Source organism: Gossypium hirsutum, chromosome A03 (genome assembly GCF_007990345.1).
Source record: "Gossypium hirsutum isolate 1008001.06 chromosome A03, Gossypium_hirsutum_v2.1, whole genome shotgun sequence".
NCBI lineage: Eukaryota > Viridiplantae > Streptophyta > Magnoliopsida > Malvales > Malvaceae > Gossypium > Gossypium hirsutum.
Genome location: NC_053426.1, coordinates 105,764,000 through 105,836,088, shown reverse-complemented (window position 1 = coordinate 105,836,088; position 72,089 = coordinate 105,764,000). Strand labels below are relative to the sequence as shown.

Below are 72,089 nucleotides of genomic sequence, written 5' to 3'. Positions count from 1 at the left end.
AATTAAATATATTATTATTATTATTATTATTCTTTCTGTTATCTTTATTACTATTTCCATTATTTTTATTTCTAACTATTATTTTTATGTATATATTATTATTTATATTATCGTTATTATTACTATTATTAAATATCTTTATTATTACTATTATTTTTGTTCCTTTTATTATTGTTTATCATCATTATATTATTATTACTCCTATTATTATTATCATTATTTCTTTTTTTGTACTACCATTATTGTTCACACATATACGTTATTGTTTATTATTATTACTATATTTTTGTATTCTTTCTATTATGTATTACCCATATATTATAACTACTATTGTCATTATTTTACAATTGTATTTTAATGTACTATTAATATTACTCTTATTTTCATTATTATTATTACAACCATTATTCTTTATTGCCATGGTTCTTATTTTTATTTTTATATCTATTATCTTTTTTTTCATTTTTTATTAACTGATATCATTATTGTTACATTTAGTATTATTCTTACTTTTATTATGACTACTACTATTATTATTATGGTTTCTCTTTTATACACTTACGTTTTTTTTTATATAATACTTTGATTTTATGTATTCGTTTATACTTTCATGTAATTTCGAACTTTGAAAATTTTTTTATTTTGTATCATTATTTTGTTTTACATAATACTTATTTATATTTATACCACTATTATTATTTTATCATTTTCTAAGTTTGTTTATTTTCTCATATGTTTATTTACTTATCTTCAATTTAAAATCAAATTTACACTACAATTTATTTTTTTATTTCATTTATCATCATATTTATTTCATTTTATTTCGTTCTGTTCTCATTATCATTATTTCATTATATTTATTCGTTTATTCATACATGTATCTATATATCTGCAAGTTTATGTTACTCGTCATTATTATTGTGTTTATATCATCACCTTTGTTATTATTATTATGTATGCTGCGATTTGTTTCTCATTTCACCATGTGATTATGATTATGTTGGTCCTTCACTCGACGCATATAATTGTGTTTTCTAAAACAAAACAAGTTTCGTATTTAGACAATTTGAGAAAATTGTGCCCTAACTTACTGGGTTTTGATTTTTTCTCATTTAATTTAAATAACGGAATACTCTTTTAAATCACTATACGAGTTTTTTAAAATAATAATAATAATAATAATTATTTTCGAAAGTACGAGGTGTTGTACCCTAACTTACTGGGTATGACACTTTGTCACCTTGAAGTAAGAATTTGTTTTAAAATAAAGGCAATATTTGGTATTAGGAAATTCGAGAAAACGTGCCCTAACTTACTGGGTTTCGACTTTTCTTGTTTATCCTAAATAACCGAACAACCTTAAAAAAAAATTTAGAATATATGAATTTTAAATAAAGGCAAGCTCATTCTCGAAGTTTGAGATATAGTGTTCTAACTTACTGGGCGTGACATTTTATTACTTCGAGATGAGAAAGTCTTTAACATTTGTTTTAATTTATTTGGTCATTTTCAAATTAGCGTTTTTACGAAGAAGGATCGTATCTTTCAAGCTTTCAATTTTTGACACTAAGACATTAATTAATCAACTAGATACCAATTTTTTGGCGTTACGAGGGTGCTAATCCTTCCTCGTGCGTAATCAACTCCGAACCTATTTTCTTGGTTTACGTGGATCAAAATCGTTGTTTAAATAAATCAAACCATTTATTAAAAACAACCACTTTTACAAGGTGATCCAACCACACCTAAAAAGATTGGTGGCGACTCCTCTATTCGTTTTTCATTTTCAAAAATCTAAGTCAATTTCAGTTTTCTAAAAAAATAGTTATGACAATTAAAATATAAATTTATTAACAGTTGAGTAACTTTGGATGGAATTTATTTAAATGAATAATATTTTAAATTACATGATTTTTTTTTTGGGATACAATAGTTTGGTAGAGATTCTATGAAGGGTTGGTGGCATTATATTTAGGTTGTCAAACGGCCAATGCCCATGATTAGTAAAAGGTGGCGTCATTGAAGTTTCCAACATGAAGGCTTTTGTTTATTTACAAATTAAAGACAAATGTTGCATAGAAAATCCCTTTCTCTTGCTTTTGTTTCCCGCATTTGCCTCAGTTCTCAGGATCTCATTCCCACCTAATGAATATACCAAAAGGGACTCTATATGGTCCACTTCTATTGGATTCACAAAAGTTGTCCAAAATTCTATTATTAAACTAACTATAATAAAATAATCCCAATTTCAGCTGCCTCCCATCTTTCTATTTTTACTTTTTAAAATATATAAAAATATAGAGTAGGACTTGGCTTATAAATTATTTTTTATCATTACAATATTAAATAAAATAAAATAAAATTGTAATAAATGCATTTACTATATTGTTATAAAATGAGACCAGTGAATAAAATCATATACATATAATAAAAATGGAGATTTCCTTTTAAAGCCTTTTTAGCCAAGTCCAGCTGATGAATATAGTATGAGCTGTGCCAGCGGTTTGTTTAATCAATGACTACTACTGCTACTAATCAGCCAACAATCTGAAAGAGTTTAAATTTTAAACCACTTGAGGCGCCTTTAATTACTAAACTAATTGTCTGTCTGTTATGGTGCTGTGCTGAATAAAGGTAAAAGCCAGCTAGCTGCTCCTTCATGTGTTAATGGGATGGGACCCCTTGGTTTATGAAACAAAATATTAAACTTCATTTAATAAATTTCATTTTTTTAGAGTTACTTTTTATATTAAAATTAGTTAATTAATTAAAAAAGTTTATATGATTTGTATCAAATAATTGCTCTTAAATTTTAAAAATTAGACATCATTAACAACCATCTAATAATTTTATTATGAATATTTTGGGCTAAAATTTATAGTCTCTTGAGCCCATAAATGGTTCCATTGTGGGGTCCAAGAATAACTTCCTACACTTCACTGTCATCGACTTTACTTCCAAGTCCAGGAAGAATTTAAAATACTCCTAACCGCTTCTTTTTCCTTTTGGTTAAAATATGTTCTCAGTCCCTATACTTTGACACTATTAGAGATTGAGTTCCTATTTTACTCTTACCTTTTCAATTTAAAAATCTCAATGCAATCATTATTTCCATTGATAGTTTTTGTTAAAATTTTCAATTTAACATGTTTATTTTTTGTCGATCATATGTTGTATCATATGAGGGCAATCAAATCAAAAATCTAAATTGACAAATTTTGACAAAAAAATACTTTAATTTTTGTTATACATCAATAATCACCAACCGAGTCCTAGAAGAGATCCGGGTCTCCCACCTATGACCCGGATAGGTCTCACCTGAAGATAGAGTTTAAGGCGAACCACAAGAGAACAGCAAAGCAAGCTCGTGAACCCAGCTCGCAAGGTAAGGCCGCAAATCCAGCTCGCAAGAACCTAGGTAAGGCATCGGTCTTAACTCACATACACCCAATAAGCTCGTAGAAAGGATCACGTGCTCCATAGGCCATCCAAACACATGTCCAACAAGCACAAAGCCCGTCCAAAATGTCAATCCTAGAAATAGAAAGGACTACGTGCTCCGTGGACACGTACCCAGTAGACTTGGAATTCGCAGAGAATGTCAGTGCTAGAGACAGAGAATGTCGATATTAGAAGCAGCGGAATCAAGACAAAATAGTGGGGCCCAATCAGAGTTGTAATAACATCTGTAGCAACATGTATAAATACTCGAACACTCTTATCAATAACACACGAGAAAAATATTACTCAATAATTTTAATTATTAAACCAATGTTTTCAAATAAAAGAATAATGAGAATTGATTTTATTTTAATTTTTAAAGTATAGAAACTAAACATAAAATTTTATCAAAGTATAAGGAATAAAAATGTCTTTTAACTTTTTCTTTACTTCCAAATATAACTTCAAATTTTAAAAAAGTTGTACAGGAAATGGGACCATCGAAAACGGAAAACAACATCCCACGTATCTCTTGATCTCAAAGCGTAGCCCGCAATCAACGTGTTGATCACCAATGACATTACCCATCAGATTTAGGCCACGTGTCTCATGATGCGTTGGATCCCACGAGGCCTAACCCTTTCTCCCCCTGCTTAAAAGCAGCTCAGAGTTCCCCTTCCACCACTCTCCACCAGCGCAGCAACCAAACTCTGAAATATCCTAACCTTCTTTTTTTACTTTTTGTTCGATTAGTCTTCTATTCGGTATCGCTTTCATGGCTGGGTTCGAGCAGCAAATAAAGGAGAGAGCCAAGGAACTCAAGGTTTTTTTCAAGAAGGGGGTGAAGATCGTGGGAGAATCATGCAAGAAAGGTTGGTACAAAGTCAAGCACATCAGAGGCTGATTCTTTTGCCTTCCATCATCTTGTTTTCATTTCGTTTCCTATGTAGAGATCTTTGTCAGTCATCTTGTTTTGGAGGGTTTTCTTTAATTTTTTGAAGGATTTTTACTGTTTTCTGCTTATTTTTTGTGCCTTTTTTTTAGCATCTTATGAGTTGATTTGATTTTGAGATTATAGTTAACTGTTTCTGTTTGGCTTTTTTTTATTGTTCCAACATCTGTTTTATGAGGATGAACCCTGGAAAAATGTCTATTCTGTGAAGTTATTAATTTTTATTTGAAACAGATTATCGAATAATTACTGTATTTATTACTATTAAAATAGAAAGCAACCATTTCTGGCATGGTCTTGGATCCGATTGGCAAACAACAAGGACCATATGCATGTAATTGACTCCTTTAGCTGGAATTAACCATACAAGACACCTTCGTCAAACTTGGAAATTGTCCAGATTTTATAATTATTGGAAAATATTAGCAATTCTAAATTATAGACGGGAGTCTTTTTTATTTCCAATTACACCGCCATGGATGCATGTACAATGTACTTGTACAAACTTGATCGCCTCTTTAGAAGGCAGTTAAATAAAAGTTAAAATATACTCTATTTTCCATAAATTTAGAATTTAATTCTGTACTTTTATTTATAAAAAATTAGTCATTTTAAAAATTTAAATTCAAAAAGTAGTTATAATTTGAGTGTTAATAAATTCTTAATATAAAATGAGTAACATTAAAAATATTTAAATTTTAACTGATTTATTTAATTTTTTTTTAGAAGTGATATTTTAGATTTGAACCCAAATATGTAAAAGATTTTCGCTGTTCACTTGGCAACTCTTTATTAAATGGAGTGCAGCATTCAGTTTTCCTCCTGGGCCTAAAATGAGGAGGAGGTCTTCCACTTTAATCAGCCATTACTAGTCAGTAGTCACTCACTTCAACAACACCTGGGCGAGGCTTTTCTTGACTCAAACAGAATATTTGTCAACTTAAATCCCTATTGGCATGAGTCCTACTAACGATGGCCACTTCCCATGATACAACTTCTGCCTCTCCTTCGAATTGCATGGAATAAAGTTGATTGGGGAAGTTTGAAATCTCAACATTGTACCAAATACAATGTCATGCCCTCTAACAACACCCTTTTCATCAATATCAAATCTTCTCTACTAGTTGTTTTAGGCAGGGACGAAAGGTGATATCGGTTGAATTTAGTCGGATTTGTTTTTTAATGTTTCAAATCACCATCATAATTTGATTAGATTCAATTTTCGAACCTTTTCATATCAATTTTTAGTTTTAGATTTTTAATTTGGTTTTTATAAAATGAGATTTGTTTTATGATTTTTTAAATATTATTTGATGAAGTATTAATTTTTTTTATATAATTTTATGATATTCTTAATATATATATATTTATATAAAACTTTTAAGTATTTTAACTATTTTTTTATATCATGAAAATCAAAATTAATTATAAATTAAATAAAATTCCATAATCTGCCCAAATAACCTCAATTTGAGTCTCCCTTTTTTTTTTCTTACTCGACCATAGTCGGGATGTGAAACTTTGGAACACATTCTCTTCTTGTCCCTTGGCCCTTCCTACTTGGAGAGCTTTGAACTTCAATGGTATAGCTTTAATGGATCCAACTTCTTGAATCACCCACCGCATCTTAGAGACCTCAAGCTTCGACTCCTTGGTCCCAGAATGCCATCAAGATCAACTGTGATATGGCATTCCAGGTCTCAACCTCCAAAGCATAGCCCTAGCCCGTGACAGTCAAGGAAATCTACTGACTGGAGCCAACGCCCAAATGCACTTATCCTCTGCATTAGCGGTTGCCGCCTTAGGTATCAAGCTTGGCTCCTCCCTTATTTAACTTCGCCATGGCAAGACATCTTTATTGATCGATGCTCTCTCAAGGAAGATTCATATTCCTTAAGACACCTTAGCAATTGTTGACGATAGTCACTCATCTCTTCCTAACAATTTTAATGTGTCCTTTTGCTTTACCCCTCGTGACGAAAACTTATGATTAGATAGCTAGAAAATCTTTGTATGAGGCTTGTCCCCAGGATTGAGTCTTATGTCGACCAATAAGCTCCAACCTCTTCTGTTATCACTCTTTCTTTATAATTAATACTAGTGGAATATTGAAAAACAAAATACCCAACTTCTAGAAATCTGAAGTTTTTAAGCAGGAAAAAAAATATATAACTAATACTGATATAAGGATCTTCCAAACATCTAAAGTCTTATATATATATATAACCAATTCACTAATCTATCAAAAGGTAAATAGACCAGAACGAACAAAGAAAGCGACAATCTAAGCCTAAGTTAATAGAGTTATGTGATACATCCAGTCCTAACCCCTCTACTTCGCTAATAGTACAAGAAGAAGCATCAAAAGATACAACAGATGTAACAAAAGAAGAGGTAACGATGGTTTGCATGTAATAAAGCCACTCTAATCAAATGGCGAGTCACTTTATTGGCATCCCATCTATTTTAGTGAGAGGGTAGATGTTGAAATTGAGATTTTAACATAAGATAATCATGTAAGAGTAACCCATACTCAAATTTAATGGATTTCTTCGAAATTAAAAAATTAATAGCTTCCTAACAATCCGACTCCAGACCCACTTTCTCCATCCTCAAAGCTTTTAGCCATGACAAAAGCCTCCCATAAAGCGATTGCTTCAAACACGTTTCGGTTTTGTTGGCCCGATATTCACTTTGAATAGCCACTTAAAAATAAGCCGGTCTCATTGCGAACTAAAGCAGCAAAGGAAGTTACATCCGCAATGCTATCACTCCGGCATCTACGTTACATTTAACATAACCAGTGGTGAGTGATGACCAATGTATAATAATCGAGAGATGGGAGGAGAGCTATCATTAACTCGGTCCAACAATCTCTTAGCTGCTTTCTAATCATGCAAATATTTACTTGCAAATGCGAGTATAATAAATCAATTATAATTATTTTTAATATTAAATTAAAAATAATGAATGAATGAAATTAGTGAAGTAAATATGAATATAATCGACAGTTATGAACTATAAAGCTTATAGTGATAGTTCAACATTAATATGAAAAATGAAACAAATGCGGACAAAAAAATTCTCGTCCATCTACCAATAAATTATTTTCCTAATAATGTAACCAAGATTAACAATCACACAATTAAACACCATAGGCTTAACGGTCTGAGGCTACAGCCCGCACAGCAGATAGGCTTTACCATCCATTATTTCGGCCTTGAAAACTTCAAGGCCTACGCCCTCCTTCTCCCAAACCCTGTCTCAACTAGATTTGTCCATGAATTGTATCACCTGATTCAACTCAAAAGCATGTCCAAAATATGAGAGGGTTTAAACAAGAATATAAGCTTAAAAAAATAAGATTTGGTTTTTGAAAACGGACTGATCTTGGGTAAGGATTCCCTTTTCCCTTTCCATTCCCTATTTCCCTTTAATCCCTAATCCCTAAATTTTTCCTTGCTTCTTACTTCTTTGCCATTGCCACCATTGCTGCTTCTCTTCATTTTGCTGCTTTTCGTTGATTTTAATTTCTTTATTTTTGCAGAAAATATTGAACGCGAAGATCTTTGTTCTTTCACCCATTGTTCTCTTCAATTTCCTTTTCACAATCCTTCCTTTCCCTTTAAATCTACGTTTCCTTATTTGAACTCAATTTTGTTCTCTTTTTACTACTTTTGAAAGGTTGGGATTTTTTTGTTGCTTTGCTTTTTATTCATTTTGATTCCATTTGGATTCAATTCAGTCAAGGGAAAATTTATTTGGATTCTCTCTTTTGATACTCTAGACTTGTTAATTTTCAAAAAAAAAAAAAAGAAGAAACAAAGGTCAATTAGAGTGGATGATGAAATTAGGGTAAAAAATAAGCTGAGTCAAACCAAGGTTTAGCATATATAATATGGGCTAGGCTTGGATAAAAATATCAACTCATTTTTTAGCCCGGGCTATTGGGCCTAAAATCTTAGTTGGACGCGACTCAGCTCATGGACATCTCCACTCTCAACCCTAATCTATTAAATTAAACCTACTATTTTTGAGTTAATATAATTTGTTTCCCTTCAACTTGAGAATTAAATCTATTTCAATATTTACATTTTTTTTAATTTTGGTATGTAAACGTATTTTGGTCTTTAAATTTGGATTACATTAAAACTTAACGATTTAACATTTTAAGATTATGCCACATAATTAAAATTTTTATATTTTTCAAGTTTATACATTAAAACATCAAAGTGGACAAAAAATATAATATCAAAGTGAACTTATTTATGAAAGTTCAGTGGTCAAAATTACATTACATTAGCTCTTTTTGTTTAACTATTCAAATCAAGACAACTCCATACCTCACCCCTTATGGGTGAAATTAGGAGGGTTGGTAAGGGCCTCTAAATTTTATGAAATTTCAATTCAGTTCTTTTAAATTTTAAAATTTTTATTTTGATATTATAATTAATGTTTAAAAATAGGATAAATTTGTATTTGGTCTTAAAGTTTTCCAAAACTTCTTTTAATTTGATGTCTTTTATAGAATTTATAATTTTTATGACAAATTTAGTAACATTTTTAGTTTAATTTTGTAAACTAATATACAAAATAGTATCTTAAATATTAATTTGGAAAAATAATTAATCTTTAAATAATTACAATATTTAATACAAATTGAGTATTTAACATTTTTTTTAAATGTTAATTTTGATGATCAAACTTATCCTAAATTTAAAAAATACATTATTTAAAGTAGGCTCGGACTGTATAATGTTAAATTTGGTGATCAAGATTATCCTTAATTTAAAAAAATATAAGTTGATCCTACTTTCAACATGTCTATATTATATAAATATCTCCCCTTTATCAAAACTTCTGGCTATGCCCCTACACCCCTTAACTAAAAAAAGTGTACTTCTTTCTCACATCAAAATTTGTTTTTAAATTATATAATATATTATTTTATATTTATATATTATCTATACTATTATCTAAGCCTAGACTGAGTTAGTGTCATTGAGTCAATTGAACACCAACTTAGTTGAAAAATTACTAAATTGTCCTTACATATTTGAAATAAGTTATAACCTTACGAGGGTATTTTTATCTTTTTACATTTTAAATAAAACCAATAAAAAATACAAATTATGATATTTAAACCTATACCATCAACATGCATAAAACCTCAACTTCACCACTACAGTTTCATTTTTATTATTCTATATATTCTAATATTATTACAGAAAAGTTTTCACCCATAGTGTTAGTATATTGATAATATATCATTGATTGAGTTAATATCACAAGTAAACTTAATATTAAATTTTTATAATTATTTTTTATATCGGATTTTCCTTTCGTCAACATGATAACATTTTGACGTGTTATAAAAAAATGAAAATATCATGGTAAACAATTAGAGTGCATTTAATATTCTTAATTTTTTTTTGTATTTACCTATTTAAATTTCTTTTAACACACAATTTAAAGAATTTTTTTACATTTTAATTTCATACGTATTGCGTATGTGTTGTTATATTATTAGTTTTAAATTGTATATTTTATTTATTATATGTTATTTTTAAATATATACATGTGTTCTAAATATGTGATTTTCACATAAAAATTTTAATATAATTTATAATCTAAAACTTAGAAATATGTAAAACTATTTATATCTTAAATGTTAATAAAAAAACTTTTTCAAAAAGAATATTTATTTATTTATTTTACCAACTTTATGTTATTTATTTGTAAGGAATCTAAAATACTTATTCTGAAGAAAATTTAAAATTATATATCGGATCAGAGCAATACAATACGAATATTTAAGTCGATGTCAAATTATTTATAATATGTATTGATATCTGACATATTTTGACATACAATTTTGAGTTTTTCGATATTTTTAAATTTTAGTTTAAAATATTAAAATTTTATATCAGTCAGTAGGGAATCCAGACACTTCGAAACCATTGAAACGGAATTTATCAATTTAAGATAGGAACGTATATAGGTTAAAAAAAAAAAAAGGTTAAATTAAGTTTAAACCTTTTTAAAAATTATAAAATACCGTCATCGTTATACATTACTTTTTTTTTTTTTTGGATAACTTACACGTTGGCTTTCACTTTCGATAGTTAGTGTGATTGATACTTCTAGTTCACGTTTTGTGGTGTTGAAATGTAAATGCAAATCCTTATATTAGTTATTGGTAGAAAATGAAAGGCCGCCAACCCTCTGCACGGAAGATGTCATTCTCATTAATCATGTCACCTCAGCTCCAGGATGATGATGATGACAAATGGGAAAAGAAAAAAAAGTAATGTGTTTCTCTAATATGTATTATTATCATTATGTTATGGGCAGGCAAAGCAAGATGAGCACCTTATTTCATTTTGTTTATTTGAATGTTCACTGCATCCAAGAAGCTAAAACTCAATTAAAAGGAAAGCAATGACGTTGCCTGTGTGAAAGGGTGAAGGAGACTGAACGCAGCAACCCTGTTTTGGCCCCTTCCCTAGTCTTAGCCTCAGGCGTCAAAATTTGACAGCCCCCATAACCCCCTTCTATTCAACTAACTATAATTATATATAGAAGAAACAAAAAAGAAAAAAACCAGCGGATCTCTCTTTCTTGGAAGTTTCTTCTTACTCCACTCATGTTTATCGATGGTCTACAAATGCGAACTATAGGCATTAGTTGCCGCTACCCAATCCTACCCTTAAACTACTGTATATTAGTTAACGTTTAGTAGCATCAATTTAATATTACTTCTCGTAATCATTTTTTTAGATAAAAAAATATTTTAGAAATAAAAATATTATTAAATAATATGTTTCTGAGTTTTTGACTAAAAACATATTTTATCTTGAAATCACTTTTGAAAATTTCAAAAATATTTTTTTCAAAATGCTTATTATAAGTAATACTAAGCTGGAAAATTTTATTTAGGAGAGAATTCATTATCTATATCTAGGAAAAATTAAATAATCAACTTTTGTAAATAGATATTGTAAGCTTGTAATCTTATATTGATATGAATGACACACGCAGTTAAATTTATGCTCTAATTGGTATTTTATATGACATTCTATCTAAAATTTTGTACAAATTGAATCTATTAGTTAAATATAAAAACTTGATGTTATTTAAAATTTTCAATTTAAAGTATTTACCCAATTAATAGTATCATAATCAATCTCATGCTAAAATTGCTCAAAAAGATAAAATAAAGCTATTCATACAATTTGGATTAAAATATTAACCGAAAGGTGCAATTTGATTACAATGATGTAAATAAACAATGAAGTGAAAATGAAGTGACAACTACATCATATAAAGGAGCAATTTAAAACATGAATCCTCTTATTAGGTAAAGCGTCAACAATAATTCTTCAAGGCTACAACTTAAACAAGTTTAAGCTATGAATGAGGTTTGGTTGGGCAAACCGTACAGGATACAATTTTGTACAATATCCCTTCAGTTATCCAATAGCCAAAAACTTTACCATATTATTGATTTTTTTTATATATAATTATTGGTGTTCTTAAACATTTTACAGCCTTGAAAAATAACCCTATAACATACTGACAGGAGATGGCCTCATTTATACGTCCGGCTGAAATTTTGTATATTTTTGGTCTCCTATACAGGTATACTTTGCCAACCAAAGCAGAGTATACAAAATCAGAATAAAAGAAGACAGAAGAAAATGCAGCAGCAGAGGAAAAAACTTATTCTGCTTAGCGACTTATCGGCTTGCATTAATTGCCTTCTGATCCTACGACTAGTAGTCCCCCCGAGATTGTATGAATTCGGATATGTATGTAAATCTGTTATCGAGTTCCCAAATGCCCTTGTGTATACCATCTCACTGAACATTCGGGTCACCGGATCTAGTACATTTATCATCGTGCCACCTGGACTAAGCATCGATGAATCAGGATAACTGCCCTGTTGAGCATAGTAGATTTGTGGTTCATATGAATAACCAAGGTGATGTACCGGCTGCTGAAACCGTAGATTATCAGAACTATTAGGCGACCTTATTGAGCCAACACCGCAAGTAGGAGCAAGAGGTCTCTGTGGTATGACTATACCGAATTCGGGAGTGTTGTCTGTTGATGCCTTAGTTGTTTGGCCCCTGCCATAAAGAGGAATCAGTGTGGTATTTGAAAGTTCAGCTTTGCACACAGGGCATTGCTGCTGTTTCTGGTCTAGGTTATCAGTGGAGATGGTCTGACAATGAAGCCATTTGTAAATGCATGGCCAACAATAGAGGTGACCGCATAGAGTAACCACCGGATCCTGCACCGAGTCTAGGCAGATATTGCAGTCAAAACCAGCAGAGGGATCATCATCGGAACCTGTGAACGGACCTGGTGAATTCTCCCACTTGTCCAAGGATCTTTTCCCTTCTGTACTTGAAGGGTCATAAGCTTCAGTATCTTCAAAGTACTGTTCAATGTCCATCTGCAGTAAATATATATACATATATATATGCAAAAGAAATACCATATTAGAATCATGAAAGTATGATAATTCCAACTACCAAGTTTGATGAACAATTATTACAAGTTCCTTTGTTATTATCACCAAGCAAAACTAGAACATTAGATTATGCAAGACGACATCTTTGCTCTATAATGAGAAATAGGAGCACGGCAGGTGATAGTTGGTAAGAAATGGCTTGTGCATAAATTGCAAAAAACCCATGTCCACAAAATGCTACCATATCTTTATGTGCTCAACAACCCCCTTTAACTACATGAATACTACTCTTCCAATGGTGGGTCACCAAATCTACTCAATTTTTTTCTATATTTGCTGTAAAAGAAATAATAGCACAAAACATTTTTTTTTCAAAAGCATCACAACTAACCATGTCATATCTCAATGCAGAAAGTATGCTAAATTTTATAAAAGATTAATTCTGGTTGTGAAATTTCCTTATTTTGGTGCCTAAAGAATGAATGATCTTGCATGCTGTTTATAACTTTCTTCTCTTCAAAATACTCAAAAAAAATAAAATTTATTCAAACTAATTTCCATCAAACCTTGAGATTCTAAGGACTTCACGTTTTTCCCTAACGATGATTTACCAGAAATTTTAGTAGATTGTTAAAGCATTAAGCTAGATCCATCCTAACTTTGACATTTTAAAATCCGAATACAAAACAATAAGCAAATAGAGATAAGATAAGAAAGTTGAAAAAGATAAAACACCCAATTTCAGCTTTTTTAAGCTACTTTTGTTTTTTGAAGGGGGTGAGGATTTCAAAGAAACTTAAAATTCAGCTTTCAATGGCTCAACCCCAATAATGCAAGTTCAGCCAAAAACCAGAAAAATCTCTCCAAAGTTGAGAAAATATTATCAAAAGGAATTCAACTTGGAAAACCAGAAAAATCTTCCTCAAGCTTAAATATAGAATTAAGCTCTTTTTCAACTCTTGATAATTACAGAAACAAAAAAGAACCCAGAAAATAAAAAAGGAGAAAGAGTGAGGAATTGAAATGGGTTATGGATAAACTTGAAAACAAAATGCTGCACAGAGAATAAAAAAACCATACCAGCTAGTTGACAAGTCTCTTTTACGTGAACTTTGATCAACAGAGAGAACTTTCTTTTCTTTTCTTTTCTTTTTCTGAATGGAGAATCTAGCAAAGCTCTTGTTTGAAAGAAACCCAAAACCACAAGACACAAATATAATCCAAAAAACAAAAGAGATTGAATAGTTGAGTTGAGAAGGAATAAGATTTTTTTAAAGGCTTTTAAACAAATGAAAGCAAGAGAGAACATGAGAGCTTAGAGGAATCGATTCGGCTCTGCTTTATAGATGGAGGCAAATGCATATCATCATAAAATAATGATAATGTTTTTTAAAAAAAAATAATAAGTGGATTAAACATTAGTAAAAAAATTTAAAAATGACTTTGCTATTGTCGCACGGCGAGTTTGATGGCTCATGATTCCCGCTATCTTACGTGGCACTCTTTCTTTATATATTAATATTTTATTTAATATATCTTGTTTTGCATGTGATCAAAGGTTATATATATTATATATGATACGCGTATTTTACTTTTAATATGTAAAATTACATTAATCATCCATGACCCTTATTAATATTTCATTTTGATCCAGTTTTGAAAGTGATAAATCGTGGATCACCAATCACTCTATTTCAGATCCAATCGTAAATATTAAAAACATATGATTTAGGTCCTATTTCAGTTTACTGAATAAGATGGAGGGTCCAATGAATTGTCTATAAAGGGCAACTGATATACTAATTTTACCTTTGACACCCACCTTTCCATTCTCATTTTAAATATATTAAAACAAAATGAAGTACGTGTAAATTAAGGCAACTTCGCTTTGAAAGTCATATTTACTTTTTCAATTTCTTCCTTTCCTACACAAATTATTAATATTAGTAAAAGTAACTGTGGTAAGAATTTTTTACTATGTTTCGGTGAAAGCTAAGAATTTTGCATGCGTTTGATACTTCTTTTAAATGGTCAGTTGAGGTGTGAAATGCTGTGTTAACTTACCTTTTACAATGCTTAATATCCGGTGGAAAAAGCAAAGGACATTGAAATTCTATTTTTCACACCTATTTTAGTGTTTAAATAATAACAATGCATGAGTAAAAGTACAATAAAAAGTTACTATATATTAGATTAAATAATAAACGAGTTTTTTTATTATAAAAAATTCATTCATTTTTATTGTTAAAAACTGACAAAAACCAGTTTTAACAATAGAAATAGATAAAACTTGTAACAGAAGGACTAATTTGCTATTTGATTTAATGTTTAAGGATTAACTTATGAAGGAGGCAAAAGTAAATCCTAACTCTTAAAACAAAACCTTCCTAAACGAATAAAGTATAAATCTTCGCACATACAATATGATTGAGTTTAATCCCACTATCAAAGCAAGAACTGTTGATGGCTTGAAAATTTAGAGATTATTTCTTTAAATCCGAACATTAAACAGATTTAGGTACAATCAGTCTGTTTCGAAAGAGCCCCTCGAACTTATTTATAATTTTCTTTTTCATTATAATTTTATTAGCAGACATAATAAAATACGAAAATGAAGCTAAGTATGTAAGCAATTTTAGGATTAACTCATCAACCTTTTTTTAAATGCACACATCATCATATGAATTAAATATTATTATATTATGTTTAAAATTTTAAAGTATTCAATATATTTAAAAATAATTTTGAAATTATTGTCTGTAGGAAAATTAATAAAAATTTCTTGGTTCTTTTGATACGCTATCATTAATTATAAATATTTTTAATAGGTTTATCCGTGATTAAAAGAAAATATTAAAGACTTTGAATACAATGTATTTAATTTTCCTTTTATCTTATATTATATAATCTCTAATTTCATCACTATCACTAATTTTACGTTAATTGTAAAGAAAAACACACCCAATGTCTCCCTTAATGAGGTAGCCGAACCCTCAAAACTAAAAAAAAAAAAGACAAGAGATAGCCGTAAAGAGCCATCCGTCATTTTTTTGGCTATTCATAATGTTAATTGTTCCTTTTCTCTGATCGGATGGCAAATTAAAAAAAGAAAACTGATCTCATCATTGGCACTTATTTTTTATTTGGACTCTGTATATTAAAAACCTTAGGGTTTGTCTAAATAATTGTATTATACCTGTATCTAATTAATAAATACTTTACCTCATGCATCTCTTGCTATTTTTGCTAGTCTATCTCATACTACAATCCTCTAACAATACTTATAATATCATGATCCCGTAAATTTAAGATTTAATGACCTCAAGACTCATATTTGATATGGATAGAATATTGTCACTTGTACATCTTATATAAGTTGTCCTAGCATGACAAACCATACTTAAAAGGCGATGTCTCGAAAATAACCAAATACACCCCATTTTAAGGCTCACAAACAACAAAATAGATAGACTATCTCTCTTCTTACTCTTGAACCCCAATCTCTTCAAAAAAAAAAACTCATATTCTAACCACCTTCACTTACATATGACTTTCCACACCCACCAAGTGAAAAGTCATAAATTAACCACTATAATTTTAATTATGTATTAACAAATTCAAAATTTTAAAAAATTTATTATCTCAAAAATCAGTGTAAAAAAATTTTAATCTGTTAACTTTAACTCATGAAAATCAAATCATACACAACTCTTAAACCAATTCAGACTTTGAGAATGATTCTTTATTATATAAACCATAACCAAAATCAAAGTTTTGTTTTTCTAGCCAAAACCAAAATAATTCACCATTTTGTACAATAGAAATTTTTTAAGGAATTTATAATTACAAGTAAAGGTATACTAAGGTTCATTTTTAAGGCAAATTAGGGTTAGACCTCTAATATTGAAATGAAAATATGATAAATTTATGGTTTGATCCCTCCAAATTCCAAAATGTTAATATTCGGCTCTCCAAGCCTCACATACTAAATTTGTTAACTCTTTTATTTTTAGTCGCAGTCATTATTACTTACGTTCTTTTTTTTATATCTTCTTTATCAATCAAATAGATACGCTGCACTAATTATTGTCATAATAATTTCCATTTTATTCTCACAATAAATTAAGTAACCCTCAAACTTCTTGAAACCTTATCCTTACTAATGAGCTAATTCAATTTTTTATTTATTCATCGACTAGGTCTAATAATAATTTTATTAATAATCAGATTATATGTTAGATCAAAAAGTAAAATAAATATTTTTACTAAAATTTTCATTTATTTTTATTGTTAAAAATTAGTATGGTTAATGGAATAACTAAACAACATATATAATTGATGTATAGAGACGAACTTATAACAATAAAAATAGATAAAAATTTTGGTTGAAAAATTAATTTATTTTTTAATTTAAATACACAAATTAATTTACTCGTATGTTAAAAAAGATAAAGCTTTTCCGGAGTAAAGCACAGTAATCGATGCAATGGTTGAACCTTTTGCAAAACAATAAACGGAATTCTTTTACTCTCAAGCCAATGATTTCCAACATTCTACATGCGGCACTCAGTAAACTTTTAGGTCTTCCCACATCCATGATCTGATGAAACCGTTTCTCTCTTTTATTTTTATTTTGAACAAAATTACTCTTCCTAACCTATATTTTATTCTTGAACACAAAAGAAACAAATACGAAACCAAAGGAAAATACTCATAAGAAAAGGCCCGACATTGACTTTGAGCAAAGCCAATTGGTTAGAGGTGCCCCATGCTCCTGCTGTTGCCTTTGCATTCACATTTGTCGAATTTTAACTATTGAGTTCGCATCTTGAGGTCGAGAGCCAGATTCTAACAAACCATGGCAAGGGGGCTCCACTACTCTGACTCAATACGAGCTTTTCTACTAAATTAATCCAAAAAATTAAGTATTTATAAAAATGACCCAATTTTAAAATTAATCATAAGGATAACTTAAAATTAGCTGTGGAGGGTGGTGTTAGCACACCATGGCCGATACCCAAGTAAATCATTCCCCCATCATCCCCGTTGATTGTTGAGAGTTTAATTTTTTTTTTGTGCCAATACTATAATGATCGACATCCGAATGAATTTTTTGAAATACCTTCAAAAAATATAAATATTTCATGATTTTAAAAATATATATTATTTTAATAGGTATTGGTGTTGAAGTAGTCTGAATCAGTTCAAAAATTTTAAAAAAAATATATTCATTTTTTTGCCTGAGGAAATTAGGAACCCTGGAACTTTTAAATGTAAGTCCACACATTTGATAACATTGCTCTCCTCTGTTTTTCTATTCTTTCCTTTTGACTTAGGGCGAAAGTTTAGTAAGGAGTAGTGAAGATAGGTTTTTATGGTCTCTATAAAATATATCATATGTTAAAATGATAGGTGACATATCTTTTTTTTTTTTTTTGGTTAAGAATTTAATGCATTTACGTATTATATGAAGCTTTTCTTTTAAGTTTCTGTATCCTACAAAAAATTGTTTTGTTTCCCAGGAAATTTAGTCGAATTATTTGTTTGCAAATGTATTTGTTCTTTTGATGAATAAACCCTGCTGCTATTGTTAAAATTTTGAACTGGTGCTGATCACTTGTACGTCAATACCTATTAAACTAATTTTTTTTAAAATTATAGAATATTCATATTTTTTAAAGGTATTTTTAAAAAAATAAATACTGGCAAAAATAGTTTTTTTTTTTTAAAAATCTCCCAACAATTAGCACTTAATGATAGGGAAACGATTGACTTGGGTGCCGGTACTGCCCTCCACTATTTAATTTCAAGTAAATCTTATTACTGTTTTTAAAGTTAGATCATTCTTATAAATATTTAATTTTTTTAATTAATTTGTTAAAAGAAAGGCCCTCTATAGGCCTCAGCCTCCCGGACAAATGGTTTAAAGAAGGGCTCCACAACTCACATTTTTAAGGTTTGTCACTTCAAGAGAGAGTCACCGTGTCAGAAAGGTGAGTGGCTGGTTGAGGCGGTGACAAGCGCAGCAACACGCTGTACGATGCACCGTTATCTACTACGCGCATCACAATATCTGGAAATTTTCAGCTTTCCCCGTAACTGACCTCCACGTGTCTTGGAACTGTAAAAAGGAGTTGTCAATATGAGTACCGCGTGTTCTATTTTTATTAGCTACTAATGTCAATAATAACGTATGATTGTTCAACTCACATTATTTTAAACATGTTGACTTTTTTTATTCCATGGATCACACTGGTCAAAGTTATTGTTCTTCGTTTAAAATAAGAAAATTTTGGAAAAATGTGTTATCTATTTTACACACCCATACTTGGAATCTGCTTGCGAAAAGGCCACTAAAATACTATATAAAATCAAAAAATATCTAATTCCGTCACTCTTATGAAGACACTTACAATAAATTTTGTATTTAAATCTAAGCAACTACAATTTAAAGAAAAAATTAGGAAAAAGGAACGTAGACTTTTAAGTAGTTTAAAATATGTAGAGCAATAATTGAAAATTTAAAAAATCCCAATTGTTAATGAGATAGAAATATTTGCTATATATATATATATATGTTGAATTCGAATAGCTGCCCTTAAATTTCTTATATACCAATCTTAGAAAGCAACTCCTTATAAGATAATAAAAGAAAACTTTAATATTATCAAAATTGGGAAACAATGCTTGAAAGTCAAACTACAATGGTGGGTGCAACATATACTTAGAGAAGATAATATTATTATGGATTATTTGACCAAGTTGAGTCTTATATGGAAATCAAACCTATAAATTTTTGATGCAATCCCTAATGAAATATCAGACATCTTTCAATGAGATAAAATGAGAAGTACTTTTAATCATTTTAATTGGATGTAATTTTATTATTTTATTTTTCAAAAAAAAATAGAAAACCAAAATTAAGGTACACCACTCAATTAATGGATGAATATTCACGCCAAACCTGACATTTAAAGGATAAAGATTTCCTGACATATACAAACTTATACATCTATTTGGGAGGAGTTTATAAATATAATTAAAACTAATCATATATTCCATCAATTATAATTATAATTAATTTGAAATAAAATATGAAATTAGAACATATCAAAATAAATATAATATTTATGTATGATGAGAATCGGACCTACGCTAACACTGCTAAAGTTTTGTTGGTGTGTGCATGTTCGTTTCATCCTTTTGTGAATAATGGATTTTTTATTTTAATAAAAAAAATTAAAGGAAATTTTCAATTATAAATTAATTTAGTTGATTTTTTTAAACCCAACATGAATTTTAAATAGAATTTATTTTTTAATATAAAAATATTTTATATTTATTCATAAATGAATGAAGATGTAAAGTCCAATAATTATGTTAATATTATAATAGATGAGATGTTACACTTTGAGAGTATCCTTTGTCATAAATCTATAATGTGACATAAAATCTTTCTTAATTTGCTTGTATACCTTTATAATATATATATGTAAAATAAAACACAATAGGTCAAGTTCTAGTTATATACATTGAAAAAATGGCACAGTTTAATTCAACGATGAAAATTCCGTAGACTGGTCGATCTTAGCAAGTTAATCAAATATAAGATATTTGTGTGGTTCGGTTCTATATAAAATATCTAGCATAGTTTCACTACAGGAAAATAGGGCTTTAGCGGAGTTTTATCAAAAAACGCCGCAAAAATTGTAAAACACATAGCAATAGCGGCGTTTTACCAAAAACGCCACTAAAAACAGAGCAATAGCAGCGTTTTAGTAAAAATGCCGCAAAAAAAAGAGCATTAGAGGCGATTTTTTGCAAAACGCCGCTAAAAACCAGAGCATTAGCGACGCTTTTGGAAAAATGCCACTAAAAGTCATATAACCCCTAAACCCAAAAAAATCATAAACACTAATCTATAACCCCTAAAATAATAATTATTAAAATTTATGGTTATACAATATATTAAATATTTTCTTATATAATCGTAAAAGAGATAGTATTGAATTTAAAATATCGAATTAATTATCATTACAGTTTATGGTTTATGGTTTAGGGTTTAAGGTTTATGAGTTAACTATAGTTTAAGATATATGGTTTAGGGTTTAAGGTTTAGGAGTTAACTAGTATTTGAAGGTTTATGATGAATTATGGGTTTAGGGATTATGATTTAGGGTTTATGGGTTAGGGTTAGAGTTTAAGGTGTAAAGGTTTGGGGTTTGGGGTTAAGGTTTAAGGGTTTAGAGTTTAGTGTTTATGGGATAGGGGTTAAGAGGTTTAGGGTTTAGATTAATTAGTATTTTTTAATTTATATATTAAATGATTTCTTATATAATTGTAAAAGAGATAATCTTAATTTGAATATATTAAACTTATGATTATAGTTTAAATTATTTAAGAGATAATAGATTAACTTTCAGTGTACAAAACAATTGAGAAGTGGACAAATGTACACATTCAAGTGAACATGAAACAATAGAGGAAAACAAAATTGAAGTGCAAAAAAAAAATGAATATATAGAAATACCATTGTAAGATTATTACAGTGAAACAAGGAATGAATTATGTGCAATATTTTTGTATATTTTAGTACCGTCATTATTTTTGTATAAGATATATTTTTTTATTCTAATAATATCTTAAAAACACAAATCTTGTATAAGGTATAATTTATTGCACCTATCCTTTACACTTATTAAATTTTAAAAATTTATACAACAATTCTAAAATTTTAGCTTTAGCGATTTAATATTCATAATATTGTAGCTCAAATTATGTATGTGCCCGTATATCAATTGTGAATCCTTCTATACTATTGTACTAATAATATATATTAATGTATTATGTGCATGTATATTAATGTTAATGTATTACTGTAATATGTAGCTCAAATTGTCAATCCGTCTATATTATTGTACTAATAATATATATTAATGTAATATTGAAGAGTTAATTGATTAAAAATAATAAATGCAAGTACAAAAAAGAGCAAGGTACGAAGGGGTACAAAAAAGATTCAAAATTGCTAACAACGAGATTTGAACCCAGGTACTAAGGTAAAGAGCAAGCAAACTTAACCAACTAAGCTATAATGGCGTTTATACTAAAAATGCTGCAAAAAATTAAGCTATACTGGCGTTTTTTTTTAAAAACGCCACAAAAAGCCATTATTTTACCCAAAAAAAAGGGAAATCAAAATACCGCTCACTCTTACCCGCTCGTTACTCCCTCTTTTTCTCGATCTGGAATAAAAGAAAAAAAGAAACTGAAAAAGGCACAAAGGGTTTTTGGAAGCAAAGCAGAGCAAAGAACTGTGTGAAGCCAGAGCTATCGAGCATGTTCGAGTCTTAGCACATGAAATCGATGGTCGTCAAGTGAGTCGGCTTATCTCTTTTAACTTTCTTTCCATCATGTCCTGTACTTTTTCTTTTTTTTTTTCCTTTCAATTTTACGGATAGCTTTAAATCATTACTATTTTTAGTAATTTATTCTCCCTGCTTAGATTGAAGGTAACCTACTGGTTTTCTTCCTACTGGTTTTCTTCTAATTCAAGGTATCAGTCGCATTCACGTTTTCCTGTTAATGGGTTTTCTTTATTTTATTTTGTTAGGATTTCAACCTGATTAAGCAACGAACAAGAAAATAGCAGAATAAATTGAGAAATTGAACACACAAATTTAACGTGGAAAAACCCCTCCAAAGAGGATAAAAAACCACGGGCAAAGATAATTTTATTATAATGGAAAAAGAACGAAGAGTACAAAAGATGGAGATAAAAACTAAACCTCGAAAACCCGAAAATAAAGAACCCACAAAACGTAAACACAAAATTCTCTAAATGTGTTATGAGTTCTAATCTCTAATGGGTGTTTTCTAAGGTTGTAAAAGAGCCTATTTATAGGCTAAATTCATAAGTCAAATAATAGTAAAATAATCTAAACTAATCAGTGTTTGATTGAAACAAGTAAACAGAGTTTAACTGAAAGACTATTTTTCAAATTTGACTGAAAATAGGAGTCATATTTAACAAATCTCCACCTTGACTCATATTTCCACAACACCATATTTGCCAAAGCCCGCCACGAGCCTATCTTAAACTATGCAGGGAATTAACTGAGTCGAATTTGTGCTTAGAAATTGGAAGACTTCTAGCCTTCGACTTGTACACTGCCAGATCAAAACTAACCCGGGTCTGATTTTCACGAACATAGTGCCCTAACTTTTCAAAACCTGCATCTAAAAGAGAACCTCTCTTCAACGAAACAGTCATACCTTTTTCCCTCCTATGACCAAGTTGCCTCCGCTCCAAACAAGTTGACTTCAACTCCGTAACGGACGAGGGACGTCCGATTTCACCGGTCATTGTATAACCTTCCAGAATATAAAGACTGCCGGTTCTTTTACCTTTTAACAAAACGAGAGCTCCACGAGATACTTTAATACCGCTCAACTCGATGTTGATTTTCATCCTTTCAAGTCTAAAATACTTAAGGAGATGAGATTCTTTCGTAAATCAGGTACATATCTGACATCTGAGAGTGTCCTAATCGTCCCATCGTGCATCTTAATTTTAACAGTACCAATACCAATTACCTTACTAGATGAATCGTTTCCCATGCGCACAACTCCACCTTTCAATTGAACTGTATGTGGAGAACCATTCTCTATTGAGACACATGTGGAAAGAACATCCTGAATCTAGGATCCACTCGGACGTGAGCTTGGTGTTATCACTTGTTGACACTAACAAGAAATCATCCCCATTTTCATCGGCCAAATTAGCACCAGCTACATCTTCCTCGTTACTCTCAGCAGCTTTTTATTTCGCAGTTTATAACAATCTGCTTTGACGTGACCTAACTTTTTACAATAGCGACACCTTTTATCTCGTTTCTTTGATGCTACCAAAATGGAAGCTTGCCTATCTGTCTTGCTATCCAAATGAAGCTCATTATCGAGTTTGTCTCTACTCAACAAATAACCCTTCACATCTTCGAACTAGAGTTTGTCTCTGCCATAAATCAGGGCCTCCCTGAAAGACTTGTATGAAGGGGGTAAAAAGCACAATAATAGCATAGCCTGATCTTCATCGTCAATATGAACCTCAACATTCTTTAAATCATTTAAAAGAGTAATGAATTGACTGATGTGATCTCTAAGAAGCTCACCTTCGTTCATGCGAAACGTAAATAGACGTTGTTTCAACACTAAACGGTTAGCTAGAGACTTAGTCGCATAAAGAGTTTCTAACCTTTTCCACAAGGCAGATGAGGTCTTCTCCATTAATACCTCCTGCAATACCGTATTTGTGAGGCACAACTGGATTGCAGATAAAGCCTTTTTATCAAGCTCTTCCCATTCTGTTTTATTTAGATTCTCAGGCTTTTTTCCAATAACAACCTTTTTCAAGCCTGATTGAACTAGAATTGCCATCATCCGAACTTGCCACAGATTGAAATTTGTCTCACCATCGAACTTTTCAATTTCAAACCTTGTTGTTGCCATCTCTGAATGGGCTGATCTATGAAAATTGAACTAGCTCTGATACCACTTGTTAGGATTTCGACCCGATTAAGCAACGAACAAGAAAATAGCAGAATAAATTGAGAAATTGAACACACAAATTTAACGTGGAAAAACCCCTCCAAAGAGGATAAAAAACCACGGGCAAAGATAATTTTATTATAATGGCAAAAGAACGAAGAGTACAAAAGATGGAGATAAAAACTAAACCCCGAAAACCCGAAAATAAAGAACTCACAAAACGTAAACACAAAATTCTCTAAATGTGTTATGAGTTCTAATCTCTAATGGGTGTTTTCTAAGGTTGTAAAAGAGCCTATTTATAGGCTAAATTCATAAGTCAAATAATAGTAAAATAATCTAAACTAATCAGTGTTTGATTGAAACAAGTAAACAGAGTTTAACTGAAAGACTATTTTTCAAATTTGACTGAAAATAGGAGTCATATTTAACATATTTTCTATGCCATCGACTTTTTTCTTTCTTTCTTTGAGGTGCTCTTTAAAATCTGCCGCAATGTGTTGTTCCAGCCGTTTCTTGGGTTTCTCTATGGATTCAATTGAGATTATAGAATTATAGGAATTTTTTTTGTGTTGGATTGCGTATGGTAAAGAATCTAAAGTTTACTCTCCTTATGTTTGATGAATTGCCTATGAGAGAACTATTCATATCGGTATAGGAAAAGGGTACATTTGTTGTTAAGCTGTTGAAATTAGCTGCTTTCATTAGTTCATGGTTTGAAATTCTTTTCCTTCACAAACAGTAGGAACTGATGATATATTTTTTTAGCTTTGACATTTTAGAGGTGATTGAATAGGCTCTTTGTAAGTTTCCAGTAGTAGAACTAAATATGGGATTTCAGCAGTTAACTAATATAAGTGTTTTCTCCATCATCAGGAAAAGGCTATTGAACAAGATGCTGTTGAAATCTTGATGTATGAGAGTTTACATTTTGCATACGGCTTGCTTGAGGTGTTGATCTTTGTGACTTCTATCACCATATGGAATAAAGGCATCATTAGCCAAATAATTCTTTCGTTCCCTATAGCAGTTTTTACTGGGAGAAATTGTTTGCTGAAAGGAGTAAACAAGGTACTTCAAATTTCACTGTTTGAATAGCATTTGATTTATATATTCTTTTTTCATTAATTTCAAATTCATTAGAAATGTTTATTGATTGCACAAGTCAGAGAGGTGAACCAACATTTTAGTTAAAATGATTACGTTCATTGTTTAACTATTAACTTCACCTCCATAATGACATGTGGTTTATGTACGAAGTTTAGCTGAAATGAGAAGAGAATGATAAATTTGTGGATATCAATTTAGGTTTTGATAACTTCAATGAATCAATATCTCTTGGTTTGGTTAAGTTTCATTATATTCATTTAATTTTAATTATAATTATTTGTAATTTTATCTTTTTTATTAGATATTTTATAATAAAAATCTTATATAACTTTTTTTTAATTTTTTTAATAAATTGCTTACTACCCTCAATTTCTAAAGTAAAATGTTTGAAGTATATTTTATAATTTTTTAATGAAGCAATTTCAGGCTCTAATTAACCTGCTAGTGCATCACTAATGAAGTGTTTAGTTGCTGGAAATTGAGATGTTAATTGAGGTGTATAAATGTTGTTAATTGAGATGTTAATATGTGTGTGTGTGTCCCTTCTGTTAAATTCTTCGTTATGTATTTAATAAAGTCAATTTTGTGTCTGGCTATAGGCATTAGTGATAATAAGATATATCATTATCACTTAAATCTTGGAGGAAGTGTTTCTACCAGAAGGCTGACTAGGCTACCTTCAATTCCTAAGAATGATGCAAAGTTCAGGTATACGCCATAAACATTTCTCTGATCTTAAGTTATACAAAACATTATGATCTTATTTATTTATTTATAAAAAAACTAATATTGCTATGCTACCACCAGTCCTCTAGTGGTTACTAATAGTAATAAAAAAGGGGAAAAACAACAAAGCTATTCCATTTTGCTGTACTTGAGGTGTATAAATGTTGTTAATTGAGATGTTAAAGTGCTGCAAATTGAAGTGTTTAAATGCTGTAAATTGAACTGTTAAAGTGCTGCAAATTGAAGTGTTAGAGTGCTGTAAATTGGAGTGTTTAAGTACTGCAAATTGAAGTGTTTAGTTGCTGGAAATTGAGATGTTTAAATGTTGTTAATTGAAATGTTAAAGTGCTGCAAATTGAAGTGTTTTAATGCTGTAAATTGAAGTGTTAAAGTGCTGCAAATTGAAGTGTTTAAATGTTGTTAATTGAAATGTTAAAGTGCTGCAAATTGAAGTGTTTGAATGCTGTAAATTGAAGTGCTTAAATGTTGCAAATTGAAGTGCTATAAATATTGTTAATTGAAATGTTAAAGTGCTGCAAATTGAAGTGTTTTAATGCTGTAAATTGAAGTGTTAAAGTGCTGCAAATTGAAGTGTTTGAATGCTGTAAATTGAAGTTGTGGATTATTACCTCTTTGAATGTTGGTGCAAATTTGTTTCTAGTGCTAATATTTAAAAGAATCCTGCAGCTGTTTTTGCTACTCTGGGTGTTCTGGTTTCAATTTATTAGATGTTGATTAGTTTTTAAGCTCAGATCAATTTTGGACCCTAGTATTTATGCTTTCTGTTTCTTATGTCAGCTGAGAAGCTTTGAGTATTGACCTTGAAGGGTATCATTCCAAATTCCAATTTTGTGTTTCTTTCGATTGCTAACTGTGATATACTAAGTTTTTTACACCATGAAACTTAGATTTACTTTTAAACTCTTTAAATTTCTTGGTATGAAACTGAATAATCATTTAATAATCTAGATGTGAATCTGACTATATTGTTAGGCAGACCAAGGATGCCTGATGTAAAATTGAACTTGCTTCTGATTATTTTCATGCCATAGGATGAAATTATGGAATTGGTTTCTATTTTTTCTTTTAACTTTAAGACCATAGAAGTAGGTACCTTTTTGTTGCTACTGTAGGCTTATTGAGTTCACACCAGGCTGAAGAGATTTCATTGATTGTAGTGGAAAAGTACTTCAGCTCACTTCCCGGGCTCATAATTAAACCTGAATCTTTTTTTATTACTTGAATAACATACTTGAGTTTAACTACTACATTTTTAATTGCCTTGTTTTTTTATTTGGTGGTTCTCTACTTAGCATTCATCATTTGTGGTAGTCCTTAATTTAGTCTTCCTAGGTATAAAAGCATGGTAGAGCTATTGGTTTAGACAAATGTGTGCACGAAGACATTAACTTAGATAGCTTTCTACCTTTGGAACCATGTTGCTTTAGTTTTCTTTCATTTTCATTTGCCGACCAAACTTCATATAAGGATATGAAGATTCAATTGCCAAATTCAAAATTTACCATTTGTTTCATATAAGGATCCTTTCATTTCCATGTTGATAACCATTTACAGAGAGTGTATTGAATATAAATTCATAGTATGTAATGTTCTTATTCACTGCTTCTTTACAATCATTTCTATTTCTTTAAGTTTTTTCAGATACCATGATTCAACGCTAGTCTTTTAAGGTAAAACGTTGCTTTTTATTGCTTTTTATTGGCATGTAAAAATACAACCAGTATGAATAATTGTCAAATATATATATAATTAATTTGTATTCTCGTTCTTCTGCGTGTTAAATTTATAATAATATTATTTGTTTAAATATTTTAATAATTTTTTCAAAAAATCATTAATAAATTAATAAATTAATGTAATTATATATATTAAAATTTTTAACTCATTTAGAATCAGTTAAATTATATTTACTATTAAAATAATAACGGTTTAGAAAACTTATTTTTTGCCCAAGCTAGTTAGAGTCTAAAGTTAATTGCAAAATTTTATAAACTTTTTAGTGTTTTGTTTTAGTCTCTGATCTTGTATTTGATGGCATGGCAGAACACACTTATCCAGGATGGGAAGGAGATGGCATCAGTGCTTTATACTTATCGCAGCTGTGTCAAAGCACTTCCTCAGGTATTTTAGCCTTAGTTGATTTTAATTTATACATATTTTTAAGGTAAACAATGTTCTAATATAATCTGCTAGTTTTAGTGTAAAGCAATGTTCTTTTTTATGTGGTGTAGGGGGTATGTTGGAATTCACAGTTCGGGATTCAGAAACTTTCTGTTGAAACCGGAGCTGCTTCGATCTATTGTGGATTCTGGTTTTGAACATCCTTCCGAAGGCAAAGTTTTAAACTCATGTCTGATGTTAACATTCGTGAATTCCATGAATTAAGTCATTTTGTTTTTCTTGCTTTTAGTGACTTATAATGGTGGGTAGTATACAAGTTTGGTGCTTTATTATTTTGATTCTATATTTATATTTAATCTAATTTTTATTATTTATTTTAGTTTTGATTCTATATTTTTATTTTTATTTTAATTTGATAATGAATTTTAATAGAAAATTTTTATATTTAAATCATGGATATTATTCTTCTCAATATTTTGATAATAAATTTTAATTTTTTTATATTTTTCATGATCTTTTATATATATATATATTTTTTAAAATTTCATGACCTTTAGCAGCGTTTGTGGGAAAAGCATCGCTAAAGGCCATGACCCCTTTAGCGGCGTTTGTGGGAAAAGCGCCGCTAATGGCCATGACCTTTAGCGGCGTTTGTGGTAAAAGCGCCGCTAAAGGCCATGACCTTTAGCGGCGCTTTTTTCAAATAAACGCCGCAAAATTTAGCGGCGCCATCTATAGAGGCGTTTGTTGCGGCGCTTGTAAAAACGCCGCAAATAATTTTAGTGGCGCTTAAAAGCGCCACTAAAGGCCTAAAAAAACGCCGCTAAAAGTCAGTTTTGCTGTAGTGTTTGAATTGGTCTAAAATTTAGATTACATAGTGAGTGAAAATATTATGTAATAAATATTTTTAAAATTTTGATATAATAATTAAATATGAGTTTGGTTAAATTGTTATTAAAAATTATAATGTTTTTAGTTTGAATGTCATTTTGTGTAATTTAAAAAAAATGTATATGAAATTATAAAATTGTCCTAAAAAATATATATATTGCTTTGTAAAAATAATGAGCTTTTAGTAAATTTTCCTTTAAGTTGGAGTCTGGTTGAAGGATGATACCAACTCAATAAGAATCTTAAATATAAACTAGAAATTCTATCACATGTATATGCGTGTGGAAACCACGTATTTAAGCATAGGCGTGTAACTAAAAATAACATATAATAAATAATAATACATGCGCAATATGTGTAAAATTAAAATAAAAAAATAGTTTAAATTGTGAGTAAAAGGAAATTTAAATAGGCAAATACATTAGATTAAGAATATTAAATGCACTCCAACTGTTTTATCATAATATTATCATTTTTCTTGAGTTAGTATCGAATTGACTTGGAACACCAACTCAATCAACGACATTATCAATATATACAAATAATGTGGGTGAAACATTTTGTATAATACAATTGAAATGTATAAAAATATCAAAATAAAGCTTTGATCTACGAAGTGATAAAAAAATTATAGATGTTAGTGGCATGAGTTAAAATATTCACATTTATAATTTTTTATTTTTTTAATAAGGAAAAAGACAAAAGTATAATCATAATAATTTAATTTAATTAAAATATGTAACATTGTTTTAGTAATTTTATTGATTGAATTGGTGTCAAGTTGACTTGTGACACTTATTCAATTACACACTTAAATAATAGTGTATATATATATATATGAAACATAGAAAAAAAATATATTTTTTAAAAAAAATTGAAGTACTACTTGAGTTCATAACCATTTAAGTGCTTTTGATAAACTAAAAAATTAAGCGTCGGAAATTTGAATGTTCAATTTTCAGTACTGAACTTAATTTATAAGTATAAAATTATATTAAATTTTTAAAAAATTTAATCTTATTAATATTAGCATATAAATTTAACTTCTATCATTTTCATAAAAAAATAAATATAATAATTTGAATATTTCATTTCTAACCAAATAAATTAAAATAAAAAACATTTGTAACATCAAGTGTAACACCTCTAACCCACATTAGTCGCCAGAAAGGGGTTACAGGATGTTACCAGAGTTTACAGAATAATTACACATAATTTCACTATTTGCTCATATTCCAGTCAAGCTGTCTTCTCAAGTCATAGTTACTAAATTATTTATATCTGGAGCTACAGAACTCCAAATTAAGATCCAATAATTTTCTCTAAAACTAAACTCACATATTTTCTTACCATAAAATTTCCAGAATTTTTTAATTAGCCAATAAGTACAGTTTATTCTTCAAATTTACCCATGTTCTGCTGTTTGACAGCTTCGACCTTTTTTTACTAAAAATTAATTATCTCCTCATAAGGAATTCGGATGATATTCCCGTTTGTTTCTTTTGAAAATAGACTCATTAAGGATTTTAAGAATATAAATTATAACCCATAATTATTTTTATATATTTTTTAATGATTTTCCCAAATCAAAACAAAGGATTTCAAAATCATTCTGACTCTGTCTCACAAAAAATCAAATATCTTATAAAATAAGATTCTTTTGCTTACACCGTTTCTTCTGTGTAAAACTAGACTCAATAGAATTTAATTTCATATTATATTAAATCTCTAATTCAATTTCCACAATTTTTGGTGATTTTTCAAATTTGGACTACTGCTACAGTCCAAAAACTGTTTTAGTGAAAAATGTTGATAACTAAGTTTATAACACATTCACTTCCTTTCAATTAAACCCTATTGTGATAGCCCGAAATAGGGCCTAATCGGAATAGTGGTTTCGTAACCACAAATCCGAAGTGAAATAGTTTAATTTTATAAATTTTTATTAGTTACTGATTGATTGAAATATTGTGTGAAAATATGGATAGGAAATTTTAATGCTTTAGTGCTTAATTGAATTTTTAGGACTAAATTGAGAAAAATGCAAAGTGTGTCTAATTAGTGATTAAATGACTTAATTGAATTATTGCATGAAATTGGAAGTGTTTATGTGGCAATTAGACCATAAATTAGTGTTATGGACACAAAAGGGTATTTCTAGAAAAATATCTAAGTAATGGGTCAAGGGCATTTTTGTCCAAATTGGGTAAAAGACAAAATAAAGAGAAAATAAGTGTCCATCTTCTTCAAAAAAATCAGAAGCTTGCTGCCGAAAGTTTCAGGTTACCATAGTTAAGGGTTTTGATTTTCCTAAGCTCAATTGTAAGTGATTTCTTGCCCCGTTTTTAATTATTTTCGTATTTTTATGCTTATTGAAGCTTGAATTTCATGTTTCTACTATTTAATTTAAATGAAATTAAAGTTTAAAAATTGACCCATTCATGATATAATTGTAAATTGATTAGTGATGTTAGATAATGAATGTTTGAAGTGTTAATTACAAGTTTTACTAGATGAATTTCAATGAAAAATGTTGAAAAAGGGCTAAATTGTGAAAGATGGTAAAGTGTGCATAAAGTTGTGATTTTGTGAAATTGAGGCCCGTTATGAGCATGAAATATGATTTAGTGAAGTTTGAAATTTAAGAATTTAGAGAATTTTATTTTTACGAGCTTAGGGACAAAAGTGGAATTTTTGAAAAGTTATGGGGAAAAATGTAAATGTGTCAAAATGTTGTGTATGAATTGTATTTGAATGGAATATTGATAAAATGTATTAAATTGTGTTAATATAGATCAAGAAAGAAGAAATAGTGCAAGTGATCGGGGAAAAGAGAAAGTTATCGACTAAATTACAAAAATAGTCGTTTTGCATCCGAGGTAGGTTATATGTAAATAATAGTTATATTTGTATAAATTGTGAATTATATTTGATATGTGAATTAATATTGAATGTGGAAGGAAAGTTGTTCATGAATTATTCAAGTGATAAAGTGTTGAAAATAAAGTGTTAAGTGTAAATTCCCGGTTGAACATGAAAGTTGTTCATGAATTATTCAAGTGATAAAGTGTTGAAAATAAAGTGTTAAGTGTAAATTCCCGGTTGAACTTAGGAATAGAATTGGATACAAGTGACATGTCACTAGAGACCAGTGTTACAGTGTTACAGTGAGTCCCGGGTGCTGGGTGATCTAGCATGTGTTGCAGACACCTGACAGCTTGTGTGAGCAGACCCGTGGACATTTCCAGTGTTATTGATCAGTGGTAGCTTCGGCTACATTTCAGTGGTAGCTTTGGCTACATCCAGTGGTAGCTTCGGCTACATATCAGTGGTAGCTTCGGCTACATATCAGTGTGGCACTTATGTGCTAAATCTCTACGTATCCGTGTATATTCCAAGTGTTCAACGGGATTAATAATGAATTAAAGTGAATATGAAATGTTAAGTGTGAAAATGTATATGCAAGTGAATTGGTAAGATTGTGTATGTGTAAGTGATTGAAATTGCTAAGAAATGTTTTGATTAGTTATATGTTAAAAGTGTTAATTATTAATTGAGTAATTATTGTTTACATGTAACTTACTAAGCTATTTATAGCTTACACATCTCTTTCTTTCCTTTGTTTTATAGTGATTTGAACTTGATCGAATAGTGGACCGTCGGAGCTCGTATCACACTATCATAACCATCTCGGTATTATGTGCTTTTCAAAATGTTTAAACTATGGCATGTATAGAGTCTTAATCATTTTGAGCATGTCCAAATGATATGGCTAATGTTAGCTATTGAAGTAGTTATTAAAGAATATGTTTTGGAGTTATGTATGTTTAAATGGTAACTAATTCAAAGAAGCAGTTTCTTTGACAGCAGCAGTGACGTGAATGTGAAAAATCACCATAAATAGTAGAAATGGAATTAGAGGGTGAATGATATATATAATTAAAGCTTATCAAGTCTATTTTTACATGAAAGAAACGGTGTAGGCAAAGGAATTTTATATTTTGAGATATTTAAATTTTAGTGAGACAGGGTCAGAATGGTTTTTGAAGTCCTCTGTTCTAACTTTAGAAAATCATTATAAATTGTACAGAAACAATTATAGGTCATAATTTATATGTTCAGATTCCTTAGTGAGTCTATTTTCAAAATAAATTAATGGTAACCTTATATGAATTCTGTACAATTAGATATTTGATTTTTAGCGCCAAGAGGTCAGATCTGTCGAGCTGTGAAACAGGGGATACTTTAATGAATAAACTGTACTAATGTGCTAAGTCAAAAATTCTGAAAATTTTATGGTAAGTAGGAATATGAGTCTAGTTTCATGGAAAATTTACGGATTTAAATTTTGAGTTTCGTAACTCAAGTTATAATTAAATTAGTGACAGTTGCGCAGGTGGACAGTGTTGTTATGAACAGTGAATTTAATTTTAAAAGCAAATTTTTATGCTTCGAATCGGTAAGTTAAATTGGATGACATCTCGTACTCGATTCCGGAGACGGTCTCGGGTAAGGGGTGTTACATTTAGTGGTATCAGAGCTACGGTTTAGTCGATTCTCGGACTAACGTAGCGAGTGTAATAGACTATCTATACATGCCATAAGTGAATAATGATAGTGTGACGACTCCTGACATCTTAAAATGTTTTTTTATAGTAATGGATTCTAACCGAGATACAGCTGATGATGCTCAAAGTAATGTGCCTGTTGAAAGTCGATTCGAGACTCAGGGTCAAGGAGATGAGGCTCGAGAAGCTTTTCTCCAAATGATGAACAATTGGTACACTGAGTTTGTTAGAACTAATCCTAATGCTCAACCTCCTCCGCCCCCTCCTATTCCTCAAGCTGTTCCCATAGCTCCTCAACAAACTGAAGTGATAAAATTGTCAAAGCCTCCAGTGGACAAAATTCGAAAGTATGGAGCCGAAGAGTTCCGAGCTAATGTAAATGATGATCCTGAAAGAGCAGAGTTCTGGCTTGATAATACTATCAGAGTGTTGGATGAATTATCTTGTACTCCAGAAGAAAGTCTCAAATGTGCTATCTCATTGCTGAGGGATTCGGCTTATAATTGGTGGAAAACTTTAGTGTCAGTGGTGCCTAAAGAGAAAGTTACATGGGACTTCTTTCAAGAAGAATTCCGGAAGAAGTATGTGAGTCAGCGTTTCATTGATCAAAAGAGAAAAGAGTTTCTTGAATTGAAACAAGGGCGCATGACGGTAGCCGAATATGAGCGAGAATTTGTCAAATTAAGCAAGTATGCCCAAGAGTGTGTATCTAATGAAGCTACATTGTGTAAAAGGTTTGAAGATGGATTAAACGAGGATATCCGATTGCTAGTGGGAATTCTTGAAATTAAAGAGTTAGTGGTACTAGTTGAAAGAGCTATCAAGGCTGAAGAATTGAGCAAAGAGAAAAGAAAGGTGGAAAGTGAAGCAAGAGATGAAAGAAAAAGATCAATGGGCAAGCCATTTCAGTCTCAAGCGAAGAAGTTTAAAGAAATGAATACTCGATCGAATGTTTCTAGTGTGAATTTTCAAAGAGATCGAGGAAGACAATATTCAGGTTCTAAAGCTCAGGCAACTCCTATGGCAAGTACAGGTAGTGTTAAACCTACTAGACCGGAATGTCAACATTGTGGAAAACGACATTTGAGGGAATGTTATTTAATCAGCCGAGCTTGTTTTAAATGTGGATCTCAAGATCATTTTGTGAAAGATTGTCCGGAAAGAGAAGAGATATAAAAGTTTCAGAATGTGAGATCGAGCAGTGTGACTACTAGAGGAAGACCACAGAGAAATGTGGGGATGGAACTAGTGGTAGAGGCGTAACAAAATACACGACTGTAAGATCTGAAGTGGGAGCTCCAGCAAGAGCTTATGCCATCCGAGCTAGAGAGGAAGCATCTTCTCCTGATGTGATCACTGAGTTAAAAGCTAGACCATTGTTTCTTCAAGAAATTTGTGAGGCTCAGAAAGTGGATAATGAATTGCAAAGAAGAAAGACTCAGTGTGCAGTGGACAATAATTCTGATTTTCAGATTGATTCAGATGGATGTTTAATGTTTCGTGATAGAATATGTGTTCCGAAAAATGTTGATTTAATTCAGAAAATTTTGCAAGAAGCACATGATAGTCATTTGGCAGTTCACCCCGGTAGTGTAAAAATGTACAATGATTTGAAGAAATTTTATTGGTGGTCGGGTATGAAACGGGATATCTCCGAGTATGTGACAAAGTGTTTAGTGTGCCAACAAGTAAAAGCTGAACACCAAGTACCTTTAGGATTACTTCAACCTATTATGGTGCCCGAGTGGAAATGGGATAGAATTACTATGGATTTTGTTTCTGGATTGCCATTGTCACCGAAAAAGAAAGACTCAATTTGGGTTATAGTTGATTGATTGACTAAGTCGGGTCATTTCATTCCTGTGCGAATGAGTTTTTCACTTGACAAGTTAGCTGAATTGTGTATTGCTGAGATAGTCCGATTACATGGTGTACCTATGTCTATTATATCTGATAGAGATCCATGATTTACTTCAAGGTTTTGGAAGAAATTACAAGAGGCATTGGGTACTAAATTGAATTTTAGTACAGCATTCCATCCCCAAACCGATGGACAGTCTGAAAGAGTAATTCAAATACTCGAAGACATGTTGAGATGTTGTGTATTGGAATTTGAAGGTAATTGGGAAAGATATTTACCTTTGGTGGAATTTGCTTATAATAATAGTTATCAGCCAAGCATAAAAATGGCACCTTATGAAGCGTTGTATGGACGAAAGTGTCGGACTCCATTATATTGGACTGAACTTAATGAAAATCAGTTACATGGAGTCGATTTGGTAAAAGAAACCGAAGAGAAAGTGAAGATAATCCGTGATTGTTTGAAAGCTGCATCGGATCGACAGAAGTCGTATGCGGACTTGAAAAGAAAAGAGATTGAGTTTCAAGTAGGAGATAAAGTATTTTTGAAAGTGTCTCCATGGAAGAAAATTTTGAGATTTGGCCGTAAAGGCAAATTAAGTCCAAGATTTATTGGTCCGTATGAAGTGATAGAAAGAATTGGTCCAGTGGCTTATCGATTGTCTTTACCACCGGAATTGGAAAGAATTCATAATGTGTTTCATGTTTCTATGTTGAGGCGATATCGATCGGACCCATCACATGTGATTTCACCGACTGAAGTGGAAATTCGATCGGATATGACATACGAAGAAGAACCGATTCGAATCTTGGCACGAGAAGTGAAACAGTTGAGAAACAAAGAAATTGCTTTAGTGAAAGTGTTATGGCAACGACATGGGGTGGAAGAGGCAACATGGGAAACCGAGGAGGCTATGAGGAAACAGTATCCCAACTTATTCACTGGTAAGATTTTCGGGGACGAAAATCCCTAAGGGGGGAGAATTGTGATAGCCCGAAATAGGGCCTAATCGGAATAGTGGTTTCGTAACCACAAATCCGAAGTGAAATAGTTTAATTTTATAAATTTTTATTAGTTACTGATTGATTGAAATATTGTGTGAAAATATGGATAGGAAATTTTAATGCTTTAGTGCTTAATTGAATTTTTAGGACTAAATTGAGAAAAATGCAAAGTGTGTCTAATTAGTGATTAAATGACTTAATTGAATTATTGCATGAAATTGGAAGTGTTTATGTGGCAATTAGACCATAAATTAGTGTTATGGACACAAAAGGGTATTTCTAGAAAAATATCTAAGTAATGGGTCAAGGGCATTTTTGTCCAAATTGGGTAAAAGACAAAATAAAGAGAAAATAAGTGTCCATCTTCTTCAAAAAAATCAGAAGCTTGCTGCCGAAAGTTTCAGGTTACCATAGTTAAGGGTTTTGATTTTCCTAAGCTCAATTGTAAGTGATTTCTTGCCCCGTTTTTAATTATTTTCGTATTTTTATGCTTATTGAAGCTTGAATTTCATGTTTCTACTATTTAATTTAAATGAAATTAAAGTTTAAAAATTGACCCATTCATGATATAATTGTAAATTGATTAGTGATGTTAGATAATGAATGTTTGAAGTGTTAATTACAAGTTTTACTAGATGAATTTCAATGAAAAATGTTGAAAAAGGGCTAAATTGTGAAAGATGGTAAAGTGTGCATAAAGTTGTGATTTTGTGAAATTGAGGCCCGTTATGAGCATGAAATATGATTTAGTGAAGTTTGAAATTTAAGAATTTAGAGAATTTTATTTTTACGAGCTTAGGGACAAAAGTGGAATTTTTGAAAAGTTATGGGGAAAAATGTAAATGTGTCAAAATGTTGTGTATGAATTGTATTTGAATGGAATATTGATAAAATGTATTAAATTGTGTTAATATAGATCAAGAAAGAAGAAATAGTGCAAGTGATCGGGGAAAAGAGAAAGTTATCGACTAAATTACAAAAATAGTCGTTTTGCATCCGAGGTAGGTTATATGTAAATAATAGTTATATTTGTATAAATTGTGAATTATATTTGATATGTGAATTAATATTGAATGTGGAAGGAAAGTTGTTCATGAATTATTCAAGTGATAAAGTGTTGAAAATAAAGTGTTAAGTGTAAATTCCCGGTTGAACATGAAAGTTGTTCATGAATTATTCAAGTGATAAAGTGTTGAAAATAAAGTGTTAAGTGTAAATTCCCGGTTGAACTTAGGAATAGAATTGGATACAAGTGACATGTCACTAGAGACCAGTGTTACAGTGTTACAGTGAGTCCCGGGTGCTGGGTGATCTAGCATGTGTTGCAGACACCTGACAGCTTGTGTGAGCAGACCCGTGGACATTTCCAGTGTTATTGATCAGTGGTAGCTTCGGCTACATTTCAGTGGTAGCTTTGGCTACATCCAGTGGTAGCTTCGGCTACATATCAGTGGTAGCTTCGGCTACATATCAGTGTGGCACTTATGTGCTAAATCTCTACGTATCCGTGTATATTCCAAGTGTTCAACGGGATTAATAATGAATTAAAGTGAATATGAAATGTTAAGTGTGAAAATGTATATGCAAGTGAATTGGTAAGATTGTGTATGTGTAAGTGATTGAAATTGCTAAGAAATGTTTTGATTAGTTATATGTTAAAAGTGTTAATTATTAATTGAGTAATTATTGTTTACATGTAACTTACTAAGCTATTTATAGCTTACACATCTCTTTCTTTCCTTTGTTTTATAGTGATTTGAACTTGATCGAATAGTGGACCGTCGGAGCTCGTATCACACTATCATAACCATCTCGGTATTATGTGCTTTTCAAAATGTTTAAACTATGGCATGTATAGAGTCTTAATCATTTTGAGCATGTCCAAATGATATGGCTAATGTTAGCTATTGAAGTAGTTATTAAAGAATATGTTTTGGAGTTATGTATGTTTAAATGGTAACTAATTCAAAGAAGCAGTTTCTTTGACAGCAGCAGTGACGTGAATGTGAAAAATCACCATAAATAGTAGAAATGGAATTAGAGGGTGAATGATATATATAATTAAAGCTTATCAAGTCTATTTTTACATGAAAGAAACGGTGTAGGCAAAGGAATTTTATATTTTGAGATATTTAAATTTTAGTGAGACAGGGTCAGAATGGTTTTTGAAGTCCTCTGTTCTAACTTTAGAAAATCATTATAAATTGTACAGAAACAATTATAGGTCATAATTTATATGTTCAGATTCCTTAGTGAGTCTATTTTCAAAATAAATTAATGGTAACCTTATATGAATTCTGTACAATTAGATATTTGATTTTTAGCGCCAAGAGGTCAGATCTGTCGAGCTGTGAAACAGGGGATACTTTAATGAATAAACTGTACTAATGTGCTAAGTCAAAAATTCTGAAAATTTTATGGTAAGTAGGAATATGAGTCTAGTTTCATGGAAAATTTACGGATTTAAATTTTGAGTTTCGTAACTCAAGTTATAATTAAATTAGTGACAGTTGCGCAGGTGGACAGTGTTGTTATGAACAGTGAATTTAATTTTAAAAGCAAATTTTTATGCTTCGAATCGGTAAGTTAAATTGGATGACATCTCGTACTCGATTCCGGAGACGGTCTCGGGTAAGGGGTGTTACACCTATACATGCCATATAAACCTTAAAATGCACAATAAAATTTACCGAAATAATCTGGATAGTGTGCCCCGATGTGTTGATCCGATCCACCAATTTCGCGTTAATCTACAACGAACATTTAACACACAAAAGTAAGCTTATGAAAGCTTAGTAAGCTCATAGGCATAGAAAAATAAATCTTACCAAATATTAGTTTTCCAAAATTTAAATCATATGAAAATTTCAAGTAAGTTACTTTCATCCTCTAAGTCATAATCTCATTTAAAAAAAATTACTTAATTGAGCTTAATAATAATAATGATAACATTACTTACATTTCTTTTTCCACACGTTACATTTACGGCTTACCAATTTGTCCATTCAAGGAACGGCTTACGGATTTGAGTGCATCGTGATTTGAAGCCCGAAGTCTAGCTGAAGCACATAAGTGCTAAACGGAAGTCCGAAGGCTAACTGAAGCACACAAGTGCTAAACGGAAGCCTGAAGGCTAACTGAAGCTCATCAGAGCTAAACTGAAACCCCAAAAGAGTTAACTGAAACTCATATGAGTTAACGGAAGCTCGTAAGAGCTAAACGGAAAGCAAACATGAGAATTCACAACAAATGCTGAATCTCGGTTTACTTGGGTAATTTACTGTCAATTCATCTTTTTCACTGAATGATCGTACTCATTTCCTGCGTTCCGTTCCTCCGAAATACTCAGTTCAATTTCGTAATAATTTACTCATTTTCAACAATTAACATACATAAATATTAATCACCATTCATAAAATGATATTGAAATTTAATAATTTAACCGTACGAACTTACCTGAGAAAATTCGCAAAAGTCATACAAGTTCAGGGACTAATTGGCTATTTTCTCTTTTCCACAATTCACTTCGGGCTCTTGATCTATAATTGTAAAATCATTTATTTATTAGCATTCATTTCAATTTTACTCTACTTTACAGTTTATACCCTTTAATTCTATAAATTACACTTTTTCCCAAAATGTTATAGTTTTTTACAATTTAGTCCTTGCTCAATTACCCCATCAATTGAGCTAAAATTTCTCAATTAACACTTTATTTATTCATTCTAAGCTACTACACAACCTTTGAAAATCATAATTTCAGTACCAAATCTTAATTCACAACTTTTTCACAATTATGTCCTAAAATCAATTTCTATCAAAATCACTTAATAAAGTCATCATATAATAAAATAATAACTTTAATTCCATAATAATTCACCATAATCATACAGCACTTATTCATGGTAACTTTTAAAGTCACCCATAAAATCAAAAACTAATGAATTAGATAACTGGACCTAATTGTAAAAGTCACAAAAACATAAAAATTACTAAGAAAAAGTAAAAATTGAACTCACATATGTCAAAATATGAAAAACCAGAAACTTCCAGACCTCCCATGGCGTTTTTGCTGAAGAAAAATGACAATATCTCTAGATTTTTCAATTTTGTCTTTATTTTATATGTTTAATTTGTAAATTTTCCAATTTTGCCATTGTTTCTTCTTGTCTTTTTGCTGATTTTTTTGCCCAAAACGTCCATATAATTTGGGTCTAATTTCCTTTTAAATCTCTACTTATTAGTCACTTAAGCTATTTAATCACTTTACCAAATTTTGCACTATTTTCAATTTAATCCTTTTTAATTAATTGAATAATCAAACGTTAAAATTTTCTAACGAGACTTTAATACTAACTCAATAACGCTCCATAAATATTTATAAAAATATTTATGGCTCAGTTTATGAATCTGAGGTCTCAATACCTCGTTTTCAACCCGATTTACCTAATTAATTCTTTTAAATCACAAAATTCACTAATTACAAAAAATACTTCTATAATCACACTTGACTCATAGGTATTAATTTATTAAATTTTCAACTCACTTGTTGAATTTAGTGATCTTGAATCACTGTTTTCAACACCATTAAAAATTGGGCTGTTACATCAAGTGATGAATAATCATTTTTTTTTCAACGCTCTTTTTATTATTTTATATTAATTAATGAAATTTTCAAACACATTTAAAAGTTAGAAATTTTGGTGCAAAGTTTGAAATTAAAAGAGTGTATGTCGGCCCACAACACAAAACTACAAAGCGTAGGCAATCTGGAAGAAAGTTTACCGATAATTTGGCATTTGACAGCCAATGCCTTTTTTTCATTTGTTGACCATATATATACATACTCCTATGATTGTATTACAGATATACATATACACAAGCTAAGATTTACATTTTTCTTGACATTGAAAAATTTTCGTGTTTACATATTTAGAATAGATTTAGAATAAATGAAAGAAACCTAGAAATTTAGAAGGTGAAAGTAAAAAAATCTGACAATGAAAAATAATACATTTTTACTTCCTATTTTCTTTTAAATATTTCATTCTTATAATATATCAATGACACGTGACGCAATCACATATTGTTACCTCTCAATGACTCAAGGAAGATACAAAATAGTACCAAATTAGTTGATAAAATGAAAATTTGAACATCAATTTGGGATAAAAAGATTTATAAGTATCAATTTATAAAGAAGTGACAAATTTAGCTTTAAGTTTATAAAAGAAATCTTCCTCATGCTGACATGTGGCACACATTATTAAGCTTTTTTTTATTATCATTTTTTAAATAACTAAATTTTAGTTCTAGTCTTTTAATACACTTAAATTTGAGATTGAATCTTTACAACCTACTTCCTATTAACACGTTGCACACACTCATCATGCTCTTCCTTTTTTCATTTTATAAAAATAGTTAAATTTTAATTTTGGTCCTTCTAATATGCTTAAATTTGAGATTTAATTATTATACTTTAATTTCTAATAAAATTTGATCTTTTGTATTTTTATAATGTTATTAATTAGTTCTAATAGTTAATATCATTAACTTTTCAATAAAAGTGTTATGTGGATATATATATAATTTAAAAGTGAAATTTTAAATTCAACAAGTAGAGGGATTAAATTCTTGAAAGTAATAGTAGGAGGACTAAATTCCACACGTATGAAGTATAAAGACTTAGAGTCATGGTTGTTTGAATCGGACTAACCAGTTAGACCAGAAAATAGCTAGGGTATTGGTCCGAAGAGAGGCATTAAACTGGTTGAATTAGGTTAAAAAATTGATTGAACAAATTTTTTATTTTTTAAAATATTTTTTATTTTTATGATTTTCAATGATTTATTTAATCCAACTGTACACTAACCAATGACCTGATCAATTTAACTATTAGTCTAATATTAGAAACATCACCTAAAATTTATTTTAAATTATAATTTGACACAAATAAATAATAATCAACCCAACGCGAGCATGGTGTAGACGATAGTAATCTATATAACTATATGAAAGGAATCCTTTTACATTCCTACATCTTACACGTGGCAATCCAAGATATTTCTCTTTGCATTTTATCAAAATGGTTAAATTTCAGCTTTGATACCTCTAATATATTTAAATTTGAGATTTAATCATATACTTTAATTTTTAGTTTAGTCTTTATAATTTTTTAATATTATAAATTAGTCCAAATAATTAGTATTATTAATATTTCGATTAAAAATTATGTGGTTATATATAATTGAAATATCCTAAGTCTTTGAAACTAACAAGCAGCTTCTCATTTCTTTTATATTTATATTGCTTTTTCCTTTTACATTATAAACAATAATCAAGTTTCAATTTTGATCCCTGAACTATGTTAAAATTTGATATTTAATTTATATATTTTAATTTTTTTATATAATTTAATCATTCTCCTTTTATAACCTTATTACTTTGTCTAAATAATTAATATACACTGCTGGGGGAAATTTTAAAAACATTATTCTAATAGTCTCGGGTTGTGTGGCAGTGTCTTATCCAGAGTGGGTTGTTGTTGGTTGGGTTCTTCGCCAGGGGACTAGATGGATAGTTGAAAGGGAACTTGGAGACCCCGTTTATTCACAACGCTCACCAAGTTAGTTGAAGCCCCTTGTTCCCCAGTGACCTGTTGGTTACTGTGGAAGGGTCGCAATGACTTCGTCTTCTACAGTACTAGTAGTAGTATAGATTTGGTGGTAGCAAGTATACCATGGGCTAGGAGCTTCGAGGCTGCTTCGATCCTTAATCGATTTTCAGGTTGTCGTCATTCTCGCCTGTTTTGGCAACCACCGTGTGAGGGATGGGTCAAGCTTAATTTTGACGGATTGTTGTCCGAACGCCTGCGCAGAGCTAAAGTGGGCGGAGTTCTACGCTACAGTTGTGGGGAATGGATAAATGGATTCACAATGACAGTTGGGTTTCTTCTGTGTTCCATATCGAGGCGAGAGCATTGTATGAGGGGTTAAAGTTAGCATGGGATCTGGGGTTCTTGAATATTGAGGTGGAGAGTGACAATACTCTTCTCATTGACATTGTTCGGAGTGGCGGTGCGGTGGACAGTAGCTTCACTGAGCTACGTTGGTACATGAGTTGTGTGGGCGTCCTTCGACTGTGTATTTGCGGTATGTTGGCAGAAACTTAAACCAAGTTGCTGACGGTTTGTCGAGGATTGGTTCTGCTAGGCTTAATGATTTGCATGTATTCCGTATGCCTCCAGTATCGGTTAGGCCTTTGTTGACTCTATACATGAATGGTTATCTGCATGAAGTGAGCAAGGAGCAAACTGGTGTGCTGTAGTTTGCTCTGGTATTTGTTGTTACCGAAAAAAAAACATATATAATTTCCAATGGGTTTTTTTAGAAAAATACTTTAGTAAGTATTTTTAATGTTTTTTAGTTACATTACTAAATGAATAAATTTTTAAAATTTTTAAAATTTCACATCAAATAATTTAATAAAAAAATTTAAAGGTGATATTAGTTAAACTTGAATTTTTAAACTCAAAAAGTAGAGGATTATATTTTTGAAAATAAAAATGAAATGATTAAATTTTAAATATACAAAATATATAAAGATTTAAAACATATTTTAACATTCGACTTTTTTACTCTATAATATAATCAAGCCGAATATAGATATATAAGGCTCTAAATGATATTGTGTAACGTACCCATTTTTCTTTTACTTGTTTTGGGGCATTATCTTTTTCATTTCTTAATTATGATTACATTTAAGATTTAATTATTATATTTTAATTTGATATAGTTTAGTTTATTTTTATAATAATATTAGTGTAACGACTTAAAATTTTGTGGTGTTAGAAATTGCAGTTTTGAGATCTTTTTCTTGTAAATTGAGTTCGTAAATATTAATATGTATATTAAGGAAGTTAATATAAAGATGAATTGAAATTTGATTAAGTAAATTAGCTGAAATTGTGATTAATTAAGGCCTAGAAATTAAATTATAAAAGTTTCATCGCTATAGATATTTAATTAAGTCAAAGTTTGAGGACTTAAATAGCAATTATTCAAAAGACTAAAATGGTTAATAAACCAAATATTAACATGTTTTAGTGGATGATAATGATGATAATGATAATAGGTATTAGTTAAATTAACAGTAAATTAATTAAATAAACCTTAATTAAATTTGTTAATTAAAATTAATTAAAAGTTAAATAATAAATAATTAACAAATGAAGTGGGAAGAGAAATGAAATATCATCAGCTTCTTCCCTAAGCCGTAGAAACCAAAGATAAGAAGAGAAGAAAGCTTTAAGTTCTCAAGCATTCAACCGTATAATTTCAAGCAAGTCCCTAGCCATTTTTTTTAATTTTTATGGAAATTGAATCATGAGAGCTTACTTTAGCTAGCCCATGTACCAATGTGTGAAACTATTAAAGTTTTTGAAAGTTTTCATTGTTGAGAAATGAATGAAATTTGTGTGAATTTGATAGAAATTAAGTTTAGATTATGAAAAAGGACTAAATTGTAAACCTTAATTGTTAGTTTTGTACATTAGAGACCCAATTAAATAAAATGTGAAACTATTATGAAATTTTGGTAGAAGTTCCATAATGAATATATATGAAGTTGGATTTTAATTTGAAGCTTTAAATCGAAGTTATGCTTGTCTTGGGTTGAGGGACTAAATTGAATAAATTACAAAATATGTTTGACTTTGTATTTGAATGTGATTTGGATGGATGGAAATATATGTTGTGTCATTGTTGAATTATTATTCATAAATAAAGACAACACCGAGCCATCAAGAAGGAAAGAAAACACGAGAGTCGACGACAAGTGACACGAGCTTTCAGTTTGTATTTCTATTCTTCAGGATCAATATAATTATTGCATATTCATGTTAAATTTCATAATTTAGTGATTAGGTGAGTATATAATGGTTGTATGAATTAAATTGCAGTGATTGATATGGTATATTGAAATAGAGGACTAAATTGAATAAAATAAAAAATAACATGATTTTTTTATATGTGATATTTTATATGAAATTGAGTTGAAACATGTTATACGATGTGTTGGAATGGTCAGCTGAGATTCATGGAATGTGAATTAAATTATATGATGAAATTAGAAAATTTGGTTACACTATTAATTGTTCAGGCTGAGTCGAATATAGTTGGCATGCCATAGGATTATATTGTGTACGGATTTATACTCCGATTTAGCCGATAATGCACTTATGTGCCAGTGTATTTGCTTTGGTTTATCTGAATATGCACTATGTGTGCTAGTGCACTTATGTGCCAGTGTATTTGCTTTGGTTTATCCAATGGTGCACTTATGTGTCAATTTATTTGCTTCGATTTATCTGATGATGTACTATGTATGCCAATATGATTGCTTCGGTTTATCTGAATATGCACTATGTGTGCTAGTATGATTGCTTCGGTTTATTCGATGATGCATCATGAGTGCCAATGTATTTCCTTCTGTATATGTTATGATGCACTACGGTGCCAAATTGGTGTGTTGGTTGGTTAATTTGTATATTTATCCTGAGTCTGAGTCTGGTTAATAGGAAATGTAAAGTATGAATGAGATGAATGATACTAGTTAATTGAATTGATAATACAATTTAGTATTATAAAAGAAAAATGGATGGGCTATATGGTAATTAATATGAAATGTGATTGGATTTGGTATATTTGAATATATATGAAATGTGATCTATGACAACACATGAATAATTTTTTGGACCGATTTATATGAGCCTTGAGGGCTGAATTGAAATTGAACAAGTCGATAGACTCGAGAAATATAATTGAATTGTCAAACAAAAGATTAAATAACTTGGGATAAAAATTGAGATTGAATGTCATATTAATGCTATATGAGTATACGTAAATGAAAATTGATATGGTTGCATCTTGTTTTAGAATGCATGATATCACTGTTTAGTTAGATTATTAATTGGAATGGTGTGTAAGAATGACATTTGAGTATTTAATTTGTAAATTGATTTAGTTGAGTCGTAGCATATTTGAATTGAATTTTTATATTGACCAAGTTCATTTTGTAACTTGAATTATGGAAATGCCACTGAGCTTTATTGCTCAACGTATGGTTTGTTTTCTCCGTACGCAAGTTTAGGTTAATCCCAAGGTTTTAAAAAGTGAATCCAACATCTAGCTGGAGATTCTTGACTCAACAATGTTTGTGTAATCTTATTTTTGTTTAAAGTATGACATGTACCTAGATTGAGTCAATTTTTGGTATAATAGGTGATCATGTTTATATTGAAGCTTGAAATGGTAACTTAGAAATGGTCAAATGGTGGATTTGTATATGTGAATATGGTATTTGTTTTGGATTGTATTAAAGGTTGCAATATTGAAATTTATATACATGAATGTATTTGTCAACTTGAAATATCAATGGTAGTTGTCATAAGTGTTTAACCTAATATGTATGGTTAGTTAATATAAAGGTATATATGATAAGATATATCAGGAATGAACATTTTGAGAATGACGTATTCGGTTGAAATGGTGATTGATTGTGATGAAATTGTTATCTAGGTGAATCTTGTGGGTATTATTTAGAAATAGGCGGTTGCGTTGCGATTTTGGACCCTTGTCGTTGCGATGAGACCAAGTCAGTATGTCGTGTTGAGACAAGGAACCCCTGAAGTCGCGACGTTAAACTGAGATTTTGAAAACATTACAATTTGGTTCTAATTCGACCTCGAGTTAGCAATAAAGCTTTCGTAAGCTTGTATAAGACCCGAAAATGTTTGTATATCATATTATATGCATGTATTGCTCGTAATTGAATGTATTTGGTCATACTTGTTCTGACAACGAATGTAACATCCTGTAGCTCAGACCCAACAATCGAGTCAAGTATGGGGTCTATATATTAAAAAGAATGCGTCTTAAAAAAAAACATGTATCTATATATTAAAAAGAATGGCTTTTAGGGTTTTTTTGTTGATAACATGTGTACAACTTTTTTCTTTTCTCTTTCTTTATCCACTATAAAATATTGGTCAAGTTGCAAATTTGATCCATCTAATATGCTCATATTTGGAATTTGGTATTTATATTTTAATTTGAAATAATTTGATCTTTTACTTTTACAATAACATCAGTTAGTCCAACTTGTTAACTTTAATTGTTCCAATAACAATGTTGACGTGAATTTTTTAAAAAACATCTTTTTAACACAAAATCTATTTCAACATGATAAGTTGGTATGGGTATTTTAAGAACAATATTTTAACTAAAATAATTAGGGTGTCATCTATTTGTATTAGCTGATGATATTAGAAAAGTATAGGAATTAAATTATATCAAATTAAATTATAGATACTAAATTTTAAATTTAAACACAATTGTAAGAGTATAGCCATAATTTGGGGTGATTCAGCAAATAGTGCAAATTAAATTTTAAAAAACTTTAAAAATATATAAAAGTTATTTTAAAAAATTAAAAATAATTATAAGTATTAAAATTATAAAATATAATTTTTAAATCTTTTTTATTTTTTTAAAAAATACACGTTTAATGGCTAAAAGAGATAAAGAAATTAAATGAATGGTTAAAATAATATTTTTGTAAAATTAGAGAGCCAAATAAATCGTTATACCTTAAATTATTGATTCGTTGGATGCTTCAAATTTTATTTTAAATTAAGTGGGGTTTTTTTAATATTAATTTCATTACAGGTTTTTTAACATATCTACTCTTTTTTTGATACAATACCTAGAATTACTTATAGCCCTTCCCCAGCCTTTAAATAAGAGTATAATGCGCATCAACGTACTTGAACCCACATTCTTCTGCACTGATAACAATGTTGATACTAATTGAACTAACATTCAATTGGCAAATTAAATGAATTTATTGGTTGTGAAAAGAATTATGAATATAAGTAAGTTGTATAAAAAAATTAAATAAATTTAAGGAATTCAACTTAATGTATTTGATGTATGAATCTCTCGAATTTCTACTAGGCCCAACTCACATTTTCTTCTTAGAAGGCCCGAGTTCCTAGGGCCAATAAACAATTCCCAATTATTAAAAAATTTAAAAAAAGGGAAAAAAAAGAAAAACCCTGAGAAAACTCAGCCGAAGTAACCATGCTTAGCAGCGCCAGCAATAGGGTATTGACATTTACATTGCAATTCTCCTCATCTCTCAAATTCTCACCCAAAACCCATATCGACTATCGACCCAGGAGCCTTCATAGCTCAATCATGAGCTCTGCTTCTCGTTCCTCTCCAAGAGAAGCCCTATTAGATGATAGTGGTTGCGGTGGCCCCATCACGTTGGAAGAATGGCAACGATGGGGCTGCATATCTCCAGTACCAGCAATGGTAAATGCTGTCATTCAGGATTTGAAGCTTCTGGAGAATAATATTGATGCCCACATGGTTTTTGGTGGTAATGGTGGTAAATTACAGGTTCGCCATTTAGCCTCTCTCCGCGCCCCCCGGCATTAACAATATATATTTTTCCTTTGTCATTTACTTTTGATTTATTCATTTTTTTATATGCAAAGGAAACGTTTGTTCTTTTGCTATTTCACTTTTGATATCTGAAATGAGAGAAAATTGGTTGAAATGTGTTTCAAGGAATATAGCATTAGGACTACACAGGGCGTTTCTTTTACGTATTTTCTACCTTTCGATATCTCTTTGTATTTGGATCATTGATATTATTGCATCTAGAAGACAATTTATATTTGCCAAGTTTCATGGATGTCAAATGGGTTGAAGTCAATGTACTGAGTCTGAGATTTAAATTACACATATGTTAATAAACACAGATAGACTAATGGTTTATCTGTTTGCCAATAATACATTCCCTTTGCTACATTGTTGTTCTTTTTAATCATCATATTTCCAGTATTGCTTTTCTCTTCTAGTCTTTTTATCAGTGATCATTTAAACTACCACTGGAAGGTTGTTATTGCTTTTTCTTACTTATGGTCTATGGCGGTGACAATCAGGGGGATTTTAAAATCCAGGAGGATAAGAAGCACAGAGCAAAATATGAGACATTGGCTGACTCAGACAAAAAGTTCCAATTCTATTCTGCTCGGCAAATAGCATGCCGGTTGCTCGGAAGTCGGGGCTATCTCTGCCAGAAGGTATGTTCTGCTTTCCAGAGCTTTCATTGATATGTTTCAGAGAAGAAGAGCAACCTTTAGAAGTATTTCCTTTTTTTTTTTTTCCATATTTGACGATGAATTAACAATTTTCAGTGTTGGCTTCCTATGGAAGATTGTATGTGCTCAAATGTCAAGCCTTCCTCACTATGGCATGGCATAAAATTTTGGGTGTATATGCACCCAAAGGTTAGGATTTTGTTTTACCATTTGATATTGATGCTTCTGATTGATGGTATATTTGTATTTATATCATCAAATGTATAATCTTCCTTTTCCAGGATTTTCTACGGCAGAACAACACTGGCAAGTTGTTATGGCAAGTATTTGGTGTTCAAGCTGCAACTTTGTGTCTTTATGGAATTTCTGAAGATGAGGAGATCATGTGGAATGCATTTAAGGATGCAGGTTTCTTTCAGCCTTCTTCTAAAAAAAAGGGAAATATTGCAGTATTGATGGGGTAAATTATTTATGGATAATGTGGTTGTGTTTTAAGCTTATTTAGGAACAGAATATAGTAAAATCTTTATTCTTTTCACTGTACTTATGTATCCAAATTATTGTCTTTGCGACATAATCATCTTTTATTGCATGTAATATAAACTATCATCTGTGCTTTTTGACTGAGGGTAACATATATGTGGGTTTGCCTTTCTCATATTGTTCATTTGTTATTATGAATCAAAGACTAGTAGCAACCTATTTGTCAAAACATGATCATGAATTTTTTATCCAGTATTACGTGTGAGCTCTTATATCTTGTCTTGTTGATGCTCTGCGTCTAAAGTTTGTTTTATGTACATTTTGGTGTTAAAGAAAGGTCTGCCTAGTAAGTTTTGGTTTTCTTTGAAACCTCAGGAAAAGCCAAGGTTTGGTGCCTTTATCCAAACCACAACAATGCACCAAAGACAGTTCAGGATGCCTTTAGCCATCAAACTTCAGCAGATATGGAATGTGCATATTCGTTGGTACTGTCCTCTTACATGCTAAATCACTCTTTATACAACTTTCTTGCTTTGCATTTTACTTGATGATATTTGAAGAGTAATTTGTTGATTTTGAAAGGGCGGTGATTACTTCAATACTTAAGGTCATATTTCACCAAACATTCCAAAAAATTTGCATGGAACTGCTGCTTGATGATAAGCTATTCCAGATATAATTTTTTTTTTTTTGGATTCTAATTGAACTTTTATATACTTGTCTTGTCCCATTTCCAAAAACAATTTGGCTTGTAGTTACTGTGTTGGTTCTCTGAATTCTTCATGACAATATGCTTTGTCTGAAGTATCTTTTCTCCATATGCTTAAAGCATTGGAGGAAGCCATGTGGCATTGTTTAAAGTAACTATGACAATAGTAATATCTGAACCTTACTGGGACTGTATTTTACAAGTGATTGAAACAACTTAATTGATAAAGAAATGGTAGCCAAGTGCGGAACGCTCTTGCATTACAGCACATCTCAGGTAAATACAACTTGTAATATTTAACTTTCATTTCTTTTTGTAATTGTTATCTTGATTTTGTTCCACAGACAAATAAAGATAGACCTCTGAATTTTGTTTTGATTGATGGTACATGGAGCAATTCTGCAGCAATGTTCAGGCGTGTAAAGGTAATTTGATTAAGCACTTTATTTTACATTCGCTTTTGTCAATAGATTGCTCATTGAGTTATGGGTTATGCCTCATTGGTTTAGCCTTCATGATTGACCTATAGTACTAAACTTGTAATGCATGGAGCTTGTAGGTGCTTGTTCCAGGTGTAAATAAGGGATGGTTCTGTCATTGTCTAATTATAGCTTGAACCTATATTCTTAATAACTTTCCTGGACTGCTATTTGAGAGCTTGATAGAAATGTTATTTGTAGGAGCAAGCAAAGTTGGCCTGGGGAGAGGAAGACATCCCTTGCATATCTCTTGCCACAGGTGCATCTGCAATGCATAAACTTCGGTAAATTGCAAACCACTTGCTTTTCACAGGCATCCGCTTTTTTTATTCCTGAACCCCTTTGGATCTGTTGAAGTATATACTAACAGTTTATGTTGTTTTGAGAGCAGTCCTCAACCATCATGGGACCGTACTTGTACAGCCGCAGCAGCTATTAGTGTTCTTGCTGAGCTGCAGCTTCTTCCAGAGTGCAGCACCCATGGATTGGATAAACAGGCTGAAGCAGTTGAAGATGCTCTAATTGTCCTGTTAGAAGTACTGACGACTCGACGCCTTCGGATGGGCAGGTCCATCACTCGTAAAGTAAGACACTCTAGGGACATTTGTTAACAGCCAACCAATTGAATGAGATACCTGATGGTGATCAGAAGCAAGCTTACTCCAATTTAGGTATGGATTTGTATTTTGATTTTGATGATTTCAATTTTTTCTCCTCGATTGACTGTTCACCAAAGACTGAGTCCAAGTGCTAATAGACATGATAGAGATGCTAGGAATAAACAAATAGTCTCTCTTTGAGCTAGGCATTTTTCCATTAGATGGGTAACCATCATTGGTAGTTATGGATCAGTAGTCAGTTCTTATCCCCTGTCCTTTTTATGGCCAAGTTCTTTCCACAAATAAACAGATTATTGAACATTAACATTGTTTCTTGTTTCTTACAGGTTCCTATATTCGGATTCAATTGCATCAACAACTACTGATAGATATGTAGTGAGGTGTCAAGTAACAAGCTGTGCATTGACTGCTAAGCTCTTCAAATTGTATTTTGATATATAGAGGTAGGTATCTCTATTTCATTGTAAACTTTGCCTACAAGGCTTTTTATTCTCAATCTAGTATTTACTGCTGATTGCAAACTGGATAGAACTTGCTTTATTTGAAATTTACCACAGTTACCAATCAAAGAGTTCACTTTTTTTTCTATCTGTGTCCATGTGTAATAACATAATTTAGATGTGGGTAGGAAATGTGATCTTCTAAATACATGGGGAAAAAAATTAAGAAAGTGTATACTCATATCAGCAATTACCTACTTTTTTCTGATTCCACAAACATTAATTAGACCTAGTAAGGTTAAAAAATTTAACCTAAGGGGAAAGTATTTTGGCTTTGTAAAAAATTAATCTTTGTTATAGCCTAAGGAAAGTTATTATTGCAAAAATCTAGTAAGTCTAACATATATTTGCAATTAATCAGGTGGTGGGAATTGATAAAAAAAAGTTAACTGTAAAACTTTTAAATAAAAGTTGTATATATATATGTTTACTTACTAGATTTTTGACATAACAACATAGTAGTTAAAAAATACTTCAATTAAAAAAATTAGAGGATGAAAATATTTAATAAATTGATTAGGTAATTTTTAATGTTGTCACTTATTTTTTTTAATTCATAAAATAATGTATTTGTAATTTCAAAAAATATATTAAATTAGAAGTAATTTAATTTATAATAAAAGTTGATTAATTTTGAAAATTAATTGAGAGAAGAAAAAAGCAACCAATAGTAAAATATTAGTTGATTAGATAAAATAATAAAAAAGCATAAAATTAATTTATAAAATTAAAACAAATAAAAATCTAACCATATAAAATAAAACAATTAATTGCCTACCGATCATTTTCGTTTAAATTTTTTTTTTAAAGTTGATTTGGCATTAATAACCAAATCAACAAAGGCTAAGGTAGCGAATCTAAAATAATGTGTAATTTAATATGAATTTCAACTCTAATTTATACCTATTTATTAAAGGAATGTGAAAAGGAACTTCCTCGTTATTGCATGTGGCACACAGCAGCTCTTTTTTTTTTCATGGTTAATTTTTAATTTTGGTTCTTATAATTAATATGTTTAGATTTGAGATTTAATCATTATATTTTAATTTTTAACATAATTTCGTCTCTATATTTTTATAACTTTATTAGTTAGTTTAAATGGTTAATATTGTTAACTTTTTAATTAAAATATTTTGTGGTTGGTTATATATGATTTGAAAGTGGAGTTTTAAACCATAAAGTTGAAAGATTAAATTCTTGAAAATAAAAGTTGGAGGACTAAATTCCAAATGTATGAAGTATAGAGACTTAGAGCCATGATTGTTTGAACTAATTGAACCGATCGAGGTACTGATTCGGAGAGGCATTAAACTGGTTGACTTGTGAATCGATACGAGTTGGTAGAACTAGACTAAAAAATCGATTGAATTGTTTTTTTATTTTTTAAAAATACTGTATTTTTATGTTTTTAATGATTTGTTTAATCGAACTATATGAACAAGTGGTTTGATAAGTTTAACCACCATTTTAATTCTAAAAATTTTGCTTAAAATATATTTAATCTTTGAATCTTTATTCTATAATATAATACAAATAAATAATCAACCTAATGTGACCATACAAGTTAAGTGATAATAATTGTAAAAATAATTATAATTATAATTATTTCATATTTTTATACTAATATTATAATCAATAAAAAAATATAAAATCTATCGATTAGTCTTATATTAAATATTGATAATAGAAATATTATTAATAAAATAATAACACTTATTTTAAATTTATATAATATTCATTTGTTTTATAGGTTAAAAAATAATGTAACCATAGTTTACACAAAATACTAATTTTTTTTAATCAATTTTCATTATTTTAATTTCTCAATTAGATTCGAGTCTAAGTTATATGGGGAGCCAAAATTTTTATTGAATCAACTTAATTAGATAGCATCTATACATAAAAAAAATTAAATTTTAATTTAATAATAAAATATAGAATTAAATATAATATACATTTATTTTCTTTTAGGTTTTCACATATAAATTCAATTCATACATTATAGATGCTATCAAAATATTAATATTATATATTTTTACGTGGACAAAAAAGTTATATTAATTTTACAATGTTAATGTGACACGATATACACAATCCGGTCACTAGATTTGAATACGTGACGTCACATTATGTTGTCAGAGTAACTCAGATTATCTCAATTCATTTCATAAATAATTTGGTATTCAATCATATTAAATTTCGTTCGTTCTCAATTAAGTGCATATATATGATTAATTAATGTTAAATGATCTCACATAATGTGTTTCAAAGTTAAATGAGACTAAATACAGAGCTAGGATTCGAATTTGAACTCAATCGGTTAAATTTAATAGTGTGTCTCGAGACATTGAAATTCATATCTTGAGACATAGTCTTTTATGTCTTGAGATATAACTCCCTTGTTCCAAACTCCTAACTTTGATGTTTGGATGTCTCAAGACAAAGAGATTTTGTCCCGAGATATGACAACGTATGTCTTGAGACATACTTAACATGTTTCAAAACCATTGCTCAGAAATACTTAAAATAGTTATTTTGTTTTTTGGTATCTCGAGACAATGGTGTCCTTATTTTGAGACCAAATGTTAAAATGCGAAAAGTGTAATATGTAAAGCATGAAAATGATGTCTAAATGTCATATAATTCACACCAATTTAACATATATAAAAACATATCCAAACATCTTAACATCAAGGCAATCAATGCATTTCAACTTAGCCTAATTGAACCAACCACCAACTTGTGCAAAACTAGACATTTAACCAAATATACTTATATATGTATACCATGGGGTATGTAATACCAAAATCACGCAAACATTCAACCATGCATCATTATAAATATTAAAAATCAAAAATCATAAGGAATCCAAAAATACTTTCTGACATTAATTTAAGTACATTCATATTTAACTTATTAAGATAAGCACTTGAGTTGAGAGAGTTAATGCCATGGATGTTGTCACATTTATGATCACTTCAAGTACTAACATAATTTGAGACATGTGCACGGATAGTCTAAAAAAATGGTGTTGAATTTAATTAAATGAATTTTAATGGTGTTTGCATTTTTAAATACAAATAATATATATATATTTAAATAATCCAAAAAAATAGTGTATGGCCGTAACAGTCTAAAAACAAATTATAACAATATCTTCCCAAAACAATTATGGTTAAATGTTTTAAAACTAAAAACCAACATATACTCTTAAAAAGATGATTGGAAGCCAGCACCGTTAGCTTAAATTGAGATTGGCATTATTAACATGCAGCTGACTTTGCATTGGATTTGTATCCTGAATTTTCCAACATTTTTGCAACATTTTCCTCTCCTCCCCTCCCCTCTTCCTTTCCCAGAAGGAAAGAGAGTCGAGAGGAAAAGAAGAAAGGGAGATTTGGCCTTGCTCACGAGAGATCTTTAAAAATATAATAATATATTATTTATTATTTTAGGTCTCCCAGATTCTGAAAGAAAAGCAAATAATGGGTTTAAATTCATTAAATCTAAGCTTTTGGTTTCTTGTTTGCTTTTTTCGATTTGCTTCCGCATCCACCTACGTTTCATGTAATCATTTCTTCCCTTTTTCATTTCCCATGTATGTATTTTAGGTTGATTTCTTATAAACCACCTTATTAATGTGATTGCATAAATATTTACATGCAGATGATGCCTTGGTAGCTCATGAAACTACTGGGCGTAACCTCCTTCAGGCTACAAAGTGTACGTTCCCTTTTCCTTGGAAAAGAAAAGAAAAAACTAAAAATATTCATGTCTATATTCATCAAAATCATATTAAATGTCCTGCATTGTCTTTATTATTATGATTTCCACCATTTTGGGTACACAAATATGGATGTGAAACAAAATAATTTATCAATTTTCCACGTTAACCTTGGTATAGCATTTATGGTTTTGATGTGCAGCCTGCGATGAAGACTTTACGAAGAAGAATTACACGATCATAACAAGCCGTTGCAAAGGACCCGAATACCCAAAGAACAACTGTTGCGGAGCGCTCAAGGATTTCGCTTGCCCTTTCAGCGATAAAGTCAATGATTTGACCAATGACTGTGCTAGGACCATGTTCAGTTACATCAACCTGTACGGCAAATACCCACCAGGACTGTTCGCCCACTTATGCCACGAGGAGCGAAAAGGTCTTGCTTGCGATGCTGATCCCCCTGCCAGTCCTGCTACCCCCCTCTCTACCCCTCCTTTCCTCTTCCTCACCTCTGCTTCCCTTACCATTTTCTCTCTCTTCTTTTGAATGTGGATATTCTTCTGCGCTTCGTATTAATTATTTAATTAAAATATTCCAACTGTACGCTTCTATATATCTAATCCCTCTGTCATCAATCTAATTTCTCCATTTTCTTCTTCTATAAGGATATCCCACACAAATTCTTTACTATTTCATCTATGCTTCACTTGATCCTTGGCTTAATTTAATAAAAAAACATAGTCCAATTATTTAGATAAGCATGATCGTTTCCTCAGTCCCTCTCCATTTGTTTCTTTTTTCTTACAATAAGCTGAACAGTGAACACAACATCAAAATAAAAAAAATAAAAATAAAATTATCATTTTATATCATGAAATGGAAACATTAAAGCAATAAATTACCTCATTCTAGGCAAACGAAACAAGAATCATACAAGAGTGTCTTCAAGGAAATTTCAGCTAATATTCAATATCTTAAAGCACAAAGCTTTGAATTCAATGTCCCAAATTTAAGAGAAAAAGATTTAAAAGAACATTGTTAGCTTGGACATGGGAATTCGCTTTTCTTGAGCTTAGCAGAACAAGTGTACACAAAAATGCCCTCTCCCAACTTCTTCCCCAATTACCAATTTACTCCTCAACTCCTTCAAAAATCCAAATCTTTTATCCAGTTCAACCCCATCTCATCCTCCTCCGTCTCTGCAATTCCCACCTTAGGCTGTCGCCGTCTCAACGCCACTCGGATGTGTTTCACCGGAGAAGGAGGCGGCAACGATTTCTTAAGAAATCTCAATGGCATCGAAGGAGTTTTGGTTTTGGTTGGGTGAGCCGGACTCGTAGTGTAAGTGGGAAGAAAAGGGGTGGTCGGAGGCAGAAGCGACAGAGAAGATTTGGGTGGCTGACGAAGGGTAGGATAGTCATTTCGGTGTTGTCTTTGGGTTTTGAATGCTTGGAAGTACAGCCTCCCATTGTGAAGGAAGAAGAAGAAAACATTTGTTGATGTTTGAATTTTTGCAGAGATCTTTGATGTTGTGTTTAGCTTATTGTAAGAAAAAAAAAACAAATGGAGAGGGACCAAGAAAACAAATAAATATATTTGTAAAACATCCACGTCAGATTTCCTATCCCATTTTAATGATTTTACTAAGAAACGTGATGCTTAAATTGTAAATTTTTTGTTTAAATGCCTAGAAAATTTTTATAGTTATCTGTAATGAATCTGTAGTTTTTATTCTCTTTTTAGTTCTTGCTCTGCTAAGTCCTAATGTTGTGGGCTTGATTCCATAGATACTCGTTTCTAGAGTTGCTATTATGTCGAGTCAAGTTTGGTCCAGGCCAAATAAATAGTTTAGGTTACTTTTTTAGATTTGGATTTAAATTAAAAAATAAACTTAAAATTTTATTTATATTCGATCTGGATAAAAATATTAAAACTAAAAATGGACTCCACTTGTTCATAATTATTTTTTATATAAAAATAAATTTGAAAAATATAATACATCAAATACACTAAAAATATTAAAATAAATATCTCCCAACAAATGAGTGTTTCTTAAAATATACTTAAACAACATTAAACTAAGTCCAACTTAGCAAGCAAATACCTTTATATTAATAGCAAAATTAATAATAAAACAAAAGTTATATAAAATCTAAATAATAGCAACAAAACAGTAACAATATAATAGTGAAATGATAGTAAAACAATGACAAACCAGTAAAAAACAGCAACATTTTTTTTTGTAAATTTGAGTCGGGCCAAGTCCAAACTAAAAAATCTTATCTAAGGCTCAACCCATATAAAAAAATAAGCCTTATTTTACACAATGTTATATTATTTGACGATATTTTTATCTTTTTATTTTATTTTTTAAAAAAATAAAATTTTTTACATAAGGTTAAATTTGATCCAATGCTATGTATATTAATAAAACATTAATTTTATCATTAGATTAAAATTTGATTTTAATATAATACTTACATTTAGAGGTGTTCATGGGCCGGGCCGGGCCGGGCCAAGTTTGGGCCGGGCTCAACTGAAAAACCATGCCATTTATTGGGCTTGGACCGGGCCAGGCCTAAAAACGGGCCTAAAATTTTGCCCAAGCCCGACCGGAATAAAAATACTAAAACTCGGGCCGGGCCCGGTCCAGCCGTATTAATTTTTTATATTTTTTTATATAATTTTAAAATATATATAATACATCAAAAATACTAAAGACATCAAAATAAATATTTCCCAACAAATTGAAAATAAATTTTAAAAAATATGTAGACTTAAATAACACTAAGATAGATGCAACTTAACAAGCAAATGCCTCTAAAATAATAAAAAAATTAACAAATGCATTTAAAATAATAACAAAATTAATAATAAAATAAGTTTTATACAATATCCAAATAATAACAATAAAATAATAGCAACATAATGGTAAAATGGTAGCAAAATAGAGAGAAAACAACAAGAAAATAACATTCAAAAATTTAAAAAAATGCAGATTTTTTTGTCCTTTAGTGAATTTAGGTCGGGCCGGGCAGGCCCGAGCTAAAAATACCTTACTCGAGGCTTGGCCCATTTTTTAAACGGGTCTTATTTTTTTGTCCAAACCTATTTTTCGGGCCTGTATTTTTGTCCAAACCCTCCCACATTTCGGGCGGACATTCGGGCCGGGCCGGGTAGCCTGACCCATGAATACCTCTAGTTACATTTCCATGAATTGTATATATTGATGATGTTGTTTGATTAGTTGGTGTTATAAGTCAATTCAACATTAACTCAATATTAATCATAGCATCATGATAAACAATTGTAGCACATTTAGTATTATTAATATGATATTTCGATAAACGATTACAACCTATTTATTATTCTTAATAATATATGTCGAAACCATTTTTAAGTTTTGAAAAACATGGATCGACTTTAAAAATGTAAATGGAGCCGCCACCAATCTTTTCTAAGGTGAGATTGGGCCACCTTAAAATCAATCGTTTTAATAAAACATTTGGACCTATTAAAACAATAATTCTTTTTGGTCTGCTAAGTTTGAGAAAATGGGCTCGGGAGTCGGTTACATACGAGGAAGGATTAGCACCCTCGTAACACCCAAAAATTGGTACCTATTTGATTAGTTGATGACTTGATGTCGAAATTTGAAAAGATTTTAGAGTACGATCCTTTTATTTGAAAGAAAATCGGAATTATTCGAATAAAATGTAAAGACCTACTTATTTTGAAAGAGAGAATGACATACCCAGTAAGTTAGGGTCTAACATTTCAGACCTTCGGGACTAAGTTGGTCTTCGATTTTTAAAATTCATGTATGAAGGTTCAAGAGAAGGATATTTGGTCCTCCGGGACTCATGAAAAATTAGAACTCAGTAAGTTAGAGTTCAATCTCTCACAACTCCCAAATACTGAAGGTTGCCTTGATTTTGGAAATCACTATCCTCAATATAATGCGATGCCACACCCAGTAAGTTAGGGTGCAACGTCCCGAATTTCAAGAATAGGTTTTTATTTGAACCTCGTACAATTAGATTTAAGAAGGGTACTCGATTATTTAGGTTCAACGAGGAAAATTGGATCCCAAGGATAAATCTTTGAATAAAAATTAGATTAGTTAGGGCACAATCCTCCCGAGGATCCCAAATATCGAATACTACCTTTATTTTGAAAACAATCGAGGATAAATCTTTGAATAAAAATGAATTTGGGGCGGTTGAAACTTAACAAAAAAATGATAACATGCAATATGAAAATAGCAATATAATAATAAACTTGACAGTGTATATATTAATACTTAGAACATAGTAAATGTAAGGAAAATCAACAATAATTATAACACTAGTAATAAATATAATAACATAACAAACATAGCAATAAAGATATTAACGATGCGAAAATGCATAATAGAAGTGAAAATAATACGTCCAATGATGATATATATATAGTGATAAAAATAATAACTACAGTAAATTAGTGACGGTGAGAAATAATAAATAATAATTTAGTATATAAATGATATCCGAAAAAAATGGTTTATAAAAATACTAATAAAAATAATATAGTAGGTCTGTTAATAATTATATTTTAAAAAAAATTTAGTGAAAAATATATATAATAATAGTAAAATAGTAAAAATGATACAAAAAAATGTAATAAATGAAATAAATTATATTTAAAATAATTATTTTTTTAATAAAATATATATAGAAAAAAATAATTTAAAATAAATAATACAAAAAAATATTATTAGAAAAACAAAAAAACATACAAATAATATGATAAGTATAATAAATAATAGTATAATAAAAATAGCATAATAAATAGTAGGAAAAAAAGTATTAAAATTAATAGTATAATATGATAAAGTAGTAATAATAAAATAAAGAATAATAATACCCCAAAAAATAATTAATTTTATGATAAAATATCAAAAAAATAATCGAAATAGGTCTTAATTGAATTAAAAACAGAGATTTTGGGGGTGAAATCGCAATAAAAGAGAGGCGGGGGACCGTATTGGGCGCGCATGTGAACGAGGGGGACCAGAATAGCAAAAATCCCCCTCTACCAATGTACAGCGTTTAAAACGGGATTAAAATGAAAAGGCGCGTAAATGTCTGGCACAAATTTTAAAAAAGCATAATAAACAGAGAAAGGGCTCAATCAAACGACCACGCAACAGAGGAGGACCTAATGAGCAATAAAACTAAAAAAATGAAGTGGCGTTATTCTCTTTGTAATTAAAACCAAAAAAATGATGGCTGTCTGCCATATTCTAAAACCAAAATTAAAGAAAATAAATGATGGCTGTTTGTCGAAATTGAAAAGAAAATAAATGAGCTTTCACCCTTCTTCCATTTGCTAGGGCCGGTGACCACGCCCATCATTGCAACTCCTCCACATGCGCACCGCGACGGCGGCCGGAGAGAGAGCTAGGTAAGGTCCCTCCAATCCTTTCTAAAATCCCTTTTAAAAACTCAGTTGTATTTCAAAAAGGAAGGAAAAAAGATTCGCGATAAAACAAAAAAAAAACTTGAAATAGGAGGACTATAATCACCTTATTCGAATGTATGGAAGTTCCGTTTCAAAAAAAAACTTGCTATCTTTCTTTCTTTTATGTATTTCTCTCCTGATTTCGTAAAGAAAAAAAATCCCCCTTTTACATTTGTGTTCTCGGCTTTTAAAGCCTTTTTACAACCGTTTTGGTGACCGAATGTTCGGCCTCTCTTCATAGGTGTAATCGCAGCTATCTCAGAGGTAGACGAGCGCATGACTCGAAGATGCGCGATGGACGGCACTCGGACTCGGGGCTTGCGGCGCTGAGAAGTAGGGCTAGGGTTTTGCTTCCTCCTTTTTCTTTTGTGTTCTGTTAGATCTTGGGTAATGGGCTTGTATTGGGTTTAATTGTTTGGGTCTGTGTTTTAGATGTAAATGGGTCTTGGGCTAGGTAAAATTAGGTCCAACAGTTGCCCTTCCTTGCTCATTATCGTGTAACGAGAATAAAGCAAAGACTTAGAAGGGCCAATTTTGCCTGGCCCCGTCATGTCTTGACTTCTTGATTGTCTCTTTTCTTCAAGTAGCCTTGTTCTAACCCACTACATCCTATTGCTTCCGGATGTTTCATTGTTGTTTTGTAGAGATACGATCTGCTCCACTTTTGCTCATCGAAGATAAGATCTGGTATGTTTAGCCTGCTCCACTCCTGCTCAGTGAAGATAAGGTTGATATGTTTAACCTGCTTCACTCCTGCTCAGTGAAGATAAGGTCGATGGTTGGAATCTGCTCCATTACCGATACATGGATATAAGATTTGTTGAAAATGTGATCTGCTTCGCTCCTGCTCAACGAAGATAAGATCTGCTATGCTTAGCCTGCTCCACCCCTGCTCAGTGAAGATAAGGCTAATATGTTTAACCTGCTTCACTCCTGCTCAGTGAAAATAAGGTTAATGGTTGGAATCTACTCTATTGCCGATACATGGAGATAAGATTCACTGAAAATGTGATTTGCTCCGCTTCTGCTCAGTGAAGATAAGATCTGCTGTGTTTAACCTACTTCACTACTACTCAGTGAAGATAAGGTTGATGGTTAGAATCTGCTCCATTACCGATACATGGAGATAAGATTCACTGCAATGTGATCTGCTCCGCCAATGCTCAGCGAAGATAAGATCTGCTGTGTTTAACCTGCTTCACTCCTGCTCAGTGAAGATAAGGCTGATAAACTCTGTAATTTTAATCATTCTTGCTACACTGTCCACTAGGGGATTCATCTGTAGAAGAAGTGATTTCCTAGAATTTATGCTTATGCCAAATGACTAGGACGCTATAATCGAATGCTCCTAACTAGATGTATATGATTAGGATGACATGATCAAATGCTCCTAACTTGATGCATTATGAATGCAAAAATGTCATGAGAATGATTCATTTTGACATTTGGGTTGTCATCGCTCGCTGTTTGTTATGGTAACAACCCTGATGTATGTCTTCTTGTTCAAATCGATAAAAAAGGACCTGAAGATGCGGTTAATCCCTTATCCCTCACACGTTTCTAGCCCTTTAAGCTTGGTGAGTTTTAAATAATTGTCCTATTTCAGGACTTGTATTGTTTAGAAATCTTTCAGAGTAATACGTAAAACCTATTTTTGAGAGCATTGTTAGTTCATAATCATTATTTCAATAAAATGCTTGAAAAGATTATAAGGGTAGGTAGAACTAAAATTTATTCGAGTCAAAATTCGCGAAAGATGTACTAAAAAAAGAAAACATTCATTACTTGAAATACAAAAAAAATGGATAAAAAGAACAAATAGTGCCCCAGATTCCGCAGTTTGAGCTTCTCTGCACGAACTCCTCGAGGACCATTCTAAACTTGGCATGTGCTTAAGGGATCTATAGTATTTTGTCGATGTAGCCCATCCCTTCTTTGTTGATTCAAGTATAGCGAGACTGTCACTTGCCCCAGTCTGAATCGAAATTTGAATTGCCCTTTGCGGGTTTTCAATTCAAAACTCCTTTGGTCTCAAGGCGCCCTTTACGGGTTTTAACCTTGGCCTTTTTTTTTAGGCACCCTTTACGGGTTTTCACCTCAGTTGTTTCAAGCAAAATATCTTTTGACAGAATCTGAATTTATCGGGTTAGACAAGCTCTTGCCATCCATCTCTGCTAATATCAATGCCCCTCTAGAGAAAGCCTTTTTTACCACATAGGGTCTTTCCCAATTTGGCATCCATTTTCCCCTGAAATCTTTTTGCATAGGGAAAATCTTTTTCAATACTAAATCCCCCTCATGGAATACCCTAGGGCGAACTTTTTTATTGTAAGCTCGAATTATTCTCTTCTGGTACATTTGACCATGATGAATAGCCTTCAGCCTCTTTTCTTCAATCAGGTTTAGTTGATAATAACGGGATTGGATCCATTCTGCTTCGTCTAACTTCAGCTCTGATAAAACTCGGAGAGAAGGGATTTCAACCTCCATAGGTAAGACTGCCTCCATCCCATAAACCAATGAAAAAGGTGTTACCCCGGTAGAAGTTTTGACAGATGTCCGATAAGCATAAAGGGTGAATGGGAGCTTTTCATGCCAATCTTTGTAAGTTTCAGCCATCTTCCCCACGATCTTCTTGATATTCTTATTAGCTGCCTCTACTGTCCCATTCATTTTCGGGTGGTATGGTGACGAATTGTGGTGCTTAATATTGAACTGATTGCAGACTTCCGCTATCGCGCTATTGTTCAGATTCAACGTGTTGTCAGATACGATCTTTTCTAGCATACCATAACGACATATGATTTCCTTCTTCAAGAACTTGCTAACTGTCGACTTTGTGACATTAGCGTATGAAGTGCCTCTACCCATTTGGTAAAGTAATCAATAACCACAAAAATGAATCGGTGCCCGTTGGAAGCCTTCGGCGAAATTGGCCCAATGACGTCCATGCCCCACATCGAGAAAGGCCATGGAGAAGTCATGACATGGAGGGGTGAAGGAGGCACATGGATTTTGTCTCCATAGATTTGGCACTTATGGCACTTCTTAACGTAATTGATGCAATCTCCTTCCATTGTGGACCAGTAGTACCCGAATCTCATGATTTGTCGAGCCATCGTGAAGCCGTTAACATGTGTCCCACAGACGCCATCATGAACTTCTTCTAGGATTTTCTTTGTCTCAACGGCGTCAACACATCTTAGCAACACTTGATCCTTCCTCTTTTTGTACAGGATCTCTCCGTCTAGGACATAGTCACTGGCTAACCTCCTCAATGTTCTTTTATCATTTTCGGTTGCTTGATCAGGGTATGCCCAGTTCTTCATATATTGTAAGATATCATGATACCAATGATGATCATCTCGCTCTTCCTCTTCATCGATATTACAACAGTGAGCTTAAGCCTCACAAATACTCATCTGAATTGGCTTCATAACCACCTGTTCATTTACTTTGATCATGGAAGCTAGTGTTGCCAGGGCGTCAGCCATCTGATTCTCGTCTCGTGGGAGGTAATGGAAGGTGATATCTTCAAACTCCTCAATTAACTCCAGGATTAACTTTCGATAATTGATTAATTTGGGATATCTTGTTTCCCATTCACCTTTAAGCTGATAAATTACCAATGCAGAATCTCCATACACTTCTAGCACCTTGATTTCACGGTCTATAGCTGCCTGAATTCCCATGATACATGCCTCATAATCTGCCATATTGTTTGTGCAGTCAAAATCCAACTTGCAAGTGGATGGATAATGATATCCATTTGGGGATATCAGTACTGCCCCAACTCCATTGCCAACGGCATTTGATGCCCCATCAAAGTTTAATTTACAAAGACGATCCTCGGGCGTGTCTTCTTCAATGGCTGCCACATACATTAGATCTTCATTGGGGAAATTGAAATTCAAGGGTTCATAGTCCTCCAAAGCTCTGCTAACTAGGAAATCTGCTATTGCACTCCCCTTCACAGCCTTTTGGTTTACATAGACTATGTCAAATTCAGATAGCAAAATTTGCCATCAGGCCATTCTTCCATTCAAGGCGGTTGACTCCATCATGTACTTGAGAGGGTCTAACCTTGATATTAACCAGGTCTTATGGTACAACATGTATTGCCTCAACCTTCGTGTTGTCCAAACCAAAGCACATCATAGCTTCTCAATTGGGGGGTATCTCATTTCACACTTAGTGAATTTTTTACTGAGATAATATATCGCTTTTTCTTTCCTCCCAGTCCTATCGTGTTGGCCGAGCACACATCTCATTGAATTATCAAATACTGTTAAATACAATATCAATGGCCTACCAGAGCTAGGTGGTGTTAGCACGGGGGGACTGGACAAGTACTGTTTAACCTTCTCAAAAGTTTTCTGGCACTCATCATCCCAAACACCAGGATTATGCTTTTTAAGAAGGCGGAATATGGGGTCACACTTCTCAGTTAGTTGCGAGATGAACCGAGCAATGTAATTTAGTCTCCCCAGGAAACCTTGGACTTCCTTCTGAGTGCGTGGCGGAGGCAACTGCTGTATAGCTTTGACCTTATCAAGGTCTACCTCTATTCCCTTCTCACTGACCACGAAACCAAGTAACTTCCCGGACCTAGCTCTAAAGGTGCATTTTGACGGATTGAGCTTTAATTGAAACTTTCTCAACCTCAGAAACAATTTCCTCAAAACTCGCATATACTCCTCTTCAGTTCGGGATTTGGCAATCATGTCGTCAACGTAGACCTCGATCTCCTTGTACATCATGTCATGAAACAAGGTTACCATGGCTCTTTGATACGTTGCTCTCGCATTTTTTAACTCGAATGGCATCACCTTGTAGCAAAATGTCCCCCATAAAGTTATGAACGTTGTTTTTTCCATGTCTTCCGGATGCATCTTAATCTGATTGTACCCAGAGAACCAATCTATGAAGGAGAACAGTGAATAACCCGCCGTATTATCCACTAGGGTGTCAATGTGAGGCAACGGAAAGTTATCCTTTGGGCTGGCCTTCTTTAGATCTCTGTAATCTACGCACATCCGCACTTTCCCATCTTTCTTAGGGACAGGGACGACGTTGGCCACCCACTCCGGGTAATTAGCCACCTGTAAGAAGCCAGCATCAAACTGCTCTTTGACTTCTTCCTTTATTTTCATTGCTACATCGGGTCTCATTATTCGGACCAGAATAGCAAAAATCCCCCTCTCCCAATGTACAGCATTTAAAACGGGATTAAAATGAAAAGGCGCGTAAATGTCTAGCACAAATTTTAAAAAAACATAATAAACAGAGAAAAGGCTCAAACAAACGACTACGCAACAGGGGAGGACCTAATGCGTAATAAAACCAAAAAAATGAAGTGGCGCTGTTCTCTTTGTAATTAAAACCAAAAAATGATGGCTGTCTGTCATATTCTAAAACCAAAATTAAAGACCCCCTATTCCCATTTGCCGAAATTGAAAAGAAAATAAATGAGCTTTCACCCTTCTTCCATTTGCTAGGGCCGGTGACCACGCCCATCATCGCAACTCCTCCACATACGCACCGCGACGGCGACTGGGGAGAGAGCCAGGTAAGGTCCCTCCAATCCTTTCTAAAATCCCTTTTAAAAACTCTGTTGTATTTCAAAAAGGAAGGAAAAAATATCCGCGATAAAACAAAAAAAAACTTGAAATAGGAAGACTATAATCACCTTATTCGAATGTATGGAAGTTCCGTTTCAAAAAAAAACTTGCTATCTTTCTTTCTTTTATGTATTTCTCTCCTGATTTCGTAAAGAAAAAAAAATCCCCCTTTTACATTTGTGTTCTCGGCTTTTAAAGCCTTTTTACAACCGTTTTGGTGGCCGAATGTTCGGCCTCTCTTCATAGGTGTAATCGCAGCTATCTCAGAGGTAGACGAGCACATGACTCGGAGATGCGTGACGTGCGGCACTCGGACTCGGGGCTTGCGGCACTGAGAAGTGGGGCTAGGGTTTTGCTTCCTCCTTTTTCTTTTGTGTTCTGTTAGATCTTGGGTAATGGGCTTGTATTGGGTTTAATTGTTTGGGTCTGTGTTTTAGATGTAAATGGGTCTTAGGCCGGGTAAAATTAGGTTCAACAATATATATTTACTGTAAGACCCAATTTTAGTCCAGGCCTAGATTACAAAATAAAACAAATTTAAACCAAAAATAATAATGTCCAAAAATTGTCTATTTACAACAGCAAGCCCAAGTACCCAAATACAAAACTCAATAATCCAAAATTAACCTAATTCTAAAACCCAATACTCAAGCTCATAACCTTAATTTTTTTCAGCAAAAAAAAGAGGGGAAGGAACCCTTGCCGCAGCCTTCAGTGCCACATCTCACGTCGCCACTCGCGCTTCCATGACGACACGCCTGCACCTCCACGTCTCCATGTACCTACAAGGGTGAGAAAATAGCAATAGTAGCAAAAATATATATTTTGTTGTATTTTTCGGCTATAAAAAGCCACAAAACAACCATTGTAAGGGGTTTTTTTGTTATAATCAATATATAAAAAAAGAGAGAGTTCAAAAATATAGCAAAGGCAGAGAAGCAAACAGATACAAAGGTGTTCTATTTTATTTTATTTTATTTTTATTTTTTTACGATCTTTTTATATATTTATAGTAATAAACAAAAATAAAAAGAAAAGGGATTTTACCTTTTTTTATCGTCAAAAAAAGAATTTTGATTTTTTCTGGCCGCAGTAGGCGGCGGTGCAGTCACCGGCGACTGGCGGCATGCGCGGCGACCAATGGCTGGACCTCTGACTGGAATAGGAACTGAGGGAAAGGGGAGGAGAGAGCATTTTCAGTTTTTTCTTTATTTAAGATGAGAGCTAATTGATTTTTGTCAAAATTTTTGATTTATATAGGCCCCCAAAACGACGTTGTTTTGGGACTGGCCTCAAATGCCCAAAACGACGTCGTTTTACCTTAGACTCGTGCATTGATCCGACCCGCTTTAGGGATCCACGTGTTTTTTATTTTTAAGATATTTAGGCGCGCAATCCTTACGCTTTTTATTAAATTGCAATTAAATTCCTTCTGTTTTTAATTTTGGCCCAGAAATTTATTTCAGATTTCAATTTGGTCCTCTCTGATGCTATGCGTTTTGGAGGAGAATGGATTATTGCCCTTTTGGTCCCTCCCTGTTATTTGTACATGTAAATTGGTCCTTTCACCTTATTTTTATTTCGGATTAGCCCCAAAACTTCTATTTTAAGTTCAATTTAATCCGTTTCAGTTTTTTTTTTAATTAATTAATTTTAATATTATTATTGTTATTATTAGTATGATTATTAATATTATTTTTATTCCATTAATATTATTTTTTATTTTTACTATTGTTATTATTAGTCTATTATTATTCATATGTTATTATTTTTTTTATCATTATTGTTAACATATCATTATTATTATTGTTATTTTATATATTTCTATTACTAGTGTTATTTCATTATTATTATATGTTACTATCACATTCATTGTTTTTTTTTATTCTTTTTATTAATATTATTATTACTATTATTATTTTTACTTTTATACTATAATTATATTTTATCTTATAATTATCATTATTCTTATTATTATTTCTTCATATTTTGTCATTATTAGCTTATTATTATTATTATTATTATTATTATTATTATTAATTTTTTTACGTACTCATTTGTTTTATAATCATTTTTAAATTATTTTTACATTCTATTTCAAAAACTTGCTTTGTTTTTTAAATTGTTATATACGTCTTTTAATTCATTTGTCTTTGATTATTGATGTGAGCTACTTAAATAATGTATATGATGTGTTTATTGTCATTTTGTGTTTTATAAGCTATTTATCTATATTTTCATATTGCCATTTCTCCATTAACGTTTTCTATGCATCGATTTAATATTGTATCAATTTTTCCCTAAATTCAAAAAAACTTTTAAAAAATAATAAGGTAATACTCGGTATTTGGAATCTTCGAGAAGATTGTGCCCTAACTTACTGGGTTCCAATTTTCCTCGTTGAATCTAAATAACCGAATACCCTTTTTTCAATCCAAACGTATGAGTTTCAAATGAAAACTTATTCTCGGGAATTTAAAGTGTTGTGTCCTAACTCACTGGATATGACGCTTCGTTATCTTAAGATAAGGTTTATAAAAATAAAGGCAATATTCTATGTTTGGAATTTTGAGAAATCGTGCCCTAACTTACTGGGTTCCGATTTTTTATTTGACCCAAATAATTGAATATCTTTTTTAAACTTCACTGCTTTATTTTTAAAATCAAAAGACAAGCTCAATTTCAAAAATGTAAAATGTCGTATCCTAACTCACTGGGTACAACATTTTATTTCTTCTAAATAAGAGGGTCTTAACATCCAAATTAATTTATTCAAATGTTCTTTTTAAATAAAAAGGATCGTATTCTAAAATCTTTTCAAATTTTCAACATTAAGACATTAATTAATCGATTAGATATCAATTTTAGATGTTATGAGGGTGCTAACCCTTCCACATACGTAACCGAGTCCCGAACTTTTTTTCTTGAATTTCGTAGACACAAAACCATTATTTTAATAAATCAAAATATTTTATTAAAATGATCAATATCAAGGTGATCCGATCACACCTCGAAAAAAGATTGATGGCGACTCTATTTTTGTTTTTAAGTCGACTCCCATTCTTCAAATTTAAAAATAGTTTCTACATTTATGTAATTAAATTTTACTTTACTCACTTTAACCTATTTTTTCATTTTAGTATTACACATATTTAATATATTATTCTTAATTAATTTCGAACTATTGTATGTTTTTTAACGTATACATTTTATTCACACGTGTTCACATGATAAAATTTTTAATATATTATTATAAATCTAATTTTTATATAATAAATTACGCCAAAGCTCATATTTCAAAACTCATAAATTTTGGAAGGGCATCCAAATTAAATAACATGGATTGTTGTTTCATCTCTTTCTCTTCTTAACAATCTACAAAAAGGCCGAATAGGTCACAAACACAAACACAAAAGAAAAAAAAGAAGAAGAAGAAGAAGAAAAAAGCTTCTGAATCAGGTAAAATTTGAAGCTTGTGGTGATGGGGATTTTCTTTTATCTATGAGCAGTGATCAAAGTCTCAATGAACTTTAACCCATCAAACCTCGGAGCAAATTTCTCGGTTAAGGTTGATTTCTTGATTGTAGAATTTTCATTTTCTGTCTCCTTCTGCAATATTAACTAACTTCAACCATCATCTTTAATTTTTAGAAATTAATGAAGTACAGTAAAAATATTGACTGATTTTATTTTCTAAGAACTAAAAGGAAACAGTGGAAAATTGATATCAAAATAATCGTGTAAAAATATTTGAAGATTTCATGAGACAGGGAAAAGATAGAAAACCGGAAAGATCAAACGTTCAATTTCAGATTATGCAAATCAAAGAATCAAAACTATATATATACAAACACACCAACAAAAAAAAAGAAAATTGTAAACATCACCGTTGAAATCAAGAATTCTTGGTCATTATTTTCTTGGACAATTTTGTTTCCGAAAAAAGAAGAAGAGAAACCCAGTTTTCAGAGAGTAAGAGAAACGCAACATAAAGTGAAAAGACTTTTACCTCGCTTGTAAACTGAAAATTGGGAGTAAAAGCAGAGATTGTAGCAGCGAGAGAAACAGAGAAGAGGGCTGATTTCTTCATAGTTGGGAACAAGCAATCTGGTTCAAAAGACCTCGATAGAAGCGGAAGCAAGAACGTTATTTTCTTGGGTGGGAAGTTAAACAATTGAACAGAAATGGTGAGAAAATATTGGGTGCTTGCTTGACGACTTTTATATAAAAGTGGGGGAGATTCCAAGTTAGTTAATGGTAATTTGGAATATTTACGCGGCAACCATACGCATCTTGGTATTTTTGCCTCTTGCATTTACCTCTTTGCCCATCCAATGCTTCTATGGCTTTAACAACTATTTATACTACCATTTTCTCATTGGATTCCGTTGGTGTTACATCTCAATTTAAAATCGATTCGGTCAAAAAAAATATTTGAAAATGAAATTTTGAAATATGCATATCAATTCCGTTAAAAAATATACTAAAAACACAAATATTAAAATATATATATATAATTTATAAGACATAATTTAAACTAAAAAAAATTTAAAATATAA

The 72,089-nt window shown here is 31.2% G+C and overlaps 4 protein-coding genes and 2 long non-coding RNA genes across 8 annotated transcripts; 4 read left to right on the top strand and 2 right to left on the bottom strand.

Moving 5' to 3' along the window:
* Positions 1–11,717: 11,717 nt before the first annotated feature.
* Positions 11,718–14,302, bottom strand: LOC107886770 (E3 ubiquitin-protein ligase RMA1H1). Of its 2 annotated transcripts, none has more exons than XM_016810822.2 (2): positions 13,953–14,302; positions 11,718–12,854 (listed from the first exon to the last, which is right to left on the bottom strand). In XM_016810822.2, exon 2 carries the CDS (start codon positions 12,852–12,854, stop codon positions 12,069–12,071), a length of 786 nt encoding a protein of 261 aa, XP_016666311.2. In that variant the 5' UTR covers positions 13,953–14,302; the 3' UTR covers positions 11,718–12,068. The 2 variants fall into 2 exon arrangements, with proteins under 2 accessions (XP_016666311.2, XP_016666312.2); XM_016810823.2 differs by having other exon boundaries at positions 13,439–14,202.
* A 7,847-nt stretch (positions 14,303–22,149) lies between these two features.
* Positions 22,150–28,776, top strand: LOC107888116 (uncharacterized). The gene is made up of 5 exons (XR_005918194.1): positions 22,150–22,249; positions 25,296–25,490; positions 26,129–26,237; positions 28,320–28,397; positions 28,508–28,776. It is a non-coding gene; the product is annotated as an uncharacterized lncRNA (long non-coding RNA).
* A 20,018-nt stretch (positions 28,777–48,794) lies between these two features.
* LOC107886771 (uncharacterized) lies at positions 48,795–52,769 on the top strand. The gene is made up of 9 exons (XM_016810825.2): positions 48,795–49,185; positions 49,734–49,874; positions 49,989–50,081; positions 50,174–50,300; positions 50,751–50,860; positions 51,429–51,509; positions 51,765–51,847; positions 51,955–52,234; positions 52,510–52,769. The coding sequence occupies exons 1-8, from the start codon at positions 48,862–48,864 to the stop codon at positions 52,172–52,174; spliced, it is 1,179 nt and encodes a 392-aa protein (XP_016666314.1). The 5' UTR covers positions 48,795–48,861; the 3' UTR covers positions 52,175–52,234; positions 52,510–52,769.
* A 3,134-nt stretch (positions 52,770–55,903) lies between these two features.
* Positions 55,904–58,122, top strand: LOC107888117 (GPI-anchored protein LLG2). The gene is made up of 3 exons (XM_016812262.2): positions 55,904–56,250; positions 56,350–56,406; positions 56,610–58,122. The coding sequence occupies exons 1-3, from the start codon at positions 56,169–56,171 to the stop codon at positions 56,951–56,953; spliced, it is 483 nt and encodes a 160-aa protein (XP_016667751.1). The 5' UTR covers positions 55,904–56,168; the 3' UTR covers positions 56,954–58,122.
* Positions 58,123–61,714: 3,592 nt separating this feature from the next.
* LOC107888118 (uncharacterized) lies at positions 61,715–67,976 on the top strand. The gene is made up of 3 exons (XR_001681286.2): positions 61,715–61,852; positions 62,151–62,363; positions 67,879–67,976. It is a non-coding gene; the product is annotated as an uncharacterized lncRNA (long non-coding RNA).
* On the bottom strand, positions 67,955–71,858 carry LOC107886772 (uncharacterized). Of its 2 annotated transcripts, none has more exons than XM_016810827.2 (2): positions 71,540–71,858; positions 67,955–68,312 (listed from the first exon to the last, which is right to left on the bottom strand). In XM_016810827.2, exons 1-2 carry the CDS (start codon positions 71,843–71,845, stop codon positions 68,202–68,204), a joined length of 417 nt encoding a protein of 138 aa, XP_016666316.1. In that variant the 5' UTR covers positions 71,846–71,858; the 3' UTR covers positions 67,955–68,201. The 2 variants fall into 2 exon arrangements, with proteins under 2 accessions (XP_016666316.1, XP_016666315.1); XM_016810826.2 differs by lacking the exon at positions 67,955–68,312 and adding an exon at positions 70,820–71,139.
* Positions 71,859–72,089: the final 231 nt, after the last annotated feature.

Excerpts from the sequence above, each read along its gene's own strand:
- LOC107886772 (XM_016810826.2), bottom strand. The coding sequence starts at position 71,845 with ATGCAAGAGGCAAAAATACCAAGATGCGTATGGTTGCCGCGTAAATAT. Across the intron at positions 71,140-71,539 it reads ATTTTCAGTTTACAAGCGAG|AAGGAGACAGAAAATGAAAA; the intron begins GTAAAAGTCTTT and ends TTAATATTGCAG.
- LOC107888117 (XM_016812262.2), top strand. The coding sequence starts at position 56,169 with ATGGGTTTAAATTCATTAAATCTAAGCTTTTGGTTTCTTGTTTGCTTT. Across the intron at positions 56,251-56,349 it reads CGCATCCACCTACGTTTCAT|ATGATGCCTTGGTAGCTCAT; the intron begins GTAATCATTTCT and ends ATTTACATGCAG. Across the intron at positions 56,407-56,609 it reads CCTCCTTCAGGCTACAAAGT|CCTGCGATGAAGACTTTACG; the intron begins GTACGTTCCCTT and ends TTTGATGTGCAG.
- LOC107886770 (XM_016810822.2), bottom strand. The coding sequence starts at position 12,854 with ATGGACATTGAACAGTACTTTGAAGATACTGAAGCTTATGACCCTTCA.
- LOC107886771 (XM_016810825.2), top strand. The coding sequence starts at position 48,862 with ATGCTTAGCAGCGCCAGCAATAGGGTATTGACATTTACATTGCAATTC. Across the intron at positions 50,082-50,173 it reads GGGTGTATATGCACCCAAAG|GATTTTCTACGGCAGAACAA; the intron begins GTTAGGATTTTG and ends TTCCTTTTCCAG. Across the intron at positions 50,861-51,428 it reads TGGAATGTGCATATTCGTTG|ACAAATAAAGATAGACCTCT; the intron begins GTACTGTCCTCT and ends TTTGTTCCACAG.